At 36.6% G+C, this 63,673-nt stretch overlaps 1 protein-coding gene and 1 long non-coding RNA gene across 3 annotated transcripts; one reads left to right on the top strand and one right to left on the bottom strand.

Moving 5' to 3' along the window:
- The first annotated feature begins 9,357 nt into the window (after window positions 1-9,357).
- Window positions 9,358-15,453, top strand: LOC137474995 (uncharacterized). Its single transcript, XR_010999616.1, has 4 exons — window positions 9,358-9,634; window positions 13,068-13,144; window positions 13,455-13,598; window positions 15,239-15,453. It is a non-coding gene; the product is annotated as an uncharacterized lncRNA (long non-coding RNA).
- Window positions 15,454-34,546: 19,093 nt separating this feature from the next.
- RASSF9 (Ras association domain family member 9) lies at window positions 34,547-59,589 on the bottom strand. Of its 2 annotated transcripts, none has more exons than XM_068190332.1 (2): window positions 59,297-59,589; window positions 34,547-36,957 (listed from the first exon to the last, which is right to left on the bottom strand). In XM_068190332.1, the coding sequence occupies exons 1-2, from the start codon at window positions 59,341-59,343 to the stop codon at window positions 35,682-35,684; spliced, it is 1,323 nt and encodes a 440-aa protein (XP_068046433.1). In that variant the 5' UTR covers window positions 59,344-59,589; the 3' UTR covers window positions 34,547-35,681. The 2 variants fall into 2 exon arrangements, with proteins under 2 accessions (XP_068046433.1, XP_068046434.1); XM_068190333.1 differs by lacking the exon at window positions 59,297-59,589 and adding an exon at window positions 58,687-59,187.
- Between the last annotated feature and the right edge of the window lie 4,084 nt (window positions 59,590-63,673).

Below are 63,673 nucleotides of genomic sequence, written 5' to 3' on the forward strand. Positions count from 1 at the left end.
CCTTGAAATGAAAATGATGAAAGCAAAATTGTACTCTTCTATATGATTTGCCTTGGGACATGCTTATAGGATTCTGGAATTCAGACTTCTATCACACTACTTTTTGGCAAGGCTAAGGAACAACATGAATATTAAGGGTATTATTTTTAAGTATTCTTTTTCACTCCTGTTATTTTCAGTAATAGATATAGGATCAGATAAAGACTTGTGTTTATGCCCATAGGTGTGTGGACACTCTGATACTGGGTTCCACTACATCTAAAATTTGACAGACATATAAGGGATTGAGATCATAAATATCCAGATCCTGAGGTATGTGCAGGGAAAACACATTGACATAAGAGGATAATTGAAGTAAGAACTCGGAATTTTAAGGTTGTTACAGTGCCAAAAGAATAATACAGGGCCTTTGCAGATGAAAAAGCCCCCAGGTCCCTTTCTGGAATTTGCCACTCTTAACTACCTTGGCTCTGCAAAGTTGGAGTTAGGTGTATACACAGGTGACAGGAATATGAAAGCCGTTGGATAAGGCACCTTAGAAAATGCTGCACTATTAAACTATAACAGCTGGTACCTGTGTCTCATTTTATCTATAACATATTTCCTACCAATTAGCAATATTTCAAGAAAAAATAAACCAAATACCCAAATACAACAAGGTACAGCTATTCTGGTATTATATTTTGATGGGAAAATCACATGTAAATCAGATCGGTGTCAATATTCTTAATGCAGATATTCACCAGATATTCACTAATGTAATCTGGTAATCTAAATATTGAATTATGCTTTGTGTTCGGTCTAAAATTCATATTTGAAATAATCAGATACCTAGCCAGTATAGTGCTCTTATGTAGGGTGTTCATGAATGAATCCCAAACTCATTCTATGTGCAGTCACCTTTTGAGATAATTTATGGTAAATGTCAACTGCAATTTCAGGGTGAAATAAGATTTTGATAGCAAGCAGTATATTCCACTTTAATTGTCTCAAGATCTCAAGACATTGATTTTATATCAATCTTTCTTTACATTAATATTTCTTGTCTACATAATTTGCCAGCACACTGATTTTTCTGGTTTAAAGGGAAGACATGGATGACAGACCTGAAACAGAATTGCAACTTCTTCCTCAAAATTCTACAGTAGTCGTTATATTTACTAACCTAAACCTGAAAAATCTGTGTGAAGACTGAAAATATATTTGCATCTGCCAGCAATCTTTATTAAATAATTTTTCTCCTTTTTCTTTCCACAATCAGAGAGCAAGCTTTAATCATTGTGCGACTTCTATGATCATTGTGCAATAAATCTATTTTTTTTTCAGTCTGGAACACCAAGTAATTAAATATTTGTATCAGAATTATAATTAAAGGTGAGAAGTGGAGTTATGCCCACCACAGATTGCTGAAGAGATTGTATAAATTAAGCAATATGGACTTCTGGATGGGGGTTCCACTTCTAGACTGAGTATTGTAAGTATATGGAAAAGAACCAAGAAAGATGTTTAGTCTGTGTCTGCTTTGATTGCAAGTTTTAGTTCAACAGGAATGCTCTGAAACAGTTTTTTGATTGGATGAGAAGGAAAAAAGAATCTATAATTAGTGGAACAAACATATAATTTATGGAAGAGATAGAGAACCTATGAGGAAGCAGCATGTACAAATGAGATATCCAGCAGCAAAAGGCATCAGGCAGTGATGAAGTTTTGCCAGATATGGTAGCAGGTAAAGTAAAGTATTTTTAAATAGTCAGCAAATCTATATGCTAAAAAAATAATGAGTAATCTACACACCTGAGGTTTTGGTTTAGCAGTCCTCAGTAACATACTTAATCTATGTTAATGTCATTTTCTTAGTCAAATGCCTCAGGCTTTCACTTAATCCAAAATTCCATTTAATCTAAGAGACCGTGAAGATAGCATCAGGGTGGGAAAAGCTTGGCAGGGATCTAGTTTAACATGATATGAGCTGCATACATTAATGAGTCAGCAGCAAACTTACCAGCTAGATAAAACATGTAATACTGACAGGTAGACAAATGGAAAATGAGTTGTGGATCTCCTTGTTAGTACATTATCACAAATTACTGATTTAGCTCAGAAAATGGCCAAATCATTTTGCAAATCAGAGGAATGCAGTAGCTTCCTTGAAATTTTTATAGACTAAGAGATGTGTTAGAAAACACCCTCATCACACACACCCAATCACAGTCCCACAGTTAAAAGTTTTTTAATGCAGATATAGGGTATATTGTAATTAATGTAAAGAAAAAAAAGGAAAATATTCAGAACAGTTGCCTAGAGAAAGGCTGAAGGAAGATGGGGGAGAAAGTAGATTGTCCTCTGCATAGAAGTCATGGTGAAGTAGTATCTGAAAATGAGTGTGACAGTACAGGCATAGAGGAGCAATTAATTTTGCAGTACAACATCATAGTAAAAAGACTACATTACATACTACTGTAACAAATACATAAAATCTATGTAATAAAAACATACGAAGTAAAAACTTCAGTATAACTATCAGTATATATATATATATATATATATATATATATATATATATATACATAGCAGTATAACTTCAGTATGTAACTATCATCTTTTTCATAACCCACCCCTTGAAATTGTTCTACTTGGTTTGGATTGATAGGTTTGGACAAGAAACATATAATGGATTGAAACCTGAGTGTCATCTTTTCCTCTTTCCTTGTTATTCCTCCTGCCTGCGCATCTTAGATGATGTGGACCTACATTTTCCACTGCAAAACAGCATCTCTAGCATAGAAGAACTCCTTTGTGCATGATGTCAAAGCAGGATTTCTAGTAAAATTATTTTGGGTAAATCATCCCATCTGTAACCTGGAAGTCTATCCAAACCTTCAAGAAAAGATGGGATTTTACCCGTAACTTTACAACAATCAGCACTTGAGATTCAGCAGAAGCTGTTTGGCAAGTAGACATAAAGAGGTAAAAGAGTCATATTTTGTCAGTCTTGGTAACCACCTTGAAAAGGTAATTAAGGATGTTGCTGTGCTTATAGTGCTTTTGTAAATGAGACGTGTGACAGCTACTGTTATTCTACTGTTATTCTACTGTTATTCTACTGTTCCTCCTGACTTGGTGAGGAGAAGTGACTTGGTCTAGCATGTAAATATAAATGCTTTGTTGTGTAAGACATACAGAAAGGAGAGTCGGGGGATTTATTTGTTTTTAACCAACATAATGGCAGACAAATAGCATCCTTTCAAATTGCAGCTGTTCTGGACAAGAGGAGGACACCTCAAGTTGAGCATTTAAAGTCCTACTTTTACATGTAATCTTTTTCCTGCAGGAATAATGGCAGGGGTTTGCTAGGCCCAGTTTTCCTTGGCAGTGATGGCTGCAGCAAAAGTGCACCATGACTGTGACTACTGGCTTTGATTGGTAGGAAGTCAAGCAGTGAAATAGTTGTGGCTGTGTGGGAAAGTTGCCTGGCTGGAGCTGAGCTCTCAGGGAATAACCTTGGAGACCTGCCAAGTAAAGAGCCTTTTCCTCAGGCTGACTGCAGATAGCACAGGCAGGGAGAAGCAGGGCTGGACATCTGCCAGAGCAGGGGGTACCAAAGAGTGCTGACTCACAGAGCCTTTTCTTAAAGCATAGCCCTTGTCCCATCCTGAAAATCTGTCCTTTGGTGGTGAAGATGTCATCACTGCTAGACGCTCACCAAAGCTCCTGTTGGGTGATACACACACCAGGATTTGCCAGAAACTGTGGCCAGGAAGAAGCATTGGAGGATGGTTTGTCAAGTATTTTATCTATCTTAGCTTCAAAAGCAATGTTGAAAGAAGAGTGATAATTTTCATCTTTTCCTGCCAGGATTCCCATGTTAGAATATAAGCACAGGTTTACATGATATTAACAGGTACATACTTAAAATCAAGCTCTGTTAATATTAACAGAATATCTAGATCATAGAATTGTGTCAGAAACACTGATTCATCTAAATGTTGTTTCAACACATTGAGAGAACTGACTGGTTTGTAGCTTTCATACAGGTATCATATATCCTCAGGTCCCATTTTATCTGGTAGTGGCAGTCTGCTCACCAAAGTTCTGACCCAGTGGTGTGAAATTCTTCAAGCAGCAAAACACTCTTTTCTCTCCTAGCATAGCCTGTTTAGAAATATGGAACCTTCTGCTCCCAAGGTCATCTATCTGTATCTACAATTTCTTTCTCTTCATGATAGGTAGGAATGGTAAAACAAAGGGTAATTATGAAATAAATGCTTCAGAAAATGTAAGATTGGGGACTTTATAGCAGTTCCAGTAATGAGGTTATTCTGGGGCTTGTTTGGGTGGGAGAAGTTAAGATGACTTCCTTGAGCAAGGTAGGAAGAGAAACATTTATTGCAGTATTCATCCACGTCACTTTCAGGACCACTGCACAGATTAAAAAATTTTAGTTGTTGCTATATGGGGAATAAAACTCATTTTCATACCCCATATGACAGAATATTACCCCTCAACAGATTTCAGACACTGGTCATTTCCACACCTTTGTGGACCTAGTTTGTGTCATCTCTCTTGACGGGCTACATAACATTGGATAAAGTTAAGCAATTAGCTTTGAAAAACATTTTTCAGATTATATGTTTCACTCCATCAACTTCAATATAATAATCCATATTTTTTTCTCTGGTATATAATGCCACAGGAATACTCTCTTGCCTAGATAAATGGTTGCATTTGCATAACTGAAATCTGAAAATGAAGCCTCCTGAGAGTTTTAGAAGAATATGATGTGACAGTAGCATCACATATGATATGCAAAATCATATTTTTTTGTTTTTTGGATATTAATTTCAGATACATTAACTTCTCATAATAATTGGTACTTAGTTAAAGTCCTCTTTTTTAATAATCCTTACTTATAATTCACCATGCATATAAACAGTTCCAGGAAGTTCTAGCACATCTTCTAAGAAAAAGTTTACTATCTGAAGTACTTCAATGATCTTCTACTTTTGGTAAGTTAAATTCAAATTTGAAATTATTTTTATCCCATCCCAGAGTTACAATTTAACTCCTATTACACTGATCAACTAAGCCTGAAAATCAAGCTTTTAGGTAAAAGTCACCTTTATTTTAACTGAAACTAATAAAATATTTAAGAATTAAGATTATTATATCATCTTTGTTTTAATGTACTGATAATGAAAAGCATTCTGTTTGATTACAAAAGAAAATGGAAATTAATTACTCAAGAAACATAGAATCTTTCAAAAGTTTTTAAAGGTATATTTCTTTGCTGGATTTTCTTTGCTAATGCTTGATTCCTTGTGCAATTTTAACTGCAAGTATTGAATCTAATAGTTCTCAGAGGAAACCCTAACCTTAACTAGGAAATGGTCAGAAGACTGATTTTGAAAACAATCCATTTTATTAATATTATGTACACAGATCAATAAAACTTTAAATCAGATTGCTTTTAACTTTACCTGGGCTACTTCAGTCATCCAGAAGGCAAAATGCTCAGCAAGAGAGACAAACAGCACATGGAACTTCCACTGCCTTTAACACAGCTTTTTTTCTAGTTAATGTTTTCCACAAGCAGTAAAATCTATACCTACTATGTCCATATGCTACGACTAAACAAGGTGCAAAGTTCTAGCAAAAACCAGCAGGAAAATGATGCCACTAGCATGAAATGATGCCACCATTATTTCATTATTTTTATGACTTTTTATGTGACATACTGGCATCAGTTAACATTCTTTGTATCAAGTTACATTTCATTTCTGAAAGCATTTTTTGAAACACATGTATTCACACATATTCATGTCTTATGACATGGAAGAAGAAAGGATTCATAATGAGAGTTAGAAGGATGGTTACTTAGAAACACCACCAAATCTTTTTTTCATGAGAGGCCTTGTGATTTTCTTTGTGTGATGGTAGAAAATTATTTCAGTCAGCTGAAAGTTTCCTCTTTCTCTACTTTGAAGAGGGAAAAAATGGGATTTTCAGGGTGCACATTTACTACTGCATTTATCTTGTGCAGGATATAGGAGCCTTAGGTTATTTAGTCACTTCCATTTGCAATATTACAACACTGTATTTGTCCCTTAGCATAGACATTCAAGTCCACTCGGTGTGCAAGGCTTCCTGGATTTGACACTTATTCTTCCAGGAGAATGTCTCAAAAAGTTTAATGCCTCACTAAACTAAGTAACGATGAGCTGGTGCACAAAGGCATTGAGTGATAGTAGGTCTGTTCTTCCCAGACTAATAAATGGATTTGGATCATTGCTGCTGATATCTCAGGCACTCCTAGCTCTGAATATGTAGATAAAAAGCTTGCATCCTCCGGGAAATAGCTCTTTGAGTCTGATTTGTATATGGACTTAGTGTGTTAATTGATTAAAGGTTAATTTCCATGAAAACTAAAAGCTAGAGGAACACCAACAGGCAGAAAACAGAGAAATGCCACATTGAACTGGAGATTTATTCAGCAGTGCCAAATAAAATTTACCAGAAGAAGATAGGAGTAACTGCCTTTGAATAAAAAGTCAGCTCATGGAGACCTCCTGGTTTTCCAGCCTGAAGGAGAGTTGCCAGCAGCACAGCAGCTAGCAGTGATCCTCTGTTTGCCCACATAATTCTATGTTAGTTTAAATTTTTAATTTTTGCAAATGCTTCACATGAAAGACCTATTTTGCAAATTTACAAAATTTGCTACAGAGGATTGCATAAAATTGGTCTGACAGAAAGTATCTTTTTTGTAACTGTTCAGCAAGAAAATACTGTAACATAATTATAAATGCAGTTTTGAGACATGACCAATCTCCCTCACGCCTCAGCAAAGGAAAACAAACCACAATCCTTAAGCATCTGGCAGGCTTCAGTTGCATGAACAGTCATAAGAGAGTGCTGATGTGCTTTACACATGTGAAGGAAAACGAGATACTTTGAAGGAAAGTGAGGTGTGTAAACATTACATAACATGCCCGAGACAGCTAAATACGGCCATTTCACAATGACTGGTATTAAGAAACTGCTGACTGCAGTCCATATAATCAGTCCATATAATCAGAAAATGCTGGAATAAAATCAGTCATTGTGGAGAGGAGAGGGATTTTCAGTATCTGTGATTATTTTAGAAGGTGATTTAATTGAAAATAAAAAGGGAGACTTTTTGATTAAAAGAAACAATAGAACGTATAAGAAGCTTCATACATTAACCAAATCACTGAAGGCTGATACTTAAATAATTCTTAGAAACTATATTCGCAAGCTAGACTTTCATCTTCCATTACAGTTCACCTCCTTGAAAGACAGAGATGATGAAACTGCAGTATATGCTTTATATCTTATTAAGGAAAAAGAAGACTCATGTCTTCTTTCACTACAAGATTAAGGCCATGGTTTAATGCATCAATTATCTTGTATAATGCTCTCCTGTGTATCATTTTACATTCAAATTTGTTAGTATATAGCATATAGTATATAGCAAAGAAAATTATGTTTCACAACATATTTTATTTATGTATATGTATATAAACTATTCAAAAATACAGTTGCAACAAAAACATCTGCAAATATTGTTAGACATTGTTGCAGTATCATTGTAGTCAAGTTCCCAAAGTGCTAATCTACATGTAGTGTAAGAAAAGAAATTTTTTATTTTTCAAGGGCATGGAAAAGATGCATCAGGTAGGGTGAAAAGCTGTTTAGATTAGGACAAAAGGAAGATGAGTCATGTCAAGAGACAATGTCTTCTGTGTTTATATTCTTGCCTCACAGTGACTTGGCTGATGAATAAAGGCAGGTCAGGTTGCTAAAGGGAGATAGAACATGTTCAGTTGTGACATACACATCTTTCACTGGCAGCAACCCTGGGAGCTGCCTTCAGTAAGCCACCTCCAGGGTAACCACTGTGTGCTTTCTTGGGAATGGGCCCTCTGCCAGGGATGACCAGTGATCAGAATATGGTTGTTCTGAACCAGTGGAAATCATGCTGATGGTCTTTCTGGGGAGAAGTACACGTAGCCACACTTTCACTGGCTCAACAGATTTCAGGATAATTAGGAATGGAGGTCACAGTTCAGGACTGTTCTTTATACCTTGGAATCCTAAAGTGAGAATGTAGTGTTAGGCACAACATATGCCTAGCTGTCCATTTGAGTCTGGCGTCCAAATAGGGATGGGGTAATGACAACACACACAGTAAATATGTAAGAACAAGATCTGGCAGTGTTCCCTGATGATATTCTTTTTAGGCACAGGGCTGACATTGTAACCCCTATGTCCTTAAGGACAGGACCATAGACACTCCAAGAAAGAAACTCAAATATAAAAAAATAAAACCAAAACCATAAACTGAAAATTCTGGTAAAGTTTTCAGCTCCCTGGGAATTCCTAAATTAGACTACATTAAAGTAAGTATTAGCTCAAAGTTTTCTATTTCACATTCACATTGAGAAAGCTTGATTTTTTTTTAACTGTGTTCTGGAGGGAATTATTGAGCTAAATTTTCACTGGGGAGAGGAATTGCAGACAAAGCCAGATGTCCCTCCATAAAGATTAAAAGTAAAGTTTTTGTCCTATAATCAGTGATGCAAGGTTGAAAGTTTAGTGCGACTTCAAACAAATGGCAAGTTCCAGGGGTTTCAAAATGTATTTTTAGAAGAAACATATGCTAATCAAGATATGCCCCACATAGTTCAAACAGCATGATTCACAAGGGAACTTCATTAGCGTCAAAGATGAATAGTGCTACAACTCCTGAGAGATCCAATAAAATAGGTGATTTTTTTTAAAACCTGCATTCTCCTAGTTAATCCCCATGGATTTCCAAGAGGATTGGTGTTTTGTTTTTTTTTTTTTTTTCTCTTCCATTACTATTTTGCTGTCACACAGAATGTAGATTGCCATCTCAGAAGAAAACAGCATTATTTTCCATTCTGCCTGGAATGGACAGACAGATCATTAATGCTGTATAATGGCAAGTTGAGCATTTGTCTTCAGCAAAACTGACAGGTGAGCAACTCATCATCCAAAGGGGACTGGACAGGTAGGGTCAAAAATGGCCCAAAACCATAAACCCAGCAGATTTACTAGAATAAAACTAGTCATTAATTTGTAGGTAATTTAGAATATTATGCCTTGATAAAATAATGCCTGCTATCTCTGAACTATGATAAATAGAGGAAAACAGCAAAAATATAGAATATTAAGATTAATTTTGCTAATAATCCATTGTAGAAAGAGTAATCATTGCCAATTTATGTGATAAAACATCTATTGTGTTCTTTTTAACACACAATTATGAATGAGATTTTAAAATATTATTTCTGCTGTTTTTTTCTTTCTGTATAAGAAGCTATTTTTAGAAAATGAAAATGAAATGGAAAACAGCAACAGGCAGAAAAATTTCAGCATTTTGTGAATGTGCCAGACCTGTGAATTTTTTCTTGAACAGAGAAGCCAAAGGGCAAAGCCACTGCTGACATCTTGCAGGCTTCATTTAAATCCTAAATCACCCTCTCCTCTGTGACAGGAACAAATTCTGAGATACCAGAACAAATTCACTCCTGGAAAAGTTTCACAGAAGAGCCTTGGGGCTCTTGTGATATTTCATTCCTGCACCTGAACTGTGAATAAGGACACATGAAAGCTATTCAGGAATGGCTGGGAGTAGGATGAAGTCACTGTGTCTTCACTGTCAGGTCTGAAGTCAAACTGACTGACTCCACCATAACCCATTTACCTTCCAGAACTCACTAAGGCCAGGATGGAGAATATTAACAACTCCTAGCTTTCCCTAGCACATCCCTGGGCCATAGCAGAGAGGAACTGATCTGAAGGCTCTTTTTGTGAGAGGCCAGTGGAGCTGGTCCCTGGCTGCTTGCTGGGCTTTGGGCCAGGATCACCCAGTGAAGGAATGTTATAGCTGAAATCAGTTTGGTTTCTGGCAGCAAGAAATTAGCATCAGTGCATGCACCATTAGTCTCATTAATCCCATTCTACTCAGCACTAACTGAAGAGTTCCTCTATTCTTAGACAGTAAGGTAGCTTTTCAGTGTTTCTGTTAGGGAATTAGCAATTTATGTTAGGAATTGTTAGGAATTTCCCTTTAAAATAATTAGTAATAATTAGTAGGACCTACAAAGGATTTTAAGTTTCCACATGGCTGCTTCTTCAAATGTATGTGGACATTTTTCCATGAAAACAGTTTGCAGCTGGAAACCAAACTGAAACTTTTTTTGGTAATGGCAGGCATTTTTCCTGTGGTTGTTCTCCAGTGCTCTGTAATTTGAATCTTTCCATCTATAACCAGCCTGTATTAAATTTTGAATTTAGAGGTGGACAGCCATTCTACTTCTTTTTTCTGTCTTTGTTTTTCTAGTAATCAAAAGATTGCAGAATAAAATGTGTACATTTTGCTTACTAAGTGTAGAAAATTATAAGTTGCACTGTCCATTGCTCTTTACCTGAGAGTTATTTTGCTGTGTTACATGTAGATTTTCTTGTCCAGTGACTCCAAACAGCTTCTCCCTAACACACGTTTTGACTAATATGCAATTTCTTCTGGCTTTAGCATGTCTAGTTCATACTGATTTTCATCTTTGACAGTGTTGTCAGCTCCTGAGGACCATTTCATACTTGTGTGGAATGTAGGAGTGCTTCAGTATTAACTATTAAAATAAATATTACATGTTAGACCTAAAACTAAATGGACTTTGCAATAGTAAAATGTACAAACACACTAAGTATTCTCATCCTTTAACCTGGTTATGTCACTTGGTGATAATTTTGATACATCACATTACTAATAAAATATCTCTTGAAAGAACAGTTACTAGAAGTGTAGAACTAAGAGAAGACATTTATTGCATTGAAACTTGAAAAAGAACTTGTAAGGACAATAAAACTTATTGGTGAAATGCAACCACATTGGAGGATGTTAGAGCTCTATGGATTGAAGGACCTTATCCAAGAAACAGGCTGTTTAGAAGAGCTAGAATTTGTAATCAGAAAATATCCTAAAAACACACATACTTCTCAAAATGCAAATAATGAACACAAGCTAGTCCACAGAGTATAACTACTAACCATCCATGCTGTAGGGGCTGAAAAAATTTTAAAACAGAGAGAAAACAGTAATTGCATTGATTTTCCTTTTGGTAACATTAATTTTTTCTCACAGTACTGTTTTCCTTATTATTGCTGTGTGACTAAAGATTTGTTTGGAAAATTTTGGGTTAAAAGACTGTTGAAAGTGAGCCCCATGAGCTGCTGATAACAGAAACTGCTGCTCTGCTTATTTGTGCATTGAAATAAAGGACAGGGTTTCCTGCTGTAGATTATGTAAAATCCAACCATTGTTAATCAAAGGAAGCTCCTTTCCCTGATATCTGGATTGAGATCTGATTGAAATATTCCAGAGAGTTACTAAGGTTGGACAGAGTTTTAACAACAGTCATTTTTGGCAGATTTCCTCAAGGGCTCCTGAAAATATTAATCTGCAAGGAGGAGAGTTTGCAAAGGCTGGAGAGCTCCCAGCTCACTCGGAGTGCTGCAGTTCCCTGGCTCTGTGCAGCTCCCCTGAGCCCATCCGCTTACAGCTCATATGGGAAAGCCAGAAAGCACCAAGAAGGCTGGACCTGGGCTGCTTTGTTCCATGGAAAAGGCCACATATACCAACACCTCATCAATAGTAATAAATAATAACAATAATAAAAACAACAACAATTTATTCATATATTAAGAAATCTACATCTATAATATATATTACACATTCTACATATTGTATATTAATATATATATTTACACTAACTTTTCTAGAAGAGGAAGTATTGACTATTTTTCTCCATATTTGTACAGATAATAGGAATCTTGTAACCTAGCATTAGGAAATTGCATGCACTACTTCTCACTCTTATATACATGAATGTCACAGGAAGGGCAAAACAATGCCAGAGTGGTCTGAATTTAATCTACTGACTTTCCAGGAATTCTTCAGCTGTAACACAGCTGAAAACACAATTTTAAACAATTTTTTTTCTTTTTGTTTTAGGTACTGCAGTCAGAACTTACATTTATAATTTTATATTGATAACACAGGAAAAGTAGAATCACATGACACTGTTATTAAGTTGAGACTGCATACTTTAGGGTACCTCAAAACTCTTACTTTCATATATAAGAAATACTGTATACAGAGAGTTTAAATATTCATATCAAACTGTAAAGTTAGGATGATGTTTAACATCACTTTAACCTTACTGTGAAATAATGAATGGTAAGGGCAATTTTTAGGTATCTATCAATAATAACTGTTAGACTATGGATTCACTTGGCAAATATTTTAAATATTTATTGAACCATTTAAATGCATATTGCCAATTCCTGTTTTATTTTAAATAACTTGCTAAATAATTTCATTTGGAAGCCCATTTTTCTTGAGATGTAGATTTCTTATTGCTTCAGCTTTTTCTTCTTTTTTGCAGTTCTCTCTTTTCTCTTAATATATTCACATTCGTGACACTTTCATTTAATATATTCCTCTCCCTTTCAACTGTGTCAACTTCAGACAATGCAGTATAACAGCAGAATATAACACCAAGGACTGATCATATGCTGTGTTTATTGGCACACAATAAAGAGCTTTATTGCCAACATTTTTTTAAATTTAACAAGAGACTAAGAAGCGTATATATATATATATATATATATGTATATATATATATGTATGTATGTATATATATATGTATATATGTGTGTGTGTGTGTGTGTGTGTGTGTGTGTGTGTGTATGTTTTTAAACAATCCAATGACTGGCTAACAGAACATTTAAAAAAACCTCAGACTTGCCAGGTAAATGAGCTGAATAGAGGCTGCAATAGATAGAAGTACAGGGGCTCTACAGGTAGAAAAGGGTTCAGTCTCTGAGGACGAATGCACATATAAACCCATCACCCATTCTCACTGAAGAATTTTAAACTTTCTTCCATTTTTCTTGCTTTGGTTTTCTGCCCATGGTACTTCATACAATGTTTCTAGGTTAGTTATATACTAATTTTTCAGTCTGTATTCCTTTTTATTCCTGAGACATAACCAAGATCAAACAAGCTCCAGACCTAAATTTATATCCTCTCTATATAGTAAATTTTCACTATATCATTAAAATATTTTCCTAATTTACAAATTTAAAGTAGAAAAAAAATATTTTTAAAGCTCAGATAATTAATAGAAACAACATGGGGTTATTTTTTTGTTTGTTTGTTTCTTTCTTTCCTTGTTTGTTTTTCCTGGGTTATTTTCTTTTTCCTCACTGGAAAACATCTGCAATAAGGAATATGCTCAAACACATATTAAAATCTGAATGCATTTCAACTTCCCATTGAGAGAAAAAGAAAAAATTATGCAGGTGTTTCTGTTTTCACCTGAATGACATTACTTTGATGTTTTCAGCACTCATCTTCACAGTGTTATCCTGCTAAAACTGGGAGCTTCCAAAGGATATGCTTTCTCTTGGCCTGTGCTTCCTAGCTCTGCCTGTCTGACAAGTCTGCATGTACCTTATTATGTATAGATGGCTGCAGACTGTTTGGAAATGTAGGATATGCATCTTGCAAAATTATAGCCCTTCCTTCTTAGAGGTATATGTATTGAAACTGGAGGCAGCTGGGTATGTAAGCACATAGTAGTTGGCCTAAACAGTATTTCAGGGCCTAACTTCCATCAATTTGACTTTCTAAATATCTTTCAGGATCTGTGTTTTGAAGACTTCAAATTGGTTTTGCTTATTTTCTTAAGAATTTCAGTTGTGTACTACTGTGAAATCAAGTTTTCTGTCCTTCCAAGCAATAAATACTTTTAATAGCGTAACTTACTAGAGGATTTACATTATTTTCTATCTTTCTACAATTATAATATTAAATACAGTCTTTGAGTGATCTATATGTGCCATGTTGGCCTTTTACTTCTAGAGAAGTGAATTTAAGAGCCCTGGTTGGCTTCATTAGATGCTAGAACTAACGTGTATATACAGCAGGCCAAAGGGAAGGTACCTCCACAATATGTATCCCAAAGTATGTATTCGCTGCCTATTGGCACTGAAATAAGTGTCCTGCAAATTAATGGGATACTACATATGAAATAAATATCTATATATTTGCCTGCATTTGTCTTATTACATTTTGATATTAATGTTTCCTTCATGAGTTATTGTACAATATTTTATAATGTAATATGATTAAAGATTTTCATTTAAAATTGCCATGAGAATTAATTGATTGTTTTTATCTGTTGCTTGAACAAACTTTCCTTAAAAGGTGTAAGAAGCACTTATGTTTCCCCCATATGCTGTTTCCATGATGAATCATTTAGTCAGAAGGCAGCATTATCCCTGCAAGACAGAAATGTAAGGAAGACAGGCCGCTTCCTATTCAGGGTAAGATATATGCAGAATCACAGCAATATGAGAAGATCATGATGGCTGGGAAAGAGCTTCAGGGCAAAAAAAATGGGTGGAGAGAGGAGGGAGCAAAGAATTGAACTGGGATGGCTCTAGGGTTTTGGTTTGGGTTTTTTTAAACTACTTCATTTTATTCTACCACAGAGGCAAATGATGACTGAAAAGTCTTGCCGAAAATCTACTGCTGTCTAAACACTGTTGGGAACAATGCTGAAAGTGAACACTTTTGAATTCCAATAGGGCCTTTCCAAAGAAGAAAATAACATTGTGCAACTTTGGACCAGATACCTTGTGAGAGGAGGTACTACATGGCTAGGAAAATAATTTGAAGCCTATTAGAGCATGAGAGAGCAATTGTTTGTGGGAATATGAAAGTACTGACAATAATAGAAAAAACCCTTCAAAACAGAACAGAGAAAACAGTCCTTTAAAAAAAAGCAAGAAGGAAATGTACATATATTTTAAAAAATGCAAATATCAGAAATCAGCTGGTCAGTTTAGAAAAGGTAAGTAGTAATCCAATTTGTACCCTGATACTTGAGAAACGGAATAAGAAAATGAATTAACAATTTTTCCATTATAATTAGGTCAACTTAACCTGGAAACAATTCTTTTGGCAGGAAAGAATGAACCAATATTTTATTGAGAGCTCTGGAGAGAATTGGATTCCGATTAATGAGAAATGGAGACACTCAACAAGCAGCAAAGACTTTGGATCTAGATATGATTTTAATTACACCAATATGAATAAGACAAATCTTTCTAATGAATTTTCCAGAAAGAAAGTCACATCAAAAACAAGTCATTCAATCTTCAAGATCTACCTGGAAGAAGTCAGCAGTGAACTGTAAAGAAAATTACTTACAAACTATGCTACTTAGAAGAATCACTATGGAATTTGGAATAAAGAATAAAGACTGTTCATTATTTCCAAATGGCAGCAGAGAAACTGAATTTCCTAGCAGGGAAAAATTTAAAAAAGGATTAGATACTACTTGCACTGTTTCCATGCTCACGTATGTATTTCTCATGGTTACCTTGATTATGACATGTTAACTTTCATAAATAAAATAATTATATCTGAGGTAAAAGTGATAGACTCAAAATTAAGATGGTGTTTGTTTTACTATTTTTTTCTTTTTTTTTTTTTCAATTGGAAAGTTCCAAAACAGCTTGAAGTGATGTGGCTCAGAATGATTTTCTAGGTAATATAGCCAAACTCCATAGATAGCACAGCCAGAGATCTCATAACTCTATTAAAAAGAGGGAAATTTTCACTGTTATTATATATGGCCTGTGAGTTAGTTTGGGAAATATGATGTGTAGAGGGGATTGTAGGGTTTTGAGCGATTTATCATCAAAAGGAGACTGCATCTTCATAATACATGAGACACACACAGACCTCCTTCATTGTTTTGAACTCTGAAAAAGTCTGGATGTCACAACTTTATGACATGTTGCCAATGCCTTTTTTATTTTCCCCCAGCCTCATCAGTTATTTTCTTCACATTTGTTTTTTTTTTCTGTGAGGTCTTGTATCCTGGCCATATTGCCAAAGGCTACTGGACTGTAACATGCCCTGCATAAGAATTTCAAAGTATTGTACTCCATAGGAGAACATGAAAGAGTCCTTCATGTTCTTTGGAATAATAAATGAAAACAAAGGAAAAGACCATGCTCTCCTCTCCCATGCTACTTTGAACATATGCTCAAAATGCTTACAAACAGAAATACTAGTACCCAAAGCAGCCACAACAAAGAGCTGTAGTGGAACACTTACAGAAATGATGCAGAAACATCAATTTATCAATTTTCTTCATTTTCTGTGAGCTTCGAAGTCCTACCCCTGTGACCACATTATTCTCTGGAGAGAAATGAAAAATTTCAAGGAGAAAGTTTACAGATTTCATTGGTTACATTCATGAAACGGAAGTGAAAGTAGTAAATGCAAATACTGTATTCATGTTCATAGTAACTTGAAGTGTATTCTCATTTTAATTGCTGTCCAATCCACAAAAGTGCTTTAAGCATGTGCTTACTTGATTACTGTATTAAAGATTTAAAATTAATGGTCTCATTGGGGTTTTTTAACATTGACTTCAAAGGGAAACAGATTAGGATTTATACAAATTTGGCTAGTGGTGCTGCTTGTTATTAAAACCCTTCTTTCATGTTGCATAAAACTTTGCCAGATTTCAACCATTTAGGCTGAAATTCCATACGCCTCATAACTGCCTCAGGCTGAATTCTTCTGGAAAAATCCAAACAAAACTATTTAGCTCTTTTCAAGAGTGAGGACTGACTTGGCAGGAAGACTGGGACAGGTAAGCCAGGGATTGTGACTGGGACTGGGAATGTCTGGAAGAGAAAACTCAGACTGGCAGTGGCCAAAGTAGTCTTGGACTACAAAAAAAAAATGCTGAGAGAGAGAATCAAGACATTTATGTCCTTAAAAAAGGACAAGCATGAGGAGCTGCAAATAAAATTTTATGGATAGGACAATATGACTGGCACAATAAACCATGAGTGGGAAAGATGCAGAACTGGGAGAGAAGCTGGGATATGAGGATAGACTATAATGCTGGAACTGCCTGTGCTTTCGCAGCACCACCTTCTCTGGAGCTCGGGCAGAGCCCTGAGCTCCATAAACTCATTGTTCATTCCTCTTGTGGGCAAATGGCCATCAAAGCCACGAGCAAAATTTCTCATTCTTTTCTATGATTTGCCCATGAAGAGATTTCATTAGCTTTGGTAAGCTTAAAACCTGTTTGTTATTCCATTAGTTAAAATAAGGGATATAAATATTTCAACTTGAGTGACCCATACATGTATCAATAGGAAATCACAGAACTCATTTCCCCCAATTTCTTCTTCAAAAAATTTTCACTGCCCTCCTGACTCCTTTAATAAAAAGAACATTATTTCACCTGTGAAATATCAGATTCAGTGGCAGATCTTGGAAACTGTTCCATTTTGACTGTGCAATTCCTACTTCCACCTAAACTTTTTCTGGTGAGGAATAGAAATTGTATACTAATCAGAGACCAACAATAAAAAACAATACAAGAGACTTTTTGCAAACCAAGCACGAAAACTCAGGAAGAGTACAGAGAACTGAAATTTTAGAGAGCAGCCCAGATTATTCTTAGAAATTCTGACAAGACTGAAGAAAACCGTGTATTATTTATTTGCTTCCAACTTGCACGTCTTCTTCCCTATCACAGAGGGTGAGGGAGACTGCAGAGAAAAGTAGAATAAGAAAGAGGAACAACAGCAAGGAGCTGGGAGCATAAACCACTATTAAAGATCAGAGAATGGATGTCACTAAGATGATAGAAGGAGAAAATACCTAGGGACCAGCAGAACTATGTCATTTACTGCATTATTGACTCCCAGACAGCCAGGACCTGTCTTTAGGGACACAATGGACAAGCAAGTGTGACTTTTTTCATTGCTATTCTTTTTCTAATTCTTTTTAACTGCATTGTAATGTCTAATCCAAAATTAGTTACAGATTGCTTTGATAGATTTGGTTTGGTTAGATATTTTTCCTTTCACTATAAAAACCTTGGGTTGCTCACCATAAGCAAATTGTCTAAGCCATTGGCTGAAAGACAAGAAAATCTGGGGTTCTGACATGATGATGAACTAGATGTTTCAGGGCCAATTAGTGATCTTGCATTCCTTGACTCTTAAATAGACAGAGATTCCATAGGAGGAAGCTTGATATGTCTTCTGTCTTTCTGACAAACAGTACCATCCCATGTGGTCCCTGTGCTGTGCATCATGTGTGGTTGCAGTGCTGAAGCTGCATTCCTTCCCCCCCTCTCCAGCTGGACCATTTTGCTCCTGACAACCTAATGTCTGAGACTCAGTGAAATGTAAATTAAATCACTGGAGGTCAGGATTTTGAACTTGTACCTTGTATCATTGACTTTGTATCATTGAGGGCTGTACATTACTGCTATGAGTTAAGTGCTGAACTCATGTTTAACATGCCGTACTAATAGAAATATTTGAACTTAAGCTCTTTCTGCATCAGCTTCCCCTCTTCCAAGAGCAACTTTTAAGAAGAAATTTGTATATTTTTGTGAATCTTATGTGTCTTTGATTTCATAGATGCTTCCCACAATGAAAGGAAAGGGAATGAATAAGTTTTCTAATTGTCTGCATAGTGTGCAATGCATAGAGCAGGCAGCTACACAGGGAAGACTAGAGAATAATACCTGAAATGGGTACATTATATAGTAAGAACTTTACCTGCACTGCATAAAGGAAGGTCCTGATGAAAAATAATATGTTAATGTGATTGGTGCCTGCATATTATAATGGAAGAAGTCAAAGGAAGTGAATTCATTTTGTAAAGGAAACTAACCCTGGCATGCTTAATTTTTCAATAAAATTACATGGTTTAGGTTTACATGAATGAATGTACATTACAAACATGAATAGTTTATTTTAAAATAAAAATTATGCCTTCATAATCCCCATGCAGATGTAACACAAATATGAAAAAAATAGGAAAGTAATTCAATCTACCAAATGTTAATGATTGAAGATCTATTTTTATTACCTTACTTGAAAATTTATAAATCTTCTTTCATATACAGTATCTGCACACTGACAAAATGGAAAGACAGTGCTGTATTTTTTTCCATATAAATGTTATAAATTACCCTTTAACATAGGTTTGTTGTTAAAAATGGATAAAGTAATTTTATTATTTATAAAAAAGGAAGTTTGAGCTTTGAAATTCTGGGTTTCTGTAATTGTTCGCTATTTTATACAATCCCAGAAATCTGCAAAACATGTTGTTCTATTTGCTATTTACTGTGTTCTCTGGATTAGATGAAAGAAAATCTTCCTGAAAGAAGGCAGAGTTAAAAACTGCTGGTCCTAGCCATAATTATTACTTAGGATCTTGTCATTCATTTAAATGGGAATGGGCAGAGAATAATGCACAGAAGACTCTTCTGGAACTAAGTGGTCCCTTTAAAAATCCCAATACTCCTACTGACTGAATGACTAAGTGATCCTGGCCAACTCCATTTTCTTCTTCTGCCTATCTATACCTAGGAGATAGTAATACTAACATGTTCCATACAGTCTTGTAAGGCCTCAAAATGAAAACCATTAGAAGAGCTATGATTTCCTAAAAGCTGTCACTGAAACGGTCAGACGTAATTAAAACACTTCTGCATGTTACTAAATTCAGACATTCTCATTTTTTACCTTTTTTTTTTCCTTATTCATCCTCCCCAGTACACACCCACACATGATTTTCGTGTGTACCTGCAAAAGATCTCAGCCCTCAGCAGGAACTTGAACATGGATTTTATGTTCAGCTACCTTATACAGAATGGAAGTTTTCAGAACATATCCCTAGTCACTGCTTAATAGAACCAAGTCATGGTCACATGTGTCAATGATTCTGACATTAATACCTTTCTGTCTTGCTTTTGATTTGAAAATGTTTCAAGATGTGATGCTATGTTGATAACAAATGCCATGAAAACCTATTATATTTGAGAGCAATGGCAGATTCTGTGTCATTTGTTGCCACAGCAGGAAACTCCCAACCATGCCCCAGATGATGCACCATAAGGCAGAAAATTTAAAGTGAATCCTACATGCTCTTCCTACTCAATACCCACAGCTTCTTTTCAGTATAGAACTAAACAGAACTACAAATGTAGTAGAGAGGCTGTTTCACAACCCCTGTGCTCTTGGCAAAACCTCTGCTATTGTGTTTGGAAAATGACAGTTGGTAAACACTGAGAATTTTTGTGCAACAGAGATTTCCGCATGAGGAAGTAACAACTGGCTGTAAATCTGAGGGTTGTTTTATCCTGTACATAATCAATACACAATGTTCAGCTTGCCTGGGGTCCATGATCAGCTATGGAACAAGTACAAGTCTCCACAGATGGAGAAATGCCAGCTTGAGCACTAGAAGGAAACCAGACCAGAGAGTGATATTCTTCCTGGTCACTGGCACTGCCAGCCATATTACACATAGTCTCTCTCTTGTGAGCTGAGAGAGCCCTTTTCTCCCTTCCTCTCCCAATCCTAGTGGTAGCAAGAGAATATAGAGGGAATTTCAGTACTGGTGCAACTTACTTTACCTCTACTCATTTCTTTGTGGTACAAAATCCATTCTCAAAGAGTTCAAAGGAGACCTGCTCTGTTGGATGCCTGGATTGCAACTGACCCAGATTTTGTAATATAAAACTTTGCACAGTACCTTCTTATTAAAAAAATTCCTTCTGTATGTTGAGGTTGATATGTCTATAGTGAGTAGCAGCTGAGGAGATTAGGCAGACTTAAAGACTGAGTATTTTTCAGTATCTTACCATTTTTTCTTCTCACCCTTGTAAAATGTGGTTTTCTTAGAAAACTGCATTGCCATAGCCAGTTTTGGATAGTTATTCCCAGATCAGTTTTCTCTCTAGCACTTTCTTCTTTTGATGTATTTATAAAATACCTTATGCTCCTTAATTCTTTCCCCTGACAGAAATAGTTTGCTGGAAATTACTTCACTGTCAATGTTCCTGCAAAATTTTACACTTCTAAGTCACATGCAATTTTTCTGAGATTTATTAAAAAAACCCCAACAGCCTATGCAAAGAGAAGGAGATAGTTATTAAAAATAATTTTAAAAATGGGGTGTTGGGGGGAAGCTACCAGAATTTTCCATTTTTAGTAAAAGGTCCATTGCATAGGCCTGCACATTACACAATTTTATAAATTACTTGCTCTGGACTACTTGCAGCCTTAACTGAGAGAGCATTATTTTGCATCCTGTATAAACACAAACTGCTTTCACACAGAATAGCAGAGAAATTGCTTCTTGGTGCTTGTAGCATCATATAGCATTTAACCATTACCATATTTGCTGTATCAGCCTTGAAATTTCTTGAAGATTCAACATAACCTTTGCTGAAATGTCAGTCCTGCCTATTTTAGAACCAAGTGTACCAAGTTCCTTGCCAGTTGCATGAAGTTAAATCATGTTTCCACACTGACAACCCCTGAGCAAACCTCTCTTTTTTTCAATGTCTCATGGCTTTTGCAGGCTTCATGGTACAGTTTCTAAGTACATATAGGCTTTGAGAGACTATCAAAGCAGCAACCCCAGTTTTTCTTTTGGTCTTTACTTCTCTTTTCCCAAGAATATTGTATCATTTGCCAAGTTGGGTAAGGAAAGGTGTATTTAAATAGTGAGAAAAGACATAAAACTCAGTATGAAATAGCTATTCTGTAAGTAATAAATTGATCTTAAATTGCAGATGTTCTTCTACTTTCACATGTAATTTGCTTCTCAGCATGGGTGTGTATATTCAGAGATCCACAGTTCTGCAGGAAAGCAGGCTGTTTTCAAAAGAGTTTATTTAATAAAAGGCTATTTGAAAAATTACTTTCCAGAGGGTGCTATCAAAAAAGCACACTTGCACCAATAATCTAACAATTTTGATGTATAGTAAATTATCCAATTTCCATTACAACTGATAGAGTGCAGCAATTAGAGGATGTCTCATATGGGATGGTATGAATTTTATTAGCTGTTAGATTTGCTGAAACTAAAGCAGAAAAATTCACAGGAGGATTCCTACTTATTGTGACCTCACACCTTAAATGAGATCCTTCATCTTACTTTTGTCAATCAGAGTAAACACGATTATACTGAACTTTCTGAGATTTAACTGTCATTGTATTAAGTCCTTCATGTGTTAAAACCTGAATAATCCATGGTGAATTGCAGTTCAGTACACCTGAACCTGCCGTCCCAATGAAGATCTGTAGATAAATTAAAGATGGATAGACTCTGGTAGCACCTGCTTTTTTGAGCTCAAAAAAGTTATACTTTTATGGAAAAGCTTTTGTTTTCTCTTGCTTCACTTTGACTCTTTTAACTAAATGCTCTTTTCTTCCAATACAGATATTAGAAGTATCAGTAGATAAGTCAAAGAAAGTGAGATAATGAGTTTCAGTTAAGTAACTGCTGGTGAAATAATTCTCCCAAAATGCTTTGCAAACCATGAGTGAGGAATACCATGTAGGAGGGAATATTTCTGTTACAATAAATTGAGAGATCAATCCTTCTTAATCTTTTCCTTTTACTGGCTAATGTGCACTGTCCACAGTCCCATCAAGCATCCTAAAGTATGATTTTGGGGTTGTTAAAATTTCATGCTTTGGTGATAATCAAACACCCCAGATTTCTCATCCTATGCTACTTTTCAAATATTTTACCATACGCAGGTATTAGGTCAGATATATCTTTTACGTTTTTTGATCTGCCACTTTTCTCATTCAGGGATAAGTTTTCACATGCTATTCTTCTGAGAAATACCTTAGATCCTTTTCTAGCCATGACCAGTATGTGATGTAGAGAGAGTTGAAAGGAAGAAGGGACAGAAAGATGTTTTTCCTACAGTTTTCTGGAGTGAATTCATCTGGGGTGGGGTGTGTATAACCTTCTGGAAACATTACGAAAAAAATGAAGAACTCATTTTCCCTTGCTGACACAAGGTTTCTTTTTTTTCTGTGCAAGCTCAAGAGAGCAGATCAATACTTTGTGATATAAAAGGGTATAAAGAATATATGACAATACTGTGACAATGTGTTCTCATGTTTTTGACATTTGCTCCAAGTACATGAAATGTACCTCTTATTCCATAACCTTACAAACAACTTCTGAGAATTTACTAAGCTATGTAACTGGAAGTTCAAGTCAAACATAATTCCACTATTTCTGTTTGTGTGGTTCATGACTTAAAGTGAGTGCATAAAGGAAAAAATGCAGTCATCTTTGCAGCCAGTTTTATAGGAATAAATTAAAGCAACTTGACCATGATTACATGAAAGAAAGTTTAAATAGACTGAATCAGGTCAGATTTTAACCCTAATCAAATAAAACCAAGCAGCAGAACTGTCCCAAACCTAAACAGAAATAGTGAATGGAGAAATAAAAATTAAAATTACAATAGTTTGAAAATTTATAATTCTTTCTAAAAAGGATGAGGTGTACAGCTAAAAGCTAAAGCAGAATATAGAATTAATAGCTTTTTGCTTTGGTATTTGCCTTCTCTATCTTTTGCACTGGTTCAGAAAAGAGGCAGAAATTGCTTCCCTTCTCTTATTTCATATGACAAATTATTTTCCCTTTGCATTTGTCCATTCTCCCCATCTTATTTTTGTCTTTTTTAAAGTGTAGCACACAGAAATACTCCCACTCTCTGAGCCCTGTGTAGTTTCACAGTTCCAGCAAGAGGAAGCAGAAAAGATTTACTTTGTGCCAGGACTTTGACAGTCTAGTTCCCTAGGACCTTTTTTCTTCTCTTCCTCTCTTAAAATGCTCCATGATGTGAGACAGAATGGCAAAAACTGGATAGGAGGGAATGCCTTAACACTAGTAGCATGATAGATTCATGCCTAGTTCTATTTATTCCCTGGCTCTGACAGAAACTTCACAACTTTGAGTGACTCAGTCGTCTGGAAAGTAGTTTCTTATATGTAAGAAGACACTATTTCTTTGTCTGCACAGACAGTCATTGCACAGGCAGGTAAATCTCTACATGGCTTGACATGAGTGATGCACACTGCGGAGGTGTAGGCAATATTTCTTTCAACTGCCAGAAGAGAAAGTAGTAGAGAACTCACAGTTTTCTTTTTTTGTGTTGATGAAATTTTTGGTTAGGTCCTGTCTATGAACAAGTCTGGGGACGTAATAGCTCCAAACAGACAGAAGTGCCCTATGTTTTTGGAAACAATGCTGCTTTATTATAAGAAAAACATTTTGGATTGGTGTTTCAGTCCTCCTCTTTCTCTTCATTATTTTGCTTACAAGGGGTCTTTTGAGCAGCTGTAAATTTTAAGGACAGATTTTTAAGACATAAGGATCATCTGGTTTGATCTTTGCCTAACACAGGCCATAAAATTTCACCAAAAATTCCTGTAGTGGAACATATCATCTTCCTTTAAATTGTAAGTGAATACTGTCAAGCCCAATAACTTGTGGTTTACTAGAGCATAAAAATATCCTGTCTCAATTTAAGGAATCATGGAGATGATGAATTATTATTCCTTGGCAATGGATGATTACTGTCACTGCAAACCAGTTGTTTCTAATTACTGTTCTGAACCAAAACCAAATACAGGGCTGCCATATGATACTGGTGAGTATGGCCTGAGAGTTTGTCACACCCACAACAAGGAACAGAATATTCTGCTTTCTATCTCTGCATATGTCCTTTGTCTGCTGGCCTTTTGTAACTATTTTTTAAGGGTTTTATGCTATGGTTGGCTCCAGTTCAACCCCTACTTTACTTTTATCCTGTTTAATGCTAAACCACACTTAAATTCATTCTATTCTCAGGCCTCACAAAAGTGGTCCCAGATCACAGAAAAGAGAAGGCAGGAATTATCTGGTATGTTATGGGATGCAACAGACAGTGCATTATGTGTTGATGGTGCTTTTTACTCATAGAAGATTATGTGTTAGGAGAAAAAGGATGGTAGCACTGGGACTTCAACTACCAGGCACAGCTGGTCATTTCTGAGCCTGCCTGACTGAATCAGACACAGGGGATCACAGAGCAGCACTGTCTCAGCACGGTGGATTACAGAAATATTGGTGTCATAACAGGGAAACTTCAAATTGAAAAAGGTACATCCAAATGCACCAGTCACAACAAGTTAATTCCCAATGTATTTCCATACTCTTTTGACCCCTAAGAAAGAAAGGAACAAATCCCCTAACATCTCCCACAATGAAATCCTACAGATAGGGTTTCTTTATTCTCTTTATGAATTGGCGATTTTCCATTTTCATTATTAATCTATCTGTAATTGTCAAAATCATGTACTTGCCTTAGAAATAGATGTTTGAAAGTAGTGCTACAAAGTCTATCTCAATAGTGTAGTAGCTGCATTAACAAACCAAGTTGTCTAAATCTGTGTGCACTGATGAGAGTCAAAAAAGTATTTTGGGAGAGTCAAAGTCTAAACAGAAAAGAAGAAAAACCAAATGTTAATTAACAAAGCACATATTGAAACAAACGGTAAGATTATTACTTACCAACGAAAATATTAGTCAATATATAGTGTATAAAATCCCATATTATGTTTAAAAAAAGAAAATGGAAATAAGGTAGCTAATGCTATTAAAATGTGAAAAAAATTACAGGGAATCACAACTAGCTATTGTGCTTTTATGCAGTAATATTGGGATATTAATCTACTCTTAAAAAACAGTTGAAAATATTCTTTCCTTCTTTTAGTCCACTGAATTTTTTATAGCATAAACATGAACTGCATTACTCTTTCAATATATGGAGTGCAACACTTACGGAGGAATTTACAGCAATGAAACAGGTACACAAGCACAGCACTTGGCCTTTCTCTAAATGCCTATGTTGCATAGCTCAAATATTGACTTAACTATAAACACCCTCAGCCTGTAATTTTAGACATCAAAACCAAATATATGTAACATGTCTTGGAAAAGAATACTGAAGGCAGCAATAGTACATAAGTGACTATTCTGTACAGAAAAGAATAATAATATTTCTAAAGAACACTTGAGCTAAAAATAATTTCTATAACTTGGCTTTTTCAAAAAAAGAGAAATGAAAAACAACTCAAGATCTGCTTGTTAATGCTAAGTCCTTCCCAAAGAAAGGGGGAACCGAATTTTTTGCATAGTAAAATAATCATCCAGATGGCAAAAACAACCCACCCTGAAAATAGTAAATGTTAAGATGCAGGCTATGTTTCTTGAGGTCATCATCAGTAACAGTTTCATAACAACTCTTACAAGCTCTCAGCTGTAAGGATACCAAAACAGTTTAGTGAACTTTAGCCAAACTGTATTGCTAATCTATTATTCTAGAAATGTGTGACTGCAATACAGTCCTGGGTTTGTGATTGACCTGGCCCTGTTTGACATGAAAATACCAGAAAAGAAATAGCAGTTCACTTTTTTTTTTTTTTTTCATAGAACTCCTCTGCCTTCAGAATTCATTATTACATAAATATAGATAATGTTGGAAATATTTTAATGAAGACATGTTACATAAAATAATCTTCTGATTCACTTTTTTTTTTCATACAAAAGGAAGAGCAAAAGTTAGGGCAATTTACTATATACAAAGTATTAAAAGGTTAATCACCTTGCTGAACTGAGATTTAAGTAGCAACCTCCTTCTCCAAGATAGTATGTGCATCTATTTTGTGACCATTTGAGCAAAATAAAATATGAAGTTATTTAATCTACAGTTTAAAACAAATGCATGAACTCAGAAACAAGAACTTGAAATATAGCTGTTCTGAAGCAAAATAAGAATGGACATAACATAAAAGAGCACGATATTTGATATTGGAAAACTTTATTAATAAAGTCTGATCTGACCACTGAATAACTCAAAAAAATTCAGACATGAACATAATGAAATGTTGTGTGGAGCTGAAAATACATAAGATAGGCAATTATTTAAGGTAATTTATAGAGAAAAATCAAATCAGAATGGGAAATATGGGCAAACAAGGTTTACATTTATACAATCAGTGGCAATTTGAAAAAAGAATTAAAATTGCCATTTGTATTTTTATGCCACTATAGTCTAATACAAAAGGAATCCCCATTACTTCTAGATTGTGAATGACAAAATCTCTCTAAATCAGAAGGTCCCTCTCTGTGACTAGCAAAACTTCTGAACACAGATAGAAAGGTTTTAATGACTATTTCCTTATAGTAATTAACTTCCTAAATAACTCTCTACCCCTATAATCTATAACAGAGTTGCAGGCAGGTATTATTCCTAGGAATGCACTGGTAAAGGGCTCAGTTACTTTTGGATCTTGTATACTCTAACTTTTTGCATTGTGGAACAGTTTTATGTTGTGGAACAATCATAGCAAATGACTGCATTACTTTCTCCATAGTTAATATCATATGATTTATCCAGCCTCAATACTTGGAATTACACTGTATTTATAGATTAAACTTAACTTCTTCTACCAGCTAAGCTTTTTATTTTAAGTGCATCCTAGCAAGACAATCACTGTGCTGTTCTTGACAAAATAATTCCCCTCTACCCAGAATTATTATCTCCTGAAAAATGTATGTTGAAGAATAGATCGCACAAGTTTTCAAATATTTTAAAATTTTAACCAAAAAGCTAGTAGAGCAAAACATGCATAAAGTCATTGCATAAGCAAAACCCTGCATTTGCATGCACAAAGATTACATTTTCCCACTCTTATGTGGATTCAGCTGACAAGAACAGCAAATTCCAAATTCTTGCTGTAAATATTTTTGAAAATCTAATTATATGTTTTTTTTAACAAATAGTTGATGCAAATCCCCTTAAATTCCAGATGAATCATAGAAAACTGACTGAAATACTAGTCAGATTTTTGTTAACCTGAAAAATATATGTAGCAAAAAATGTAAGCATATAATTCATAATTCAAAAAAAACAATGCAGTACCCAGACATAAGTACCTAGAGGTTCTTGTGAAGGTTTCTTGAACTAAACCTGGAGGTTTGTAAAACATATACACAGCTGCCATTATAATTAGTGACTGGATTCCAGTTGGACTTGATCTGCCAGCAATGCAAGGCAGCTACAAATCTAATGTCAGAAAATCAGTCTGTAATCATCTGTCTGAAATGCTATATTTGATGTAAGGCAGATTAACTATATATTAGAATCTGTTAAGTATTAGGAAGAAAATCTTGATGTTTGTACTTTAAACACTGGCAGTCCTCTGTTTGGAAGAGAATAACTTCAGTCATGGACAGTTTTTTTTGAGATTTTGACATAGTATAATATACTCTGCACTGCTTATTAAATTTAAAAGGAAAAAAACAAAACATCAATAGCAAACTTCAGAATGAGACTATTCCATCTTATACAATAATATATCACAAAGGCAGTATAACATAACCCTTATACTCATTTCAAATCCTTTCAGGAAAAATTAATGGGTTTAATATATGGAAAAACCATTCTATTATAGATATTGAAAATTTAGTAATATTTGTTTTGAACTGTGTTTATGTTGTGAGAGCCCTGAGAAAGATAGCAAGTAGCAATTTCTTTTTGAAAGTTATAAAGGACAAAATAGTGTAGATGTCTTTTAAATGATATAGTAAAATACCCAGAAGGATAAACAGCACAGCTCTAGGAAAAGAAAAATACTCTGTGTGTAATAATTTTGAGCATACCACTGTTGGAAAAATAGTCATTTATGTTCAAGGTAATTAAACTGGTGAGACAGGAAGAGATGGTCTAAGGTAAGTTTAGAGAAAAAGTTCTCTGGATTTGAGATTTCTGTTCTAAAATGCATATTTGACATGCACTGTAAATGAAAATCCTTATCATTACCAAAGATCTTTTTTTTTACAAATCCAGAGTTTCATGGGATGAAAATTGAAATTAATAATTTTTTGGGGTTTTTTCTGTTGGTTTTTGTTTGTTTGATTGCTTGTTTTTAGCAGAATGAACCGTCACAAGAATACTAGAAATTTAACAATGAATGCTCAGATAAGATTAAAGAAAATATATGCCACACTGTGTTGTGTTGATCTTGGCTGGACATTAGCTGCCCAAAGTTTCTCTATCCCTCCTCTCCTCAGCTGAGCTGGGGAGAGAAAACACAACCAAAGGCTCTTGGGTTGGGAGAAGGACAAGAAGAGCTTTATGTTGTGGACCAAACAGAGTCAACTCATGGAAATTAATTTATTAAGTAAAATACTAATATATTAATCAAATCCTAGTAGGGTAATGAGAAGTAAAACCTAAACCTCAAAGACCTCCCTCCCACCCTCCCTTCTTCCCAGGCCCAGCGTCATTCCTGATTTAGCTCTACCTCCTGTCCCAGCAGTGCAAGGGGTCAGGGAATGGGGGTTGTAGGCAGTTTATTATCACACATTGTTTCTGCTCGTCCTTCCTTTTCTCATTCTTCCCCTGCTTCAGCATGGGGTCTCTCACACGGGAGACTCTTCCACAAACTTCTCCAGTTTGGTCACAACCTCCCATAGGTTGCAGTCATTCAGAAACAGCCTGCTGCAGCATGGGTCACCCATGGGGTCCCAAGTCCTACCAGCACAGGTTCCTCTCTCCACAGGGCCACAGGTCCTGCCAGAGGCCTGACCCAGACACCCCAAGGAGACACTGCCTTCTTTGGATGCATCCACTTACTCTCCAGCAGGATCTATCTCCTCCTCTATGGACCCTCCCATGGGCTGCAGGGGAAGCTGTGCTCCAGCACTTGGAGTATGTCCTCCCCCTCTTTCTTCCCTGACCTTGGCATCTGCAGGGGTGTTTCTCTCATATATTCTCATTCCTGTCTCCAGCTGCTGTTGCCTAGCAGTTTTTTCCCCCCTTAAATGTTATCCCAGAAGCCTTGGCAGCCATGGCCTTGTAGCAATCTTGGACACAGCTGGAATAGGCTTTGTTGAAGAAGGGGTAAGCTTCTTGCAGTTTGTCATGGAAGCCACCCTTGTAGTCCCACCATTGCCAAAGTTTTCCAAACCAAACTTAATGCAATAACACAAAATTATTCAAATTACTATTTGCTTAACACTACATATAGCAGTACTTTGCACATTAGTTGCATGGATCTGAATCTTTCTCCAAAGTAAAGATTAGGCAATCAGAAATAGAAATTATATGACTTTGAAATACTGATCTGTTAAATTACATTTATTTATATCCTTACACAGTTGGAAAGATAGAGAAAATAATAATTCTGAGCATGTAGAGGAATGTAAAGCCTGTCTTAGCAATCGAAAGTTGGAAGTTGAAGCTCTAAACTGTGAATTTCAATCTGTCAGTAACAAAAAATTGAATCTCTGTTAGTAATACATATGTATGTATGTACACATGTATAGAACACAAGTCAGCCAGTAGAACAGCTGCTGAATGCACAATCTGAAGATAAATATATAGTCAAGTGTCTGAAATGATAAAAGCTCTTAGGGAGGGCTCACTTTTGCAGGAAAAGAAAGACAATAATTTTCTAATTATACAGTAATTTTTATGAACATAAATGGATAGTAAATGCTGCAAATTTCTATATGACTAAAGGATAATTATGTTTTATATTTCAAATAGTCATCAATGGAAGCAGGTAATTAAATTTACTCATCTGATTTCATCAAATTTGTAAAACTACATAATAAAGTCAATCAGAAATATTAATTTGGGGTATACACTGTTCCCTGGAAATTGCTGAAATTATAGTTTATAAATATATATGTGAGACTATTCATGTATGCAGAATCCAGAGAACTTTGTATTAGGCAAGTCCATTCATTTCAGCATTGTTAGCCCAGATGACAGTCATTGAAGCTCTCTGCCTAGGTTTATATGACCGACTATCAAACTCCAAACCAGTCATAAGACAGGCTGAGTCTGGCACCTTACACCACAATATTCCTCTAATGCTGAAGAAAGGCAGGAACACTGTGACCAGGGCTGACAAAAGGGGTGTATCACAGTGGCATGTGTGGAAGGACATTTCTTTGAAGAAGAAGCATTTCACTAGCTGTGTGGAGAGACTTGAAGTCCACGTAACCCAGCAAATGGGCAACCTTACATAACCATCTGCACAGGCCAAGGGCACTACCTGACCTTTTAGGCTGTGTTCTGGCTGGAAGGGCTTCACTGTCTACCTGGTGGTGGCTAATGCCTGCCCTCAGATGGAGTAGCTGAAAGGAGACACTGCATTGCAGAGCTCAGATTTTAGGAAGTGTCTCTTCCCTTCTGCTGGACTGGGGACTGGCAGCAGACCTGCCTGCAAAAGCTATGCCCAGGTGGGGGACTGTTGTTTCACCAGTGATACAGCCTGGAGCGCTCTGAGTATCAATCAAGAGGGATTACAGAGCTCTGGGAGGGGTGGTAAAGGAATCTGGAGTACAGGCACTTTTCTCCTCAGTCCTCCCAGTCAGAGGGCAAGGGTGTGTTAGGGACTGTCAAATGTGGTGAACCAGCATTGCTAGAGGATTGGCACTATAGCCAGGGCTCAGCCACTTATACCACGGCACCAGCTTTGAGAAAACTGGGCTACTGAGGGCTGATGGGGAACATTTGTCAGAGACGTGGAAGATCACCTTTGGTCGTAGGCTTGCCAAGCTGGTGAAGAGAGCTTTAAACTAAAGTTGTGGAGAGAGAGGAACCTCAGCTCACTCCACCCTCACCACTTTGGATGCCACTGCCAGCAAGAGATGCTCAGAGCCTAGAAAGGAATCACAGGTTGGGCAGGAGAGCAGCACAAAGGAATTCCTGCCTCTTCAGTCAGAAAATAGTCTTTATCTAGAGCTCAACTTAAATACCTGTATGCAAGTGCATTTAGTGTGGGAAATAAGAGGAGCTAGAGATGTGTGCTATGACCTTATTGGCATCACAAAGACGTGGTGGACTGGCTCTAATGACTGGGCCATTGGAATGGAATGATACAGGCTCTTTAGGAAGAACTGGCAATGGAGACAAGGATGGGATGCCGTGCTCTATGTCAGTGACCAGCTGGAGTTCATGGAGCTCTGACTGCCCTTGGACAGATGAGAAGTTGACCAAGAGACACCAAGTTCTATGGTGCAGTGCACATGCTGGAGGGAAGGAATGACATCCAGAGGGGCCTTGACAGACTGGAGAGCTGGGCCCATGTGAATCTCATCAAGCTGAACAAGGCCAAGAGTTCAAGGTCCTGCATCTAAGCTGGGTCAATCCCAAGCACAAATACAGGCTGGGCAAAGAATGGATCAAGACTATCTGGAAAGGACTTGGTGGGGGTGGCAGATGAGAAGCTCAACTTGACCTCGCAATGTGCAATCATAGCCCAGAAAGCCAACCACATCCTGGGCTGCATCAAAAAAGAGGTGACCAGCAGGTAAAGGGAGGGGATTTTTCTCCTTTGCTCTTGAGAGATCCCACTTAGTGTGCTGCATCCAGCTCTGGGCTGAAGACAGGCTAAGAGTTGGGGATGTTCATCCTGGGGAAGAGAAGGCTCTGGGGTGACCCTATAACATCTTCCAGAACCTAATGGGAGCCTACAGAGGAGTGCAGAGACACTTTTTGCAGGGGCATGTAGTGACAGCATAAGGAAGTATGGATTCAAACTGTAAAAAGGTAGGTTTCCATTAGACATTAGGAAGAAATTCTTTACTGTGATAGTAGTGAGACACTGGAATAGGTTGCCCAGAGAATCTGTGGATACCCCATCGCTGGAAATGTTCAAGGCCAAGCTGTATGCAACCTTTGTGCTACCTGGTATACTGAAAGACATCCATTCTCATAGCAGAGGGTTGAATAACATGATTTTTAATGTCCCTTCCAACCCAAATAATGTTATGTTTCTATGAAATAACCACCCTTCTGATTTCTGCTTCATTTTACTTTGAAATTTCACATTTCCGCTCCCTGGGTAGAATTTGTCTCTCCGCTTACACAGGACTTACTTGATCTGCCTTTTTCAGTAAGTGTTACATAGTCCATGTAAACCTTTATAAAATAAAACCAAATTTGAAGATGGATATGCCAACTGGCTTAATGGAATGACAGGAAATGATCCAAAGATTTTTATTGTGTATTTTAAATTACGGGAATTTTAAACTAAAAAAAATATAGATAGATGTGAAAAGGAGGAAGTAAGGAGCATAAAGGTTCATAAAGAATACTTTTAGCATCCTAAAACCAGGTCAAACAAATATATAGAAAGTACAGAAGCAGATAAACAGCAAAGAGTGCACACAGTCTTTAATAATCTTGAACATTCTAAATTCTGAAAGAAAAAAAAGTTTATTTGAGATATCAAAGTACAAACTTCAAATAAATGCTTCAAAACACTGGATTTTTAATATATTTTTTTTTAAGAAATACTCTCTCTCAACCTATTTTACCTATTTTCTTCTTAAAACACAGGGATACTCTTAAGACCTAGAAGTTGCAGGGGAGGAACAGTCAGCCACCAAGTGTGGATAAAGATCAGTTGAGAGAACCTGCACAAGTTCCTACGAGCAAAATAAATCTGGTAGAGTATGAGTGGAAATTAATTTTTCCCCCCACAGGTCTTGTACTGGTCTGCACAGCTGTGTATATTACTCTGTTTCAATTCTCTACCCTCGAAGTAATTATATATAAAAAAATTACTCAATAGAAATTGTAGCTATTGGTAAGTAAACTCATAAGAATTCATAGAATACATTAGTCTACTCTCAGCATTCAGAGCTCTGGGCTTAACTACTTATAAGAGTGATACCACAGAGGTCAAAAGATGCAGAGTTGCGTTAATAAATTATAACAAAGATAAGATATTTCATACATGTGTTTCCATCAGGAGCTGATGAGTCTAAATATTACACAGTATCACTAAAGCATTCAAATAACATTGTATGAAAAAAAAATATAACACAAAATATATTAAGGCAACTAGCACACTTTGCTGAAATGGAAACTATTTATAATAGCCAGGATTAAGAAAAAACCCACAACAAATAAACCACAAAAATTTTCTTTTTAGAAAATTCTTTTTTTTTTCCTTTTTTTTTTTTTTTTTTCTGCATTAAATATGTGCTAATCAGCAGTCCTAGCACCTTGGCTGTTTTAGAAAACACATGGTTGACAGACACTTAAGGAAATTAAAGAAAGCAGTGTATCTGAAAGAATTTTACATTTACACCTTCTAGGTACTGTCCATTTGTTTACTTTGTAGGCTGTTAATTCCATGATTCTTTTGAATTTTGCAGAACTGAACTTTATTCAGAAATATTGTAATTATTTCACCACTCAATTATTTTAATCAGAAGTATTAAGCAGATTGATCTGTAAAATGAACATGGCAACCTAGAAATTATGCACGTGCTCTCTATTAGCAGAGCCTCAGCACAGTTAGAAATCTTATTTGGTAACTGAGGCAATTCAATTCTACAGCTTTGTTTTGGACCTACAGCAATATGCTGGAGGAGGGTTTGAGATAAACTACTACATCCTAAATGAAAAAATTGACTTAACTACAGTTGTAAAATTTTCATGTTTTGCATTCCTTCTTTTTTTTTAAATTTATTTTACCTAAAGCCAAATATTTTATTAATTATATAAAGTGGATCAGTTTTAGCTGTGTCCCAAAGTCCTCACTGAGGAAGAAGGATTTATAGGTTCCTGCTTCAAAACAGTATGAGATGGGATTTGAAAACCTACTTGCTATATGAAAATAGTTGCTAGCTTGCTATTGGGAAACTGTGTCTAGCCAGGGACTAAAATGACTGGTTCCTACCTGTTGCTTCTGCTATGCTTTTTTTGGTAGTCATGATTTCAGGAGGCTTAAGACACTGGATCCAACCTGTGAGATAGGCAGGGGAAAGTCTTGCTGAAAATGCCCTTAGGGTGAGGTGTGAGCCTGGGATTTGAGCGTCTCACACAAGCAGGACCTAAGCAGTCCTGACATGCCTCCTGGCAGGAACTCTGTGCATTTAAAACACCACTAGGGCAACTACAGGGTAACAGCAGATAAGTAGGGGGTTTAAGGATCTTAAAAGCAGATAAAAGCTGCTGAAAGAGAATCAAAATTAAAAACCCATATGTGGAAGGTAATTTTTAAAATGGGACTTAGGAGTTTTTTAAAATATCATCCTGATATTATATATAAACTAAATTTAAAAATACAGCATAAATGCAATTATATTTATTCTGTTCTACATTATCATAAAAACTATTTTTTAACAGATTAAATGCTCAATTATATAATCTTTTACAGCAGCTTCATAGCAAGGAAACTCCATCTGCATAAAGGTAATGTAACAGAGCAGAAAATCAAGCTCTTGGTCTAGTTTTCTCTGGTCTCTACTTCATGTTCCTAAAAAGTTAGGGAGATGCAGGAGCAGACACAATGACCAAAGGAAATGAAATCTCCAAACTTTTGGTCCAAGCCAGTCAGAATGCTCCCATTTCAATGAGTCTCAACATTACAAGGTCTAAATAGTCTGTCTTGATGTAGCAAAGTCAACAACTTTTCACCTATTACCAGTTAACCCATTCTAGCACATAGCATTCTAGCACAAATACACTATTAAGGATATAAATAGACACTCTTTACTTTGCTAAAGCAGTGCCACAGCTTTAATACCTTGAAGAGCTTAACTTTCAAGACAACAGGTTTATGAATTCGTATAAATATCCTCCAAAATAAAATTTTTAAAAATGTGTAACTGTTTTCAACTATGTTGACAACAGTACCATGTCCCCTGCAGTTATTTCAGAGTCCTGACTGTGTGTAGAGCTGATTCCAGTGTCAGAGTCTGTATCATTTATGTCCAGATTAGTCACTCTATGAACAAAGTCAGGAACAGCAGTGCTGTTACTGGACATGCTACCACTCTTAGATGGCTCTTCATTTGGTTGAAGCCTAGTTTCAATGTTGTCCTTAACATGTAGTAAATTAAATTCTTCTGTAAGAAGTTCATATTCTTTTTCCTTCTTTTGAAGCAGTGAGTCCCTGTATGTAAGTTCTTTCTGGATGCAGCTCAGGTATGAGTTGATTCTCAGACCATCTTTCATACTTTTTTCCAGCTCATATTTTACACTTTCCAAATCTGAGGTTTCCAGTTCAGCATTAGCAGCTCCTTCTGTGCGAACAGACTCTCCATTTTTTTCCATGCAAATACCATGTACTTCTCTTTCAATTTCAGCACACAGGTTCTCTATTAATTGTTTGTGATGTTTCAGTCTCTCTTCAACCTGTAAAATTCCCTCGCTTTTGCTCAAATAGTCATGCATCTCTTTTTGATCATCTGGCCTACTCCCTTGCTGCTCAGCCTCACTTGTACCAATCATTAAATAGGAGTCCTGCACATAATTTTCTCCATCATTCGCCACACGATCTAGATGGAATTTTGCTTCACATTTTTCAATTTCCATATCTAGTTCCTTCATTCTAAGGACTTGTTGATGAATGGTATGATCTTGAGAAATGATCAAATGAATCAGTGTCTCCATATTATCTCTCTCTTGCTGAACACTGTCCTGCTTAAGCTTGGCCAGTTTCCGGAAAGTCTTCCTCACAATTTTCTTTTGCTTGTCTATTGGCAACATCTTCATGTAGTTTGCTGGACTGAGGTCCCACTGCTTTTCTACATTTTGTACTACCTTGGCTTCAGCTGTCTTCCACAATGGAAATGAGAGGAAAGCATCTGACTTTACCAATACAAAATGCAAATTAGCCTGCTCTTCCCCCCAGGCCTTCCAAAGTCTCAGAATCTTTGTCAAGGGAGGCAGTACTCTCTCTGAGCCTCTCCATTTTTCTACAATGCAGTAGTCACTAGGTTTTCCAAAAAGGACCTTTTTCTCTCCAAATGTTGTCTGATGTTCCTCAAGCAGTGCTTGAATCACTTCTGAGCAAGTTGTGCGCTTTGTCAGGCCACATACAATCTTCTCCTCCTGGCAAACCCAAACCACAATCTCTCTTTCATTTGAAGCCATGTCCTTGCTGGGAGATCTGGAAAACAAGAAGAGACCAAGTATAAATTACATATCAATGGAAGAGACAGTATGAATAATTACTATAATTCTGATATGACTAACACTTCCAAAAACTCCTGTGTTGTTGTACAAGACAATATACTTGCTTAAATTGCATGAAGAAATGTCTTTGGATTAAGTAACAGCTTTAATATACTACTGCTTTAATATTATTACTAGTCCAGCTGAATGAGAATCTCACAAAATGTTCTTTATCAAATCTTGGTTTTCTATACATAGTAAGAGTGTATTAAAATTTGGCAATCTGCATTACACTTTCAGACTGACATAGGACAGCATAGCTTTCAGATCTTCATGTTTGTTCTCATTACAAAGACTGCACAGACATTTCTAAGCTATTAGAAATGGCATCTGAAGGGGAGAATGCACTGAACATAGATGGACTGAGGAAAGACGACTGAACAGCACCAATGAATCTGACAACAGGATAAATCTATGGCTTTTCTGCCACAACTGCACCCACATAAGCATAAAAACAATTATTTTCCTTTTTTTTCACTAATAAGTGTCAAGAAATTTGTTGCTCTTCCTGAAGTACCGAATAGCCTGAATTCCAGTGAGTTGTGAGAGAATACCAGCTGCAAGAGAATACATACATGAGTATGCATATTTTTTGTTATTTAAACTGATACAGAAATGTAAGAAAAGTAAAAAAGTTATTTTATTTAATCATTTATTTACTTGTTTATTAATTACAATGAATGTGCTATTAACCTGGTACCTCCTTATACACTGAGATACCTAACTCCAGGTGTCTGAGATTCCATTATGGCTCCTGTAGCTCCAGTAAAATCACTAGTGTCTAGACAGGAATACAGTTTACCAAAGGTTGAAGTTCACTTTAGAGCTAATTCTTCAGTTTGCCCCCATCTGGTCCTGGACTGCTGTGGGCCTGTGTTGGCAGATTTGCCTGGATATTCCTGTCCTCAAGACTCCACCTGAATAGTTTTCTTCTTGCCCAGACCTGATGATTTGACCTCTTGCATAAAATGATAAAACAGTATCTTTGGATTTTCTAGTATCCCTTGCAGTTAATTTAAATGAATGAGATTTAACCTAGTTTGACAGAGAAAGCTTGAAAAGGAAAATAACTATTCAGACCATATTCAAAGAGTGAAATAGAGCATTTGTTTTCATCTAGGATTACTTATCAGAGAACTTTTTTGGACTTCTGAGTTGTAGTAAGCATGGAGTTTTATTTGGCTTAATTACAGTTACACCCTATGATTAGTAAAGCGATCCAGCTTGTTCTTTTTTCTTAATTATTACACAACATGACAGACACACTGCAATCCAATAAATTGAACTATGATTGACTCAGCTCTAGGAGCTACTCTGACCAGGAGGCAAAAATCCTTAAACAAAAGGAAACTGCAAATGAATACTAATAAAACTGACAAGTGTAAGTTTATTAGTATTATTGCACAGGAGAGCTCTGTCCAACTACATTGCTTCAGGTCTTGGAACATTCTCTGTAAAATCTGTGTTTTGGTAGATGACTCTGAATAATAGCATCATTTTCCCTCTCCAATAGCACCCCCTCACAGACCAGCATTTGACAGTAATTGTTTTTTTGAACCTAGTGCTCATAAAGTTAATAATGTTTTCATAGACTACTTCTGAAGATAAGAAAGCACGTATCACAAACACAGAAAATTGCAAAGTGGCACAAAGAAAGAGTAATATTCAAGTTTAAGTGGGGGGTAAGGAATGGAGGATGATATTAGATTTAATGGCATTACAGTGAAGTCTATCACGCACTAAAAAATCAGTATCTGTAAGTCCTCTGAGATTTACAATATGCAGGATGCTATATTTTTTTCTGTTAACAGATTGGCAGTTAAGTGAAATTCAGGTAAATAGCCAGGTGCAACGTAAGTCAGCTGTGACTAAAAATAACTCAGTATTTGCTTTACACTACAGATATGAAAAGAAAAAAAGCAGCAAATAATTTATTATGCATAAAGTTACACAAAATGAATAATGAAAAATACAGTGCCTCAAACCATGTTCACTACTGATACCTAAATAATTGATTTATAAATACAAGTGTATTACCAGTCATTGAATTTAAATTTATAGAAATACTGAAAATAAAAAAAGCATAAAAATAAAAAAAAAGCATAAAAACAAAAAAATACCATACTGGGGACTCTGAGGCAGTAAATTCAGACTGTATCTTTCCTGATTTCTTTTGCAATTAGGAAATACATTTCAGGAAATGAATGTAGTCTCTTCTATCATTCTTCTGAGTGTCTTATGCAATTTGTTTTCAAATCAAAACTCTTCCTTTTTTTTTTCTTGTTTTCATTTGATTAGCATAATTGCTCCTAGTCAATATTTTTAGTATGTAACTGATTATGTGGATTAAGCAGAAGCCTAATGTAAAGCCTAACTTTAAAGTTTTCTCATGAATCTAGTTTTTCTCTGGGCTATTAGCAAATCTTCAGATAAACCTGCAGACCCCCTAGACATCCCATCATTATTGTACTGAAAAATACTTTCACTACACTTTCTTATACAGAATTCCTACAGAGTTCAGCAGGAGTCAAGCAAACTTCTGATGAAAAACACACTGTATATTGTAAAGCAATCTTTACAGGACCCCTGAAAACAATATGGATGTAAAAATAGCATCTTAAAATTACTGTTTTCAACACTTTTCTAGCTGTTTATTGCCCCCTGTAACTTTTTCAGTTATGATGCAGCTGTCTGTCCAGACTTTACATTCAGCTTTCATGGGGAAGGATCGTTCTTTATTTTGCCTATAAAATATAACTTAGTAGCACAATTGGATAATGTATGCACATGCAGGTAAACAGAGAAATCAAGTAGCTTATACATGAAAATAAGTACTTACAAATATATATGTATATAATGTATATACCTACATCTTTTAATTATATTGTCACATTTTACAGAAAAGGAAAAAGAAATTAAAATAATTTCTCAACATCTCTGTAATTCTTGGATCAAAGCAACAAGGTAAAGTACAAATTCTTTCCTTAATTTTTCTATGTGTCTGTCTCAACATATATTTTCTTAATTTTTATTCAGTCACACCTCTCAATTTTTGATCTTTGCTTCTAAGCAAAAAGAATTAGACAGACATAATTTCCACAGAATTCTAATATATTCTAAAATATCAAAAGTTCTTCTTTATTATCTTCCACTAAAAATGGTAAACTGGAACCTTACCATGGACCTTTTAAGTAAAATGTCTTATATAATTCTTTTTTCATAGTTAATTCAGGTAGTTTCAAACAAAAATGAAGCATTGTTATGTCAGTCACAGAATAACAATTGCTAAAACTTCCTTTCAGGATGCAAATATCTTTTGTTAAACTGCTCATTCCTCATAGAAAGTGAAGAACAAATTCTGCATTTATGAAGTGGAATTCATCTGAAAGTTAAGATTTCAGTATCTTAAAAGGTCCTCCTCATCAAGTGAAGAGAGAAGACTTCCAAGAAGAATCCCTACTGCCTAGCCCATCTTTGAACATTGAGAATAATCATCAGAGGAAGCTATTTCTCTCTTTCATTAACTACAAGAGACCTATGTGGCCACCTTCAATCAAATAGCTCACTTTCAGGTAGTTGAAATCAGGTGAGATTAATCCAATCAGATTCATTTAGGTGAGATTAATCCAGATTCTAGTTTATCTGAGAGCAATGTAACAAGAATGGTTACAGCAGCAGTTGATTTAGTACAGACAACTAAATGTGGGACCTACACATCATAACTTTACAACTTAGTTTAGACCTTGTCTGTTCAATTTAGTCAGTAATTTATAAGGAAATCTATTAATCCATTCCAATACTAAGAAGGAGATGTTGAAAAACTTTTGGTAATTGACAGGAATTCTTTTTTTTTTTTTTTCTGAGATGCAACACTAAAATTTCTAATCTTCAGGAACAAGATATGCTTTTAAACAAACATTTTAACAGAGAGGCAACCTTCTCATATTTACAGGTTCCCTGAATTTCCTGTTCTGCAGTTTTGTAAAGGACACAAAAGAACTAGCATTTTTAACAACATAGCAATTGATAGGAGTGTAACAGCCAAAGTGTTTTTCAAATTTAAATGTTTCGGTTTCCTGACGACACAATAACAATTTCTTCATAACTATCTAGGCAACTTATATTTCTTAAAAATGTAATGCTGCAATAAACAGGTTCTGTTTTGAAGTCTGTTTCTTTGACTTGATCACTGAAGTGTTCTACTTACACATCTAAGATTATAAAGTCTATAACAACATGCAAGTCTATATTTTTTTTTACAAAGCCACTAATTACTTAAACCAGATGGGAATTTAAACTTAATAATGGTCAAAAGTAGCTTCCCCATCTTTTTCTTTGCTTGGTTTGATTGTTATTTTCATGTCTTCTGCTCCTTGTTTCTCTTCAAGATGACCCAAAACCCCATCCTAATCATGTTCTAGGCCTCACACAGTCTTAATTACACCAGCACAAACTGAGTGTTGTGTGTCAGATATATAATTTGTTAATTTATTCTTCAGGCCTGCGGGAAGGTAATACATTCCAGCAACATACAGACAAAACAAAAACATTTACTTATGTCACACAAAGTCAAAATATTAGATAGCTTCAATGCTGGAAGATGCACTTTTGATATTCACTAACTTTAAGGTATGACTGGCCCAAAAATATACATATGAAACATGATTGTTTGCCTTCCTGAAACAGTCTCCCTAAATATATATCAGTTTTACAACCAATCATGGCAATCAAATAAAGGCATCCCCCTACTTTTTAGAATTTCAACTTCATGTGTACAAGATGCTTCTTTTTCTATACTAATTTCTGCAAACATTCAATTGGAACTAGATCACTTCCATATCATATTGTTAGCAACTTAATGCAGTGTTTCTGAAATATAATGTACACTAAAAGAATACTTTGCCTTTGTTGAAAAAAAGCACAGATAAAACCTTGTCTCCTTTCACTGCAATAAATTATTTCTAGACTTCCCCCCCCCCCAAAAAAAATTAACTCCTCCTGCCAGTCATTGAAATAATTTATATGGAATAAATGTCAGTTGATGAAAATAGATCACACACCAAGCAATACATTAACCTTTTCCTTGAAAATGCATAGAACTCCTAATCATTTTTAGATTTTCCATCAAAGACCTCATGCTAGAAAGTCGTTTATGTAAAATATCTTTGTCATTTTTTCACCAGTTTTTTGGGAAAATCATGTTTTATTCCATGACAGCCTAAGCCCTCTCAAATAGCACATAAAGTCTAATCTGCAACACAGACTGCTGTGGTGGGATCCTCAGCTGACCAGAGTATGTAGGTATACTGCTGCCCTGACTTTCCCAAAGTAAGATCAAAATGCTTCTAAAGTTTAAGCAAACCCCTACATTATGCCAAGATACCACCAAGAACAATTCACTTTCTTCAATGGAGAAGACAAAAAGGCTCTAAGAGACAATCTTGCTGCTGCTGACTGCATCCTTGCAGTGGAGTCCTTGACAAGACATTCACGGTCTGCCATCTAGGTGCTTTCCTAGAGTCCACTTAGAAACATAATACTTTCACAGGGAGACCCAGGCAGGGCTGTGCTCCCTGTGCTATTCAGCGATCCCTCCATTCTTCCTTAAGCTGTACGCTCCCAACTCCTCAGCAAGAGGTTCTGTGCTGCATCTCCCACCTGCCATGCTGCACAGGGGGGAACAACCTCCCAGCCAGGCCTGCTCAGTGGCTGAGCCACCTGCTCTCTTTTGAAAATGTTGTGACACATTGGCACGTATCATCCTGGGAAAACAAGACAAACTAGGCATTTAATAATCTAGTGTTTTCAAGGGGCTGGTCGTTGAGCATGCTGCTGGGACACATAAATATGCCTGTTGGGAAGTATGTATTTGTGCTATGATCTTTGTTCAACACCCACAGATGCTTCTTCCATGTGCAAGGGCCCGGAGAAAACTTGCCTTGTTTTCCTGCAATTTCTAAAAACCTTGCTATCTCAGTGCCAAAATTATAAATCTGTGTTATCTCTTAGATCTGAGCTATAACTATCATCAAAGATAACATATTGATCAAAAATGTGATGGTTCTTAATTACATATCTACTTGATGGATATAATAAGAAGCCAATATTACAATATTACCTAGTTGACACAAATGGCCTGTATTTGCAGCATAGGGCACATGCTACATATAATTTGAGAGCTTCTGATACCAGTGACTCTTACATGCCAGGGTATATAAGGGCTAATATCAACCACAGAATATCTCAAATTGAAAGACACTCAAAGGGATCATCAACTCCAACACCCTGCTCCTCACAGAACTACCTAAGATTAAACCATATAACTAAGAGCATCATCCAGAAGCCCCTTGAGCTCTGACAGGCTTGGTTCCATGACCAAGTCCTTGGAGAGACTGTTCTCATATCCAGCCCCACCCTCAGTGAAGAACCTTTTCCTAATGTCCAATGATTTCGTGGAAATGGTGTGGGAATGCTGTTTCTACCAGACCTCTGACCTAATATGAAGTCAATAACCAAATATTAAGTCAAAGCATAGGAAATGCATACACCATCACATACCATTTAGATAACACTGCTTTTATTGTTTTTATTGTATTATTGCTTTTATTGTATTTATTGCTTTTATTGTATTTATTGCTTTTATTGTTTCTTTTTCAAAATCCCAGCATGTTACTGTGTATATGTGTGTATGTATATATATATATATATATGCATATATGAGATAATATATGAGCATTATGAAAGCAAAGATCAAAATATATTTTGGCTTTTTGTGATTTTTATCTGTAAAATTTCTGAAAAGGTAAAACAGTTGGGCCTATGTGTTTCAGCTCTTGCATGGAAGAAACTAACTTAATTCGATCCAATGAGATTTTTGAAAGTGAGTTTGAACATTAATGGTGCAGAGAATACACAGTCCATATGGAAGTTAGGGTCAGAAGTATGTCAATCTTTCAGGAATAAATGGCTCATGTTGAAAGTCCATATTATGTTTATTCAGACTATCCACATTTGAACCACCTTTTTAACTTTCTGTCCCCTTCTGTCAAGTTATTCAAAAGGCAATAAAGGCCAAATTTTATACTTGGTGTGCCTTCTACCTAAGTACATTACACACCTCTGATTTTCCTAGGGGCAGCAATGAGGAAGTAGCTACTCTCCCACTACCCAATGAAGCTGGAATTACTCCAAAGCCTTAGGGATTCAAATGAGCCTATAAACTAACCACATAATCATTCCGCTTCACAAGTCCCTAAAAACAATATTAATGGAGGCACAGTTAATATCCATGTCATGTAGGACACAGAAATTCCATACATGGCATGTCAGAAACTTGCTTCTTCTTCCCTTTTGCATCATATGAAAGTCACAGAAAAGGTCAAAAGGTCACCTGAAAGGTATCATGGCAAGACAGAACTGGCACTTTAACTGTGAAAATAAAGCTCTCGATACAGATAATCATTGTAGTCCCAATGCTGCAGGAAGACTGGGAAAGAACACCACAGAACTTCTGCAAACAAAATAATTATTATTTATAGAGAGAAATAAATTTCTCCCTACCATCTGTTTCTGTATCCATTTAATCTTGCTCTATGATAAAACTTCCTCCTTTACAGAAATGTACATAGGCATTTACTAAAAATAAAAGAACATTAGGTGTCTTGTGAGCCATGTAATATTTTTCAAATATACACATATACGAAGTAGTTTGGATGCTCTAATTGAAATCTTTTAGATATTAAAAAAAAAATTAAAGTAAGTCTACTTTTATAACTAGCTAGTTACAACACTTTTTGTCCAGGTATAAATTTAATGTTCATTTTTCTGTTCTTTTTTAAAGGCATAAATTTTTAATTCAACAAGATACACATACTGTCAAGGAAGGCTCTATGAAGCATTTTAATTAGCAACAGCTGTTGCAAATTATGTCCTGTATGAATTAAAATTTATGTACTTAAAACTATAAGTAGGTCCTTCATCTCTTCTGCAGAGTAATGCCATCACCTTAGCTACTGTACAAAATTGCATACATTTTAATTCAGCAATGATCTGTGGTTGAAATTTCGTTTCACCTAAATACTTTTTACTCTGTTCATGCTTTATGACAAATTTCAGTTGAATAACTTTGAATTGCAATGGGTTAGTATTATATTTTTTGTAGAATAAAAACATGAAAGGTATGACAGTTTAAAGAAAATAATTCTGATAATTATTTTACTACAAATTACTCATTCACACCAGACTGCTGCTGACTTGAAATTTCAGACTTTGGTAAAAATCCCATGGGAAATCATGTGCTTCATTCTAATAGCTGTACTGCTTGGAAACAGGTGTCTGAACAGGAACCAACTGTTAAGAAAAATCAAAAAAGGAAAAAAGCCCTGACAGTACTTAGATAAATAAGAAACTAAATCAGCCAACAAGAAGGACCAACAAGGGCTTGTTGCATCCCGGATTTACACAACGTCGCGAGGGCTGACAGTAATAATTCTATAATCTGTTAAGTCGATGGATAGCAGAGTATGTACTACATAGAAAATAAGCCAAGCAATTGCACTAACTCAGGATATTGCACTAACAGAAAGACAGAAGTAAGAGATACTGTAAGAGGAATTATACATCTTGTTCACTACATAAGACTGATAGTTATGATGGATTGACCTGAACACTCCCCTCTGCTCTTTTTAATAATGACAGGACACTGTGTCTTTGCTACAGTGGTCAATATTATTTTGCAAAACCTCATTTGCAAGGGCCAAGTGCAGATGGTCAGGAAAGCTGACCAAAACTTTACTAGGTCATCCCCTTCACTTATTACATGTTTGCACTTCCAATCACTTAACCTACAGGCAAGAGCAAAGGCCGCAGTGGAAACTGCATTTGCTCCTGCCCTTTCCTCCTGTCTTCCCTCTGAAATTTTCTTCTGCCCCTAAGGGTACACATTCTCTATAAATTACATCTGCTTTAAATCTGCCTTCCTGTCAGACTAATCATCATTTCTCCATTGTATAGTCAAAGTCATAAGGTTGGTAAGTGGATATTAGTCAAAAAAATGTTTGGAATTCCAACAAGTGCGGTGTGTGCACGAAATACCATGACAGGTAACACGTTTATCATACCAGGCCTATATTTGGAGTAGCATAACACAGTGGAGGGGGAGGTTTGAGAAAAGGAGAACTAGCTGTCCACCAAAATATTTTCCAAGATGAGTAACAGTAACATCAACAATTTACTCTACTGGGAAAACATGCTTTGATGTGTATATTGCAACTGCTACTGAGGAAGCAGCTGTTATACTGGAATGGAAGATCCAGGAAAAACTCCAGAGCCAAAACAAACACTGACATATTCAGTGACAGTAATTCTTTAGATCATGATGGGAGGGATGGGAAGATGGGCATTTTCAAATTCCTCAGTGTTAATGAGCAACATAAGAAGTTTAGAAATATCAGTACAGTAAATGCTACATCTTAATTTTGAACAGTGGGTAGTTCCCACTAGTGAACACATGAAAATGCCACTGGTACTTTTCATCTACCACAAGAACTTTGCTACATTGAAAAAATACAATTCTTTAAATTGCTCCTGTGTTTAATTTAAGTGCCTATGCATATTTAAGCACTGATTACACTCTACAAACTTTATGGAGCTCCTATTAATAATGTACAGAATGTGTTTAAAGCTCCGTCACTTTCAGTAGTATAGAGGTAACAGAATAATTTACAGCTCATTTGGAACACAGGCTTCTAAACGATAGAGTTTCTGTTATAGTTAATAGAAATTTGTGTTATCCAACTTCTCCCATTATAATTTTTATAACAGCCTTTTAGAAGCACCCTGGTTGTTTATGAGCTTTTGAGATCAAAGAAGTGAGGGGAATTCCAAGCATTGAGAGTATGAAGGGGTTTTTGTTTGGCTTGGTTTTTGGTTTGTTTTTTGGTTGTTTTTTCTTTTTCCTTTTTTTGTGGTTCCATGAAATTCAGTTCAGCTTTTGTTGAAAGGCAAAAGTGTACTCCTTCCCTCCCCTGCCTTTGTTGACATTTTGCCCAGTGAAGAAACAAACACAAAGTATTCTGAGGTTGGGTCTGAGCTGCCAAAACATGAACAAAGTGTAACATATGTAGACAGATGATAATAAGGCAAGTTAAATAATGGAATGAGATACAGACAAAGAAATAATAAGAAATCATGCTACTTTTCCAATACTCTCTGATCTGAAGGAGGCTGAGATGATTACCTTCTTAAGAATCCTTATATGCTGTGCATGTTTCACACCACTTCTCTGCTCCAGGTGGCACCATGTGAGACAAGTGCTCTTCTCATTCATAATGAATGGAATGGAAGCCAGATGGACTTGGCTTCTTTTTCCCAATCCTAAGGTTAAACTCAGGCTCAGAAAACCAAATAAGAAAAATACTCATTTGGGTTCTATGGTATCAAGCAAGAATAGCAGCAATGCAAAGGGAATGGTGGAGAATGGTTAGGAGCCTGGAAAGGGGGCTTAGGACTGCTCTTTGTGCTACAGCAAGCCTTTAGAGCTGTTCAACAACTTCATTTATCATTACCCTTTCCTAACTTCTTAAAATCTAATGATTTGTCAACACAGCTTTTTTGTATATTGTAAAAACTAGTTTGAGTATCTCTTTACAGTTTGCTAGGAATGAGAAAGACAGGATGGGCTTTAATTTTCTCCTATATGTATTGCAATCAATTTTACAGAGAGAACCACCACACTCTGAAACATTGTATGATCCTTCCCATTTCATTTTCTTTCATTAAATCATTTTGGAAAACATCACCTCAAAGGATGTTCTATCAAGACTTAATTTACAATCAATTCTTTCTTTTATTATTTTCTTTTAAATTTCTGCCTCAAACTTTTTGAAAGACAATTCAGTGATAAATGTGTTCCATTACTTACAGTATTTGAAGAGCTGAAGGGAAAAAAAAGATGAGATAATTAAGTGGACTCATATAAATGTTCATTATAAAGAGCTAAATTGAGTACTAGATAAATAATTATGCTAATGAGAAGAGTGGACATAATTTTCTTAAAAAGGAACCTGAAGCATTTTTACTGTTCATTGTCAGACTGAGAGATTTGTGCAGCTTATGCTTTCAAGTAATTTTCTAAAATTGCCTATCAATGAATGCTTCAATATGTAGTTAGTCAGCCACAGGCTGATAGGGTCTCTGAAATATAACCACATCTTCTCTAAAGAAGCTACTGAAAAAATGAAATAAATTGTTAACCTCACCAACTGTGCTCTTCCCAAGCAATGGATATGTATAAAGAGGGCAAAGGAGATTGCAAAACTAGCTCTAGCCAGATGAGTAATACAGATAGGAAAGGCAAAAAGAGATGAATTGCTGTCTGGAAGCAAGTTTAAAGCTGGATCAGAATGATTACCAAGAGTAATGGGAAATTTATGAAATTAATGCAAAGAAGAAAGGTATAGACAAGAGAGAGATACAGAGAATGGTGTCTAATAGCCCACCCCTCCACCCACCCTTTTTAGCTGTAAGAAGATGAAGGAAGATGACTGCAGAGGAAAGACATTCCATGTGATTCAGATAAAAAGCCATGTGAATCCTAAAATACTTGAACAATTGTGACTTAAGCCCAAAACCTATGGCAGACATAATGGGTTCAGATAATGTGTTTCCAGCTGAGTCCATATGAAGAGGCTCATAACCATGTCAGCTGAATATCACAACCCTCCCACTGGAGATGAGCTTCTTGTCTGATCTCCAATGAGTCATGATGAATTAAGCCATAAAGATAAAAGCCTTGTTAAACCATCTAAGATAGCTATCCAATGTGACTGAACAGCTTAGGAAGAAACTTCAAAAATTTAATGCAGCTGAAAAAGTGGTAACTCCTGGCGAGAGAACTGTGATGAACAGGGAGAGCAGATACAGGCCAAAAATCTGCAGTGGGCACAGCTGAAGCCAAGCATGGCTACGTGACTTGCCCAAAGACCAAGGCAGGCCCAAGAAATAATGGTGCTAGTTTTGTGAGATGCATCTATGGCAGGATAGTGATTATCCCAAGCAGGCTGTGACACCAGAAAGACACTGCAAACTACTTGTTGTCATTAGTTCACAGAAAGTCAGACTGAGTCAACACTCAAATTAATCCTATGTTTCTTTACTTCACATATCCAAATGTCTTTGCAGGTGGGGATTCTTTCAACATATGAGGAACTCAAATGGCTTCATAGCTCAGGGAGGATAAAAAGGCCTTTTAACAAAGTACTTCATAAGCTGAGTGGTTACCACAGTGACAGGTGGATGAAGGCATGCTTCCCTCTGCCACGTGAACAGCTCTATCATGTTGGGAGAAATACACATATTTAGCTTCCTCCTGTGACATGTGCACATTCTGTTTGTCACTTCTGACAGGCTTGTGTGTACTCAGGTTTGTAATACGTAGATGCATAAATATGCAATCTACAGAAGTGGCTATTTTTGCATGTATTGTTTATATATACAATGATTTGGGGGTTATAATATATTTTATTGTACATATGTGACAGTACATGAGCTATACATATGCATTCTGTGATCACATCTAACACAAGCTGTCATAAATGCATTTTTATACTGAATATATGCCTACCAGGCACAAATGCTTTAGCACAAAGAAATATGTTTAGCATGAAGCCAAGTACTGAAAAATTTCAGATGTTGTTAAAGATTTCCATGCTACTTAGTTAAACAAAAATTAATTTGATTAAGTATATCCATAGAAAGATTCATTCTCTGCTACAATGGTCACTTGCCTCACTTAAATGAGCATAATAGACAGTACTCAGTTTTTTCAAGACACAGAAGATACTGAGGCATTGCAGACACCAAATATTATAACTTTCAAGTATCTTCTTTGCTGCTGAAGTCCATAATTCTCAATTGGACATCTCATCTTCCACAGAAAGTACTACAAAATAGTTGAACTCCTAACAGTGGGGCTTCCTGACACCAGCAAGTTAGCAGGAACTGACCTAGAGCAGTCAGAAACATGAACAAAAGGGCAGGACTTGGATGTTGTTAGATCATGTTCAAATGTTCATTGCATAAAAAGAAGAGAAATATTAATTAGTACAGCAACCTAAAACCTGATTCCCTTCTCTCCCTGAAGCTTTCAACACTAATCCTTGTCCTTGTCTGCCTTACTGTAATTTAAGCCAGCAGAAAATGAAGCAGCTTCAACATGAAATACTGAGAGAACTTCCGTTTAGAGTAACTTCACAAGACTTTCCTGAAAATTGCATAATGAGGAAAGCACAAACTGCACAGTGTTCAGGACCAGTGTAAGACATGATAGAAGTAAAAGTAGCTGGGGAGTGTTACCAGTCAGAATTTAAACATTCAAAGTTCTTAAAAATTGTCTTAGGTGACTTGAATTAAATTTAGGCAGCTTCATAAAACTAGCCCTTATTACTTACATTTCTTCAATATGTGTGCATTTTTATTTGTATCTTTTCTCCTAGGTATAGTACAACCCTTTTAGAGGACACTTTTCAAAATTTTAACTTTTGATATATGTCATTTACCATCAAATATTCAATTGCTTTTCAGGCTGACTTTAAGGAATTTATCTCCACATACTCTTGTAGGGAAAGAGCTCCCTTTTACAAACCAAAGCTATCCACTCATTTAAATTCCCACTCCAACTGAATTGATATCCACAGACATGTGCAAAGTGGATGGATAAAGATATCTTTATCTATAAACTTCCTTTGCTCAACCCTCATGTAAAAGAGTTTACAGGACACTGAATTAGCAAATGAGGAACACACCGTGAGTAAACAGTCCTGTAAACTGTGGTTGATGTGTCTTGCCCAAAACTAGGTAGGAATTTTGTGGCAGGGACAGGGAAGACATCCATGCTATTAGTATGGTTCTCCCTTAATCATACATAATCTACCTCTTATTCACCTCTCCGTTCATGTTTACCTTTTTAATTTCTAAAATAAGTGGTGCAAAAGATGGTTAATAACCTGCTCTACAAATCTGTGCATGCTCCATGAAAAGTGATTGGGTGGTGCTCCTATCATCTACCTTAAGCTATTTAAAAATGTAGATGTGCAAAGATAATTTTCTGACCTTCCTCTGTAATCAGTGGCATAAAATAGGCACCTCCAAAAGGATGACTAATCCCATACTGACAGCCTGTCTAAGACTAAATGAATTGCCCTCCAGAAGTGTTTAGATGTATCCATTAAATACAATGAGCACCTAGATGACAAGATACCTAAATTTTCAGTGGCTCAAGTAGAGTAAGAGGAGCTTGACATTTGTATTTCATTGTGTACTTCAATCTCAGGAGCAGTATGAGTGTCAGCAAAAGTACTGTGAACATCCACAACAGCAGTTCCAAAAATAACTTAGATCTTTGTCAGAGACCTGTAGGGACTTCCATGGGTAAACAAACATTATTAGTTATCTACCTAATCCTGAAAGTACCACAAGTCTGGGAAAGTGCAGTAAAGTCAATACCAATCCTAGACTGTTGTTAGAAAACTGAATTTGTACAGGGCTTTTCAGTAAAGCAGGATATTAACAACGAAGTGGCCCTGAGAGATACAGGCAATAATCAAGTTTAAAAAGTATACCCAGTGCCTTAGTAATCAGTCCAGAGGAAGTCTGTCAACAGCTAATGTCCAAACAAAACAGCAGTTCAGAACATCAGTTTATCAACCAGAACACCAGCAGCTGAACAAGATCAGCAAAAGATCCCACATTTATAAATAGCACTAAATCACTCTTTGATCAGTGAGCAAAATCTGATAACTTCCTATGGTAAATGAGGTACGCTTTAGATCATCAAAACTGCGTCCCAACTGTTGCTCTGAAAAATGTTGTAGCTTTAAAGTGCTTTCACAGTGGAAAATACCCTCTGTAGAAAGAATTCTTTTGAATTGAAAGAGGTTGGGGAAAGCAAAGTAAGATGTTCTACATGGATGATGGAATCTATTAACACAAAGCAAATTGCATGTTCAAGACCCAAGGGCAGACTCTCTTAAAAATTAGTAGTCTTCACTCAACTGCATTATTCCAGTGAGGTCATAAACCCTTACAAGTTAAAGTAAGGTAAACATATTTATACCTGACAAAAACAAAGCTCTAATAGATTATTAAATTTTCATAATCCTGATTTTGTCCTTGAACATGAGCATATTATGCTTTTGCATATTTATTTTAAGCATCAATATTTTTGTATTACTAATAGGAGGAAAAAATAAAATCTCCTGCTTTTTAATAGAGATGATTCTATTTACCATTGTGATAGGAAATTTGTAACTCAGAACTCTATATCAATGAAAGAGAGCAAATAGGGGTGAAGAATAAAGAAAGCAACTTAATCAGGTTCATGGTTTTGACCCTTGATATAAAAGAGATAATATGTTATATTCCCAGCAAAGATCATCTCTATAAACACGTTTTTTCGCCTGTGATTATTCTGCATCTTACTAATTAATGTGGAAAAAATCATAAAAAAAAAACATAATCCAGAAAAATAGAGGTTTACATCACCTCCAAGATTACATCATAGCCTGGCTTTTCCTAATGCTGATGTTCAAAAATGCATGTCTAGGAACCATCTGAACTACAATTTAAATGTCTCAAACTGACATAGGGAAAAATGCACTCAGGCAGACAGGAGTGAGTATGAAACAAGAAAGTTGATGAAAGAGAAACGCATCTTTAAATAAAGGGTATAAATAAAGTGCATGAGAGATGTACTAAACATGCACTAGAATTTTTTCTTTCAAGTTTGATGTCTTTTGCTCATTACCACATGGCATAAGGACTTGGATTTCATAGCATTAAAATTACAATTACATGACTATTTTTTTTTTTTTAGTTTCTGCAGGTAATTTCTTTTGTTCACTTCACAAGTGAACAAAAATATACACCACCTCAAAATATATTAAGATGCTCATGGCATTCCTTTATTTATTTTTCTTTCTGGGACATTATAACCCTCCTTACAAGACATTTTTAACATTATGTAAAATTTTCAACCATTGAAAAATTCCTCAGAAAAGTCACATAAAATCAAATTTAAACAATACAAGTGTATTGTCACTTTCCTGCATGGAATCTATGTTTAGTGGACTGCATAAGGACTAGAAAAAAAGAATTCACAGATCTAATTCTTACCTCTCCCACTTACTGCCTTTCACAGTCTGCACTTCTACACATTTTACACTGTCTAGTCATGTCCTACTTATTTTCCTGAGGCATGTAAATATTAACATCCAAATTACTGCTAAGGAAAACTATGTAAGCTTATCGGGTGTTTGAGGTCACAAAAAATTGGTATCGTTATCACTATTGCAACACCTGCACCCTAAGTGCATTTCTAGCTAGGTCAAACCAGGAAAAGGCAATGTGGTTAATCCTGGAGCCTATTTGAGTCAAGTTCCAGAAACGTGCTCAAAAAAGTATTCTTTTGGACAAGGCTTCCTGAAACTCTCTTATCTATTTTGTCTTGTGTGATACCTGAGGAACTGCTAGCACAGAAACACTGTACAGAAGACAGAAAGTCATCAAGAGTATCATAACATGTAAGAGAAACAATAGAAGTGACAGTAACAGCCCAGTTACCTATGCACATGACTGGGTACCAGCATGTCCAGCATTCAGTCCTAGGCTTCACTTAATGCGTGGTCTTAACATTTTTATATTACATCATCCTTTCTGTCACTATTAATAAGGATTTACCAACATACTAAATATAGAAGCTGGATGAACTAATTAAGGCTTGCACAGCATATGAGATGTTAATGTTTTCAAATAATAGTGTTTCAGACCAGAGTTTTAAATTGCTATTATTACTCATATAAAACAAACAAAAAACTGTTTTTCTGAGGATAGGTAAATCAGGAGGTACTACTCTGTGATTATCACTGACTTTCATTAAAGTTAATAGAATTTTAAAAAATGCCCAACTGGGAAAATTTACTTCTGTCTACTGAATTAATTACATATTTAGCAATGTGTCTTTCTTCATGCACAATACTAGTTTTTCAACAGTAAAATAGGAAATGACCACTGACCAGCAAGATTTTGCCTCTTTTTAATCTTTTTGTCTTTAATCTTTTAATCTAAAACAAAATGGGAGTTTTGTCTGAAATGTATCTCTCAGCCTGACTCTACACTATATTAGTGTTTCAGATTAGCTTCAATTTAACCGAAGTCATGCTCTTAGATGGTGTAGTATTACACTTCTACTACTCGTTTTATTTACTCCTTCAGGATGAAATTGCTGCCTGCCCTCTTGGAATAGTAGATAATTAACTCTTCAGAAATAAGGTTAGTGTTTTGCTAGACTTAAAGCTCTTCCTGAAAGTGAAGTGAACAAATATGTACAAAGATTATTAGAAAATGTGTGCAACCATTTTGACCCCTGAGACAAAGCTTCCAAGGCAGACCAGAAAATAAATTATAATGTATGAAGTCTGGCTCAAAAAGGAACAACTTCTTTGATTGTTCACTAATACATCTCACACTCAGGGAAAAGTTAAAAAAATATGTAAAAAGAATGCATTCTACCATTACAAAACAAGCACCATATTTTCAATCTAAAATTTTAACAAAGGTAGCACCAATGATTCTAAAACTTTTACCTACCCTCTCCAACATACATACCAAATATCTTGTAGTCTTGTATCAGAAAGCACCTTTATAGCTTCATATAGACTTTTATCCAGGTGTGCTCATCCAAGAGAAGTATTAGACATCTCACATGATCCCATGAGACTTACAGCGCGGGTCATATACAGTTCATTCAGACAAGCAGCTGATCTCCAAGAGCTTTACCAGTCCAAACCTCAATGCTGAGCATTTTCAGTTTTACTTCGTCAAGGTTTAAAATGTACAGCGGTGTACTCAACCGTAGGTAGAGCAGAAGAGAAGAGATGTTCAGAGCAATACACAAATCACTGTGCTAACTAGAAACAATGAGAAACAACTGGAGGGAGGGAGAAAGGGAGGGATCATGGAAATGCTAAGTCAGTATCAGATAGATGAAGTCTCTAATTTAATTCACTACCCTGCACTGTAATATATAAACTGAGAGAATAATTGAATGCGTCTCTCACTGGGGAGGGGCCTCTGACTGTCAGTCCAGGAAGAACTCCCTCTTATATCAATAACATTGAATGAAGATACATGGTCTTTCTTTCTACCTCTGAACCAGAGATGAGCTGATTAAAGAAAGGCAGAACTAGAGAGTAGGCAAAGTAAGTTTTTCCCTCCTACAGAGAAACATTAACTCCTGTGGCAGTCAGTAAAAGTGTAAAACAGTGGAAAACAGTAAACAGTAAAAGGTAGAAAAAAATACAGGAAGGAAAAGCAAAACCAGTAAACACATTTAAATATTAACAGATTTGTAACACATTTGTTTAATCATGAAACACTACTCTGGGTTCAGAACTGTTGCATGCCAACACAGCGTACAAACTTTAGTAGTAAATGCAGGACCAACTTGAAGTACACTGGCAAAATGTATTTCTCAAGGTGTTGAACACAACAGGACAGCCCTACAGCATCAAGATGGATTATCTGTACCCTCTCCGTTTCAGTATCCCAGCTACAACACAAATGAAACAGTAGATATTCAACAATTTTGTCTAAGGCTTATGTGCAAAACCCAAAGAAGTGGTCTCGATGAAAGAAATAGCAATGAGGTCAGTTTTCCCACTATGACATATATCCAGATATACTTGAAGTATTTAAATAAACCTAAAGACCCATTTTCAAAAGTGATCAAATCTAGCACTCAACAGCAGAGAAGTCTTAATCCTACTGAAAATCAGTGCAGCGTAAATTCCTGTTCTGCTTAGCAACCAGGAACTCTAATACAATGTGAAACCCTGGTACCTGAACACTGCAAGTATCTATGTTCTGTGTTTCTCATATTTGGATAGGGAGCTATTTTGTCTCTGTGTAGAACGATGTGTTAGATCACTATTAGACCTTCTGAGCAAAGAACTCAGTGCCTTTTCTCTTCCTCCACCTTCAGCTAAGCATTTCCTGCTCTCACTACACTTCTGAAGTGTGATGTGAGCTGAGCATTCCTTTCACTCTCGAAGTAAGCATCTTTAAGAGATCTGCATAAAAATAAATCCCCTTGAGTTTATTCATGTTGCAGAGCCTTAATCCTGCAGGAAACTTTCATTTTTCCGTTGTTGCCTTAGAGGGTACAACCTGTCCCTGCTGTGCACATTTGGGTTTGTAAGTGGGTGGGGCATCTTGGAAGTATTGTTCTCCTGGGGACACAGAGACAAGCACATACACATTCTGGGAACTGTGACTACTTCTGGTTGTCACAGAAGGACAAGGAATGCTGTAAAAACTACTTATAGCTCTTGAAAAAGATACCGTTGTCTTTCTTGCCAAGAAACATATGCTGGAGTCACAATCCTAGAGGCCATTGTCCTGAAATCAAACCAGGGCTTAAGTGATCTATTGGCTACATGGCCTTTGTGCTGTCTCTGTATTAGTGACATTTTAGAAGCCCAAGAGAGTAATACTTACTGAAGATCTTTCAAATACTAACAGTAGTTCAGCACAGGTTTTGTCTTCCTGAGGTTTAATCTCAGTTTCTTTCTCTAATGACTTGCAGCATAATGGACAATGTCCCTTGCCTCTTGCTTAGACACAGACTCAGTGTAACCTCTTTGTTTAAACTCTGAGGTCTTAGGGGCAGAGACTGACAATTTACAATCTGGATGTGAAGAGCCTACTATTAAACAAGGACCTGATCTGGAACCTCTGGGCGATGCTGCAAGACAAGCACTAATTACAGTGGTGTCATCTTGTTATCTGAGCAAATGACTGTAACGCCTTCATTTTCCTTCTGGCTCTCCTTCCACCTACCTTTGTTACCTCAACTTAGCTTTATGTCCTCATGTAAACATAGATTTTATTCCTCATTTGCTTATCTTATAACTTTCAGGAGTTATATTTTCATGTAGCAAATGATCATAAAGAACTTCCAGAGAAAAAGGAAAAAGCTGTTTCCCAGAAATGTGAATGAGCACTAGGCCTATTTTACAAAGCAGCAGCAGGTTAAGGATACACATTTGTGTATGTTCCTTTTTGGTTCTTCTTTACAGGTAGTTAGACAAAGTAGTGAGCCACAAGTTCTGACTCTCCAACTGCCTGCCTAAACACAGTAAAGGATTTTAAGATCAATTCTCAAGGTTTCAAATGAATTCACCAAGATACAATTAAAATGAGAAAGAATTATTACTTAGCTCTTCAACCATACTGCAAAACCATTTTACTAACTGCATAAGCAAAGTTTAATTCTCAAAATTCATTATCAAAGCTAACATTAAATATGCAGAAATTTAAATATCTGAATAAATAATGACACATCTTAAGAAGTATGTAGCTTGCTTTGTTCTTGACCCCCTTTCCCTACACTTCTCTGGTCACACAGCCCCTTCTTATTGCCACAAAGTCTCTCAGCCATTAGTGACATTTATTTATTTCTGGGGATGCGAGGATGAAATGAACAGAAAGTTCCAGATGAACCAGTAATGGTTCTTTTGGTATTTTAATTTTTATTGCCTATTTAAAGCTTTGGATTACGACTTTCTTTTCCTGAGGAATAAAATGTCACATCAGCAAACATAATGAGATTGATGCAATTAGTGTGAAGATATTGTGAATACCAAAACAGAAACAATTTCACCGTTGAACACAGTGGAACTGTGCTTTGTGATTTAATCCTTATTCAGGTAGGTGATAGCAAGAACAAAACTTTCATTTTAAGAGCAATAAATTTCCAGCTCTCTGTGAAAGCAATTTCATAGAAAAGTTCATGTACATCTTTCTAGATCATCTAAACAAAAAATGGCCATATGAGAATTATATGAAAGTTTTACTGATTTCAGACACATTACCAAAATACACTGCATAATCAGTAAACTGCATTGTTAATAATTCTAAAATAGTATCCAATTTTAAAACATTGACAGTTACAATCTAATTAATAGTCAATATTATGCTAACTTAATATTTTTACACAATATGCTAACTTAATATTTTTACACAATCCCAGCAAATACAAGGCCCCCCAAAATAAATTTCAAATGTGAAAACCAAAAGCCAAACACAGAAGAGAAATGGGACGTTTTACAAGACTATTTAGAGTTCAATTATATTCCCCATAGAATAGATCATCCTTTGCATTCCTTTAAATACAAACTAAATTTCAGTGAAGAGCACTAGGCAAAATGGGGATGAGATTATAAGTGATTTTAGAGTTTCTCACTGAGGCAAAATTTCAGTGACCTGGTTCTGTTCAGCTTTAGCTAAATGGGCTCAGCCACTGTACCTTCCTTAAGGTCCAAGCGAATTCACTCTTAAAAAAATCTAGTACCACCCTAGAGCCTAACATGATTACATAACCCTGCTTCTCCTTTTTGCAGCCCGCGTGTGGGGCATGTGGAAGCATGTAGAGCTTAAGGGGCAAAGTCCCCGTAAAGAAACTTCGCTGTAGCAGACCCAAGGACCACAGCAGTCCCGCTGAAGAATTTTCTAAGCAAAAAAAAAAAAAAAAAAAAAAAAAAAAAAAAAAAAAAAAGCATTCCCCCCTCCGCCTCCCCCTCCCCACGCTGCGAGCTCGATGCTCTCCTACCTCCCAGGCTGACAGCCAGCGGACAAGATAAGAGACGGGTGTTTGATCCGACGGGATTGCAGGCTGCCGGTCAACTTCCCAGGGCAACGGGACTAAGGCGCGGGGCCCGGAGCCCGGCCCTCCCGTGAGAAACTCGGGGAGTTTTGTCCCGGGGCGAGGGAAGAGCTCCGGGTTCCCCCTGGCCGCCTACGGGACGCGAACGTCGGGCTTGCAGCCGGTTCTCCCGGCCTCGGCGAGCGTCACCTTCCCAGCGCGGGGCACTGCCACTGCTCGCATCGGTTCAGCCGGGGAAGGTTCCAAGTCCGGAAGAGCTACCTCCCGCTCACGGAAAATATTGCCCAGTAGTCAAAAGAGCCAGAGCGAAGAGGGGCACCACAGGTCCGGGGGAAGGGGGCAAGGGAAAAGCCCCTTCCCTCGGCACACGACGGCCCGCTCCCCTCCGTTCCCCCGGCCCGGCTGCTGCTCGCAGGTGAGTCCCGGAGTTCAGCTGCTGGGAACGGCACGGTCCGGGTAACACATCCTGCCCCCAGAACCAAACGAAAAGTAAAAAAAAAAAAAAAACTAATCCCATAGCACCCTACCCTTTCCTTCGCATACCCACGCACTTTACCTGTTTTTATGCCGGGTTTTTAATAAATTCCTTCCAAAAGGAGCCATGATCCCAGCGGCATAACATCAGCGATCCCCAAACAATTCGAGGGTGTTCCCTTCTCCCCTATTTTTTTTTTTTGCCTGAGCGCCTTCCAGCTTGTTAATAGTCACGGAGCGTAGCGATGAGCTGGAAGTTGTGCAATTTACTGCTAACTTTGAACTCCAGCTTGTTGCTGCTGCTGCACCTTTGGAGTCCTGCCCAACTGCGAACTTGAAGGAGGTGTTTAGAAGCAGGAAAAAGAAAGGGGAGGGGGGGAATACGCACTTGCTCCTGTGATGTGGAGTTATGCACAGAACTTGCTAAACTTTCAGCCTTGTCACCCTCAGGGCAGCAGGCAGCAAATGGGAAAGAGGGGGTTTTGCTCCCGTGTGGAACTCCGTAAAGGCGCGCACACACACAAAAGCACTGAAAAGTTTCCCCGGGAGGCTCCAGCCACTTCAGGTCAAGTCGCTCGGCTTAAACGCACGTTAATGAAGGGCAAGCTACAGTTGCCACACCAGTTCTCAATGCATAACAACCTGGCTTTTCAGTACCTCTCTACTTCTTCACAAGGTGTTGAACGAGTACGGGGAAGATGAAGGGAAAAAGACCGCTGTGGCCCCTCTGCTCTCCCTGGACTTTTAAGTAAACGAGCTATTTGCATGGGAGCCTTTACAGACTAAATACACCTTCGAAAATGTGGCCTAGAAGAGAACAAGTGAGGCAGCAACACGAAAGACTGGATTCGTACTAAGCTGTTTCACGACCTTTTTTGTTATTATTTTAAACCAGCTTTGCCAGAAGGGAAGTGAACACACACCATGGTTCCTGTTCACAACAACCCTCTGGGAATGAGAGATTTGGAGTAGAGCTTCAGAAGGAAAAAACCTACCCTCTCCCCCCCACCGCCAATTTGGAGCAGAGCAGGGTAAGGAGGAGCCATTGTGCCCAAAAGGTTGATGCCAGCGGGTGAAGGTCCCAGGGCAGGTGGGAAGTTCCGTGCACAGCCCTAGCACACCATAGCTCTCTCCTTTCTGCAGTAATTTAACAGGTACATATTAGATGTAAGTAATTCCTTTTTTTTTTTTTTTTTTTTTCCCTCACAGAGCAGATTCTTTATGTGGCTGCCCAAAGGTACAACACAATAGGGAATTGTTTTATCAACCAGGGGCAATGATTAAATAGGAGCCTACCAGAGTAAGAGCTTATCTGAAAAAAAGTCATTTTCTAAATTTCCCCTTTCCTCCCTTGTTCAAGAATACAATTTTCCTGAAGAAAACAAAGCAAAAGCCCGTTTCATGGTTTACCTATTACTGGCAGCTCTAGGAATGCCCCACATATTTTCAGTTCAGTCCCACGCCTCTGAATTCTCTGAACTGTAACTACAAAGAGAGGGATAGGAGCCTCTTAAAAGCCTTGTTTGTGTATTCATTCAAATAACACAAAACCTGGGAACCTGCAATAGAATAACTTTCAGATTTCTTACCCTGCTGCCAGGGTAGGTTTGAAATAGTCTGATTTCAGTATTATGAAGATAAGCACATATTAAGTCCATAGAAGTCTTTCTTTTTGCTTGAATCAGGTTATATATGGCAAAAAGAGGGAATTTTCTTATATTCAAAGGACTGGGGAAGATTTTTCAGTACCTAAGAGATGTTCAAGGCATGTTTGGCATAAAAATCAAATAAATGTAGAACTTCCTAGGGAAAAATTAATATTCAAGTAACTATTTATATTGGGAAGTTAAAATGAAATAGCTTTATCTACAAAATAATCATTTTTAATTATGAAAATAAATGGGAACTCAAAGGTATTTGTAGCTGCTTTTATTACTTCTGAAGAGTCATCTCACAATTTTAATGTATTCAAAAATTAAAATGCCATGTAAATTGCTCCTCTTCCTCTAGCAAATGCAAAATCAATTTCAACCAAATATATGCAATGTGGGTCCCTCTACACAAGTAAATCAAAATGTTTGTTGCATTCATGTAGCTATGCAAAGACACTCCAGCATAATAAGCAGACATTTTCCCCACAACTGAGGGAAAAAAGAGGCCTTTCAGTCTATGCAATTTCAAAATTAGGCTAGTCAAAACCAGGTAGAAAGTATGTGAGTGTATGATAAAGTCTTACAGAGTTATAAAGGAGAGAATCTTAAGAATGAGGAACATAGCCCTTTCCTAAAAACAAGAGCAAAGGACATTTAGTACACCATAAAGGAGTGACTACATACACTTTCTTCCAATATTCAATTAATCTGTAGAACGCAAAGAGAAGTAACATAGGGGGCAAAAAGACCTACTTAGTTTATAGAAAAAACATACAAAACCACGTAAAAATGCATGGATATGCTCTTATTAAAAGAAGGGACTTGAATTTCCATTCCCTAGCATATAAGCTAGTTTCTGGATAGAGTAGAAATAGTAGCTTTGCAGAGACACAGGTTAATTTTGTAGGCAGTGTTGACACAACAGTTCGGTTAGCTTGTCCTTAAACTTCCAAAGTGCCTCAAATTATCTGCATCTGTATGTACATGTCCTTAGTTTTCTTAAAACTACAGCTCTGATCTTCCAGGAATATTGTACTAACATTCCAGACCAGGGCCCTGGTACTTCCCAGCATGCCATGTTGACATAAAAAGTAACAACCACTCAAGTTTTGAGTATGATCACCTTCTAATCATACTTAATGCATGCCAAAAGCTAAAAGGTGGCTTGCTGGTAGCATCACATTTTTCACCCACAAGCTCACCAAATTGTTCTCCATCACAGTTTCTTCCCTCTTGGAGAAGTAATTGATGAATTTCAGGGTCTGTTTTGCAGGACTAATTTTTTGAAAAAAAATACATATGTATGGATCTTGAAATCTTCAGAAAGACATGTCAAAAATTCCTTCTTGTATTTAAAGAAGAAGATAAGGGAACAATAAGTACTAGTGAATTACCTGCCATCTTCCAAAGCAGGTCATTCTGAGTATTTTATTCTTCTCTGCAAAAATATTGCAGCACAGAAATGCTTAAAACTCCAACTTTAATACAGATTTAGAACCCAGCTTTAACGATGTCAGTCTATGGTATAGTTTCAAATTAACTTCTTAAATGCAACAAGGAATGGGTGTTCTAGTGCTCTCTCTTGCCCTTTCTCACCTCTCTTACCCACCACTCAGCTCCAGTGCTTATCTTAAACAGTCTCCAGGATTTCATCTGATCTTCTTGTAAGCTAATGTAATCTATGCAAATTAGAACCCAGCAAAAAAGTTTTGTTTATTCTGCTTTGGCTGATTGCTGAGATGAGTATACTTATGTCAAGATCAGAATAGTTCAGTCAGGCCTTGTGATTTCCAGAGCTGATATAAAGAAGGAATACTAAGGGAAAAAAGAGAGGAAACAAAGGAGAACTTGGAAACAGGGGGAAGGAACAAGACCTCCTTTGGCTGAGTGGTAAGGTAGCTTGGCAGCTTAACCTGTTCTAAGAGTGGGTTCACTCTTAGAAGAAAGGACTTCATCTCATCTAATGGCTCACTGTCTTTAAAACTGAGGAGGTCTTACTATTTTCTCTAACCACAGACTCCTGACCCTTTCCTTGTGCCAAATCTGGTTTTCAAGAGGCTTTGTGCTCACACCCTTCAACTTTTTAAATGGATGAAAAATGGACTTGACACAGGAAAGCGAATAAACAGCTTTTTGTGGGCTAGGTAGTTAAATTGGCTTTTTGAGGTATCAGACAATTGGCAGATCTGGTATGTGAGGAGAGAAACAGGACGATGAGGCCAAGAATGTGGGAAGAGAGATGTGGGAGGAAGATGTCTTGTCTGAGCAGCCCTGAGCAGCTGGATTGGCTCAGCTACATTGTGTAACTTCATTCTGGCTGCAGCAGTGAGCAATGGAGACAGCAAAAGGTGCCTTAGGAATAGGACAATTGCCCATTCCTTGCTCAGTGGATAGGCTGATTCAGGTACCTTGGCTTTCTCATTTTAAACCTCATAAATATTGTGTCTGCTTGAGTCAGCCAAATATATGAATGAAAGACACTAGACCGAATGGTCCAGTAGTGTAAGAGGGAAAGGTCAATATCAGGATTATAATCCACTGAAAGTCAGAAAAGTTGGTGATGAGTATTCAGAGAGGTTGACGATTTGCCCTGCTCAACTTACTTGAGAAGATTTGCATAAGGAACTCAAGCAGGCTAGTGGCTGATAACAAATGGCAGGTGAGTGTCATGTTGATGAGTGTGGAGCAATATACTCAGAAGGAAATCTAAATAAACCTTTAAATTAACTGTCACATCTTGGAAATGTACTCTATTTGGAACAGTTCATGAAAAGGCTTAGGTTAATGTTCTATACTCTTAAAAGCAC

This window comes from Anomalospiza imberbis, chromosome 5 (assembly GCF_031753505.1).
Source record: "Anomalospiza imberbis isolate Cuckoo-Finch-1a 21T00152 chromosome 5, ASM3175350v1, whole genome shotgun sequence".
Lineage (NCBI taxonomy): Eukaryota > Metazoa > Chordata > Aves > Passeriformes > Viduidae > Anomalospiza > Anomalospiza imberbis.

Bases quoted from the DNA above. Each gene is read 5' to 3' on its own strand.
- RASSF9 (XM_068190332.1), bottom strand. From the start codon at position 59,343: ATGGCTCCTTTTGGAAGGAATTTATTAAAAACCCGGCATAAAAACAG. The intron at 36,958-59,296 runs GTAAAGTGCGTG...CTTGTTTTCCAG, and splicing joins AAAACCCGGCATAAAAACAG to ATCTCCCAGCAAGGACATGG.